The 53,729-nt window shown below is 28.1% G+C and overlaps 2 protein-coding genes across 2 annotated transcripts; both read left to right on the forward strand.

The window, feature by feature from the left end:
* Positions 1 to 17,497: 17,497 nt before the first annotated feature.
* Positions 17,498 to 28,122, forward strand: LOC111042343 (PHD finger protein 7-like). The gene is made up of 10 exons (XM_022326919.1): positions 17,498 to 18,244; positions 21,169 to 21,344; positions 21,409 to 21,510; positions 22,254 to 22,378; positions 22,446 to 22,730; positions 23,639 to 23,758; positions 24,101 to 24,216; positions 25,094 to 25,362; positions 26,892 to 27,066; positions 27,840 to 28,122. Exons 1-10 carry the CDS (start codon positions 18,223 to 18,225, stop codon positions 27,875 to 27,877), a joined length of 1,428 nt encoding a protein of 475 aa, XP_022182611.1. The 5' UTR covers positions 17,498 to 18,222; the 3' UTR covers positions 27,878 to 28,122.
* Positions 28,123 to 50,359: 22,237 nt separating this feature from the next.
* LOC111042344 (E3 ubiquitin-protein ligase XIAP-like) lies at positions 50,360 to 52,327 on the forward strand. The gene is made up of 2 exons (XM_022326920.1): positions 50,360 to 50,426; positions 51,667 to 52,327. The coding sequence occupies exons 1-2, from the start codon at positions 50,360 to 50,362 to the stop codon at positions 52,080 to 52,082; spliced, it is 483 nt and encodes a 160-aa protein (XP_022182612.1). The 3' UTR covers positions 52,083 to 52,327.
* Positions 52,328 to 53,729: the final 1,402 nt, after the last annotated feature.

Here is a 53,729-nt window from a genome sequence, read left to right on the forward strand (position 1 = left end):
TAATTGCAAATAATTGCAAATTGGTTTTTAGCATTTGCAAATCGATATTTTATTTTTAGCGAATTTTTCAAGTTTTTTTGCCAGCCCCCCGACATTGCCCGATCGATACCAAAAATATGTCAATATTTTGCAAATTGGTTTTTAGAATTTGCAAATAACTAATTAAAAAATTATAAGCACAAAACCATTACGGGGGGCCAACTTCACGCAGCCCCCCGACATTGTCCGATCGATTCCAAAAAGATGTTTGTGAAAAATCGATTTTGCGTAAAAATTCCCGTTTTTCCTTAATTTTCTTTGGTTTTTCTTGACTTTTTTGAAAATTACTGGGAATTTTAAATTTTGACCTCCCCAATGCACCAATGATATTCACTTTCTAATCGAACAAGATACTGAAGTTGAAAATCGTAGCATTATTTCGACTACTTATCGTGTACACAGACACAAAAAAAAAAAAAATAAAAAAACACACAACATTGTAAAATCAATACATTCATCGTTCCACTCAGAATCTAAAAGCAAAACTTCTAAAAAACATTTTAGCATCGGTATTATCTATTAAACAGGTAGAAACTATGTTTTTAGTTAAAAAATTATTGACCAATAAGATTTTATTTTATTATTTTATTTAAGAAATATCTTCTTCAACTTGTATATTTAGTTGTATTATTTATATTTAGTCTATTAAAGTTTGAAACATAAAAAACAAAAATGAATATTGTTGTAGCTTACAATAAATTTATGTGAAATCGATAAGTTATTTTTTTCAAATTTTTCATGTTCTTGTTAAATTAATACAATTTATAGTATAGTTACATACATATTATTTTGATTGTATTACACTTTCAAGACTAATACAATTTTCATGATCTCCACAAACCCATTATTGTAATATATGTATTATAATAAAATATACCCAAATTTTAAATTGCCCTAAAAAAATCCATTTTGAGCCTGTGCTTTATACAACATAACTGTGTAAAGCACTGACAAGATAGTATTGACTGGAAACAAACTTATTGGCGGGTTGCAGGGAGCTTATGGCATGGTGTCATTGAGTAGGCTTGTGTTGGTGGAAATTGGGCAAGTGCGGATATAGTGCAACAACGGACGAGGATGGAACTATTAATATTGTTTAATATAGTAGAAATTGATTGTTCTTAAATATAAATATAGATAGAGCGTGAATTATACTAGCCCCATTTGACCTCGCACATGCTTACTCATAAGTCATAACCTTAAGCGGCCCGGGGATACAGTTTCGTTTCCAGTCCATACTATCTTAGTAAGTTGTGTAAAGATACGTTTTCCTCACAAGCGCGGCATCTAGCGTAACCATAGACATATAATCGTATAAGTCAATGAGCGTAACTACTGGACATAGGACTGCACCTTACGTGCTGCTAAATATACAATAGTCATGTCAAAGTGTGAGCATGTGCCAATGTGAGCAAGTGTGAAGTGTCGTTGCTAAACTAATTAATTTATACAAACAAAAACAATTTTACTATTCATTATGTCTGTGAAATGTGAATTTCACCCCACCCTTCCACACCAATGTCATCAAGCCGTTTACTTCAAGAAAGTAGGTGTTGGAAAAATAATAAGAGTTTTAAATAGACAATACAATATTGCATAATAATTAATAAGTAATAACTAATAACCCATTATATTATCACCACGCCATGCGTACCCGGGTAGATAGAAAAAACAAATCACGTTATTTCTAATCATAGGTGTCACATTAGAGCGTTTTGTCGGGACTGGTTGATTCCTGCCGCTGACGGACATCAACATGTTGCGGTCAGGCGGGATTCTAAGCGTCGTTATGTGTAAACAAAAAATATTATATTATTATCATACGCATTCCGTTCTTAACACACTGTCAATTTTGGTAGTTGAGACTTGTGTTTTCATTCATTAATGTTGTTTTATTAATTTCGGATGTATATACATGTTATAATATTAGTTTATTACATTTGAAATAGTATATCGCATTTACTTGCCACGTTTGGGAAATGGACAGTAAAAAGGTAAGTTATCGTTGATTGTTTATAAATTATATAAATTTAATACAACCAGAAGTAAAAAAATAATAAAGAAATCATCATAAATGATAGGGATTGACTTTAATTTAATAATCTATAATAGGTACATTGCATAGTTTTTGTTAAACTTTTTATAGGTAAGGTTAAAAAGACAAAAACTTGGTTTATATATTAATATTCAAACTATACTAAAAAAAAAAAGGTGGGTAAGTGGATCAGTGGATGTCACTCTGCTGTACAGTAGGTTACAAGTGGGTCACTGTATAATGGATGGTATTAAATTTGAATTCAATGATATAATATCATTATATAAGAAAAACGATTCTGAGCGGAGACTGTATGTCAGTCTAGGTATAAGACATAATATTACAGTCTATGGTACCTATTTAAAAAAAATTGAACTATAATACGTACCTATAATAAATTCCAAATTAATCATATCATAATATCTATTAGATACTTATAACGCGTTATACATCAACAACAAAGCGTGATACTATCATAGATATATAATAGTATACTTTAGAAGTTTCAAGTATAGCCAAGAATAATATAATACAATCACAACAAAATAACCAAAATAGTTATTCTAGGTTTTTAATATGTAATTTCATCCAAATTTGTCCTTAAAATGACTATAAAAATAAACTTTGTAAATGTATTTTTTAGATTTTTTGGTAACAGAATTATTTACTTACGTGGAATCTTGTTTTAAATTTTCGAATCTTAGAAACAAAAGTTGAACATTTTATACATTTTTAACTACAAAATAATTAATCAAATTTAAATTTGATAAATTTTGTCAAAATTTGATCTTAAAATACTTCTAAAAAAAAATTGTGTCTATGTATTTTTAATATTTTTCAACTGATATTGTAACAATATATCAGGAGTCTTGTATTAATTTTTTACACTTTTTAGCCCTATAGATAAAACTTTATTGATATTTATAGAAAAGACAACTAAAATAATTGAAAACTGACAATGTCGGTAAACAGCTCAAAAAGAGTCAAATTATTTTCAAAATTTTATCGTATATAGAAAATACTAATATAAATATTCAGTGAAATTTTCAAGTTTCTACAGTCATTCGTTTTTTAATTACAACAAAATAAGAAAATCGTTACGTAAAATATCGAGTGAATATCAAATGTTGAAAAAATATAAATTTAAAACACACATAAAAATTTAATTTGACTTGCTTGTAGACATTTTTTTTTTGAAAAATGTAGAGAAACTTATGAGGAATTTTGTATTACATTTCAAAATCTTAGTTCTAAAAAGAAAAATTTTTACTCAAAATAATTTGCTAATTTTCGTGATTTTTCAAAACAAATCAAAATATTTTGAAAATATTATCATGTATAGAAAATAGAAATATAAACAACCGGTGAAAATTTCATGTATCTACAGTCATTCGTTTTAAAGTTACACCAAAAACCAAAATCAATTTTTCGAAAACAGATTTTGCGTAAAAATTCCCGTTTTTCCTTAATTTTTCTTTTGTTTTTCACGGCTCTTTTGAAAACTACTGGGAAATTTTTACTTTTGACCTCCCAAAGTACCAAATAAATTCACTTTCTTATCAGAAATAATAAAGAAAATCCAAGCACTTTTACTGTCCTAAAAGGTGATGAAAGACACAAAATAAAATAAAAAATAAAAAAAAACACACATCATTGTAAAATCAATTCATTCATCGTTTCACTCAGAATCTAAAATGATTGAATAAATAAAATTATACATTTTTAAAAATAAAAAAATATTATTAAGAAATCTATTTTTTTATAAAAAAAAATTTATTTTATAAAAAAAAGATTTTTCATTAAGATTTTTTCGTTTCAATTTACATATATTCCATTTTAATTAGATTTTTTTATTCAATTATTTTTTATTCAAATTTGGTTTATCAAAAATCTGTATTTAATATAATATCTAAGTAGGATAAAACAATCTTGACTGAATAAAGAAGTACAGATGAATAAAAAATTACTTATTATTTATTTTAAAAAGTACTCAATAAAAATAATCTTAATTGAATAAACAAAATTTAAATAAAATGTAAAACAAATATAAATAAAAAATTTTTATTAAAAATCTGAATTTGGTAAAAAATCTATATTTAATAAAAACAAATTTTACCAGTTTGTAGTCAGTTGGACTATGCGGACTACATGGACAGGCTGTGTTATGGTATTTTAAGTTATAGTTACCTAGTTTAATATTTAAAATAGTTGTTTATTGTATTTTTATTTTTATCAAATATAAAATTTTTATATTTTACAGATTTTTTATCGAATATTGATTTTTCATCAAATATAAATTTTTTATAGTACACAGATTTTTTAACGATTTTTTTATTAAATATAGATTTTTGATATAATACAGATTTTTTATTGATTTGTTTATCAAATATTTTTTTTATTAAATATAGATTTTTATATGATGCAGATTTTTTATTAAATACAGATTTTTTTATTGATTTTTTTATTAAATATAGATTTTATTACTTTTGATTTATTCTGAAATTTAAACTATGTTTGAGTTAAAAACCTTTAAATATTAAAATTCACTTATAAATTGTATTTAATATTACCGTATTTATGCTTCTGATCAATTTAATTTCACTTACAACTTACCTATATCGTAAGATTACCAAGTGTTATTGTATTAAATTGATTAATCATTTATTAATATTAGGTTAACCTATTATTACCTCGAACAGTACTATAATTGTCCTATACTTACTCTTATAATATTTAAAAAATTATTTTGCTTATGAAATATTGTTATACAAATTTGTAGGTTGTAAAAGCTCCTGGAAGGAAACCAAATGTTAACCCTGATGAAGTATTTGCAATATTGAATAGCCAAATTGATAGGATATTTACGAATGACGGCCAACTTCAGCCAATTTCATCAGAGATTTGGAAAATTTTATCAACTGATCTAGGCAATAGAATTACTGCTAACTCTCTGTATATTTCTGTATATCAAAATAGATACTCTTGGCAATCTAAACTAAAAGAAATTATTGGTCTACATTTTGAGTCAAACATAAAGCATTCAGATATTAACAGTGACGCATCTGAATGTTCATCAGATTCCATAAAATCCAAAACAAAAAAAAAGCTATTCAATTTTTCACTTTCCTATAAACATTTTTTGAAAATTAAACCGGCACCAAAAGAATATAAGGATAAGAATACAACGAGAGTTTATAATGTACTAGAGGCTGGAAAATGGACCGATATAGTCTATGATAAATTTTTTAAAAAATTTCGTCTACCCTGTAATTTTATATTCAAACGTGGCAAAGTAGCCCGTGACCATTCTTCGGCGAGTAAATATATTCAATTTTGGGGTACATGTAAAGACTGTTCTAACGAACTAAATGGATGGTGTGATAAAAAACCCTATTCTGGTGAACCATTGAAAATCAATATTTCTACTAATGATACTAGAGATAATGCTATTAATCATATATCAAAACGACCATTAAAGGGTCACAAACGACGAAAAATTGGTAAACAATTATCAACAAATTTGGCCAGTAACTGGAGACGTGAAAATGCTAGAAAAGCGATGACATTTGGGGAACAATCACCCCCAAATTTGTATAAATATGAGGTTTTAAGAAAAACCAAACAAGAAATTAAAGACAAGGATCTAGGTATTTCAGTTAAATGTCCATTAATGTCACTGGTAGAGTTGAAAAGAAATTCATCGTTTTCAAATGACATTCATGCAATTGGTATAGATCCCGTTTTTGTACATTATTGGACAATGCACCAAATCATAATTTATAAAGATTGTGCAAAAACATATTTTCGTTTGGCTATAGATGCTACAGGTTCTATCATAAAGAAAATAAAACGTTCAACTCTTAATGTTTTATCGGGTGACATTTTCTTGTATGAAGCTGTAATTAATACAGGATACGGTCAGATTCCTGTTTCACAAATGGTATCAGAACGTCATGACACTCTTACAATTCATTATTGGCTTGGTCAATGGTTGAAATCGTCATTAAAGATTCCAAATGAAGTAAATTGTGATTTTTCTAAAGCACTTTTAGGGGCAATATCTATAACGTTTTATGGAATGAGTCTACAGGATTACTTAGAAACATGTTATAAAGTTTTAACTGATCAAGCTATTGAACTTCCTAGGACTTATATTAGAATAGATGTATCTCATATGATAAAAATCTTCTGTCGTACTAAGTGTTTAATAGGACATAAAAGAAGAATACTAAAAGAATTTTATGTTCGATGTCTAAGACTTTTACTTACGTCAAAAGATTTAGATACATTCACCAAATTTCTCGATGCTATTTTTACCGTAACTTTAAGTGAAACAGACGGGATTATGAAGAAACGAGAACACCCTCAGAATTGAGTAGACAATATTTACTAGATTGTATGAAAGGTCTAAGTAAAGACGATCCATTTGAAGAAAATGATCCTGCAGTTAAAACGGAAATAATTGAAGATAATACAATAGACGAGGAAGCATCCACAGGTTGTATAAATGAATTTATAAGTGCTATTTTAAATTCTAGTACCATGAAAGCCACAGTAACTGGAAATAGAATATCAGCGTATTATTTACCCGAACTAGTCCCGCATATAATTAGATGGTGTCGAGATTTTCCATTATGGACTTCGGTGATGCTACATAAATATAATTCACCATATGATATCGCTACATCAGCTCCTGTAGAAGGAGATTTTAATACATTAAAAAATCAAATACAGTGGTCGCCGCTTATTGGACTCACGGTTAATAGACTCATTCGCATATTAGACTCAAAACGGTTGGTCCCGATTCGCACGGTTAGGTTAGGTTAGGTTTTTGAGTCATTCGCCTTATTGACTCATTCGGTTAATTGACTCAAATTGTCGGGTCCCAAAGTGAGTCCAATAAGCGGCGACTACTGTACTTCGTTTTGAACAAAAACCAATGTCCATAGATCGATTTGTGATTCGCCATTTAAAAAGTATAGATGGATCAACTAAAATAATGCGAAGCTCTCAAATAAAAAATAAATGCCTGCAACTAAATGATATTTTAAAAAAAAGTTCTGACGATGATTCAGACTCTAATACTTCTAAAAACATATTTCTGGATAAAAGTAGTGATGAACTCAAAGGAGGTAAAATAGATACAGGATTTGAACTAAACAGGAAAATGTTTGCTTATAATCAAAGTTCTGACAAACAATGTGAGGTCATTAAAAAATCAAAAAAACCTCAAAAATTTTTGGATATAAGTTCTCCTGAAGAATCTCCACAAAATTATGGCAATTTCGATAATAGTAGTGATGAACTCAAAGAAGATAAGACATATACAGGATTTGATGTAAATAGGAAAATGTTTGCTTATAATCAAAGTTCTGACAAACAATGTGAGGTCATTACAAAATCAAAAAAACCTCAAACATTTTTGGATATAAGTTCTCCTGAAGAATCTCCACAAAATTATGGCAATTTCGATAATAGTAGTGATGAACTCAAAGAAGATAAGACATATACAGGATTTGAAGTAAATAGGAAAAGTGTTATGTATGATCAAAGCTCTGATGAACAATGTGAGGTCATAACAAAATCAAATAGATATCAAAACATATTTTTGGATGTAAGTTCTCCTGAAAAATCTCCACAAAATTATGACAATTTCGATTCAATACCAAACGTTATTAGTAAGGAATTGGATATAAATATTCTTGAACAAGAGACTTGGAGAGGACTTGGAGGTAATCCTAATTTTGAATTGGATACAAGTCTTAATTTAATTAAAAAGAAAAAAAAGAATCGACCGGGAAAATATATGACAGATGTACCCGAAATTGATAGGATTTTAAATAATCGTAAGCTCCGTTCAAATATGAATACAGTTTTAAGAAATGGAAACTCATGCACACCGATTCAACTGTTTAAAAAGAGGTTTATTGTAAGAAACACATGTCCATTTGATTCAGTAGCAATAATAATTGTAATGGCATACTATGATAATCATAATTATAAGCGTTATCTAGATAATTGTGAAAATATTTTTATAAACTTCTGCAAAAATTTAGCTCTTCATGGGCCATCAAAAACTATTTATAAAGAAAGGGCTGCCATATTAAAAGATATTTTTGAGGGTGCTACTGGTATTTCAGGTGTTGGTATAATTGATACAACTTGTAACATTGCTTATATCATCAATAAACTCTTAAAAGATGTACCATCGGCCACAGAAAGTTTAAGTTGTTCAAATGAAAACTGTACAAATAATAAGAGTTATTCAAATCCAACTATCATTACAAAATTTAATGGTGGATTTTCATCAATGGAATCAACGATTATGGAATACCTAGATTCACGAAACTTTGATTGTACTGCACTTCACTGTAATGGGAATATAACAGCCAAACGGAAATTGCATAACCATTTATTTATAGAAACAGAAGTATTTGCAAACACACTACAATATTCTCTAACGACTTTCCCAACTCAACTGAATATAGAAGAATCCAAGTAAGATGATAATATCATAAATTAAAATATATTTCTTACTAATTGACAGTTGTCATTATCTATACCAATATGCTTAATTACTTTGTAGATATCAATTGAATGGAATAGTTGGATACAGAAGTGGTCATTATACAGCATTCATCAAGAGGCCAAATGAGAGCTGGGAACACCACAACGACTTGGCAAAAAAAATATTAAAAATAAAAAGCCCCAAACAAATCACTATTGAACCACATATAATAGTATACAGCAAAGAAAATTAATAAAAATAAACTCAAACTGTAAGGATATAACAGGGACATATATGAGTTTTACTAAAATATTTATACTTTTGTATACTATGATTTTGCCTAAATTGTAAGATACAATAATATTTACCTTTGTTTTTTTTTTTTTAATTTGATTTGACTAAATGTAAAAAATAAAACTAAATATTTGTTGTTGAAGTTAATGAAGTTTAAGAAAAGATTTCTTAAATAAAATAATAAAATAAAATTTTATTGGTCAATAATTCTATGACTAACAAAATGTAATTTATACCTGTATGATAGATAATACCGATGCTATAATGTTTTTAAGAAGTTTTGCTCTTTAATATCAAACATAATAGCACAAAATGGTTACTAAGAATAAGTTGAGTCTTTCATAAAAATCATAGACGTATTAATAAATGGAACTGCGCTAAGAGAGAGAAATCATGAAACCGGTATTGAATGAGATCAACAATCACAGTTGGTGGCAACCAATTAAGAATATTTTTATTTATCTTTTTTCTTGATCTATTCGGATTTTTTATTAATATTATATTTACTTATTTTTAAAAATGAAGGTTCATTTATTGATATTATATTTTTCAATAATTTAAGCTTTTATTTAATTAAGAATATATTTTATATTAATTAAGATTAGAAACCAATTTGCAATTATTTGCAATTAAATTGCAAAATATTGACATAGTTTTGGAATCGATCGGACAATGTCGGGGGGCTGCGTGAAGTTGGCCCCCCGTAATGGTTTTTAGCTTATAACTTTTTTATTAGTTTTTTGCAAATTCTAAAAACCAATTTGCAATTATTTGTAATTAATTTGCAAAATATTGACATAGTTTTGGAATCGATCGGACGATGTCGGGGGGCTGGCAAAAAAACTTGAAAAATTCGCTAAAAATAAAATATCGATTTGCAAATGCTAAAAACCAATTTGCAATTATTTGCAATTAATTTGCAAAATATTGACATAGTTTTGGAATCGATCGGACGATGTCGGGGGGCTGGCAAAAAAACTTGAAAAATTCGCTAAAAATAAAATATCGATTTGCAAATGCTAAAAACCAATTTGCAATTATTTGCAATTAATTTGCAAAATATTGACATAGTTTTGGAATCGATCGGACGATGTCGGGGGGCTGGCAAAAAAACTTGAAAAATTCGCTAAAAATAAAATATCGATTTGCAAATGCTAAAAACCAATTTGCAATTATTTGCAATTAATTTGCAAAATATTGACATAGTTTTGGAATCGATCGGACGATGTCGGGGGGCTGGCAAAAAAACTTGAAAAATTCGCTAAAAATAAAATATCGATTTGCAAATGCTAAAAACCAATTTGCAATTATTTGCAATTAATTTGCAAAATATTGACATAGTTTTGGAATCGATCGGACGATGTCGGGGGGCTGGCAAAAAAACTTGAAAAATTCGCTAAAAATAAAATATCGATTTGCAAATGCTAAAAACCAATTTGCAATTATTTGCAATTAATTTGCAAAATATTGACATAGTTTTGGAATCGATCGGACGATGTCGGGGGGCTGGCAAAAAAACTTGAAAAATTCGCTAAAAATAAAATATCGATTTGCAAATGCTAAAAACCAATTTGCAATTATTTGCAATTAATTTGCAAAATATTGACATATATTTCGAATTAATCGTATAAAGTCGGGGGGCCAACTTCACACACATATCATTTTTGGAGGTAAGTCGAAATAACTAATACCGATTTCATGAAAAACTAGTTTACCTTTTTTTGCCTTTTTGACTGGTGTAGTATCATAGGTCTCGTCACAATTAATGCTACCTTCATTTTCATTTAAATTTTCCACGAAGAATTCTGTTGGTTTACAAACAGGTGACATTCGTTTAGTCGAAGTCCTAGTTCTTGACGCATTATTAAAGGTTTCTGGTTCTATAATTTTAATAACGAAACAATTACAATTTAAAAAAAAGTACTGGTAATTTCGTAAAAATTTTAACTAAGGATAAAAAATTTTAGTTGGCCAACGTTCAAGTTTTTTTATAATCATTGTAATCCAAACTTGTACTTTTTCACGATTTTGACATATTTCGTAAAAATTTGAATTCAAAATTGAATCAATACAATCAATACCTACATTGAATCATTCATCACTTCATTCAGAATCTAAAATAACTACTTGCCACCTGGTATTACGGTATATATATTATAGCTGAGTAATTTATTTAAAGTAATTACCAATTGAATACTTTGTAGGCACAGCGTTTTGTTTAAGTCTACTACTTGAGGCATTGGGGTTCATATACATAGATGCATCAAAATGGTGAGAACAAATATACCGTTTTCTCAGCTTTTTTGGACTCAACGCTTATAGCTTAATATTTCCTTTATAATATAAAATAAAGTATTGAAAAACAAAACTATATGAAGAATTATTACAAAATGTTATATTAATTCATATTTTATTCTTACCCGAGTTTAAAATCCATTTTTTTGCAAGTTCAGTGTCTTTTGGTATTGCATGGAAAATTACATTTTTAGAATTTCTTCTATTCATTTTGCAATTATAAAAAGCACATTTATCACCGGACATTTTAATAATAAAATAATAGAAAATATTAATTCAAGTACGTCGTACACTCGTACCGTGTGCTCGAATCTAATGATTCCAATCAAAGAAATGAAAAAACAAAACATTTTCTTAATATAGAAGTATAAATAGTTATTTATAAATAAAGAAATACGATTACGGCCGACGGAAGTCGGCAAAGACGACAAGCGACGGGCGATTATAATTTATAAATAATATTTAATTATTTAATTTTATTGTATACAAATTATCATAACGCGCTCTATCGGAAATAATTTCCGCGCAGCGTATTTTGTATTGCGGTGAGCGATCTATAGTATTTATAATCAATGGTATTATTATTATTCAATTTACACATTAAATATTAAAAAGTATTTTGTGTGAGCCACCCTTTACACCTAGGAATATGAAAAATAGTTTATATCACTCTCCGAGACCTACTTAATATACACACAAAATTTCATGAAAATCAGTCCTGCCGTTTTGAAGGAGTTCGGTAGCAAACATTTTTCATATTGTGACACGAGATTTTTATATAATATAATATAATATAACATAATATCCTACCAATGATTTTCTCACGGTCAACTATAAGTTGCCTTGTCAAGTGTGACATCCAAATTTAATTAGTATGTTTTTGCCCCCGGTCTAGAAAAAGTTAATAACATCGTTTACAGAGAAATTTTTTAAGTCTTTGAATTATCAAAATACTGGCATAATTTATATCTTTCGTTCCATTCATAGTTATACTTACACAATTTACATACACGAACTCTAATTTTAGAGCTTCGTACATTAAATCTATTTAAATAAAAAAAGTTGCAATAAGCATCAATTTTTCTATTGACACAAGCGATATAATTTTTTTTCAACATTATGAAGAATCCTGGGTGGCGATGCATTAAAGTGGTCTAAAATAAAAATAATTATTTAACATCCAGAAAATAAATAGCAAATTAATATCTAAGAAATCTTGCAATAATGAAGCATTGCCGGGTCAGCTAGTATATTATATAAGTATTCATAGGTAATTACTGTACATAGTAGGTATTAATTTACTTAAACATTTGTACACAAAACTAATTTTTACGATAGGGTTTCTTACCTATAACTAGTCTACAGTTTTTTCGATGTAATCTATGGCTGTATTTATTTTTGCCTTTTTTACTGGTTGTTGAGTCTAATACAGCTGCCACAATGCAATTTCACCTGTAAATTATAATTATGCATGTACAATAAATTTGAAAAAGTTCATAGTGGTTAATCATAATAATTGTTTTTACTTTTTAATTCGCTTATGGATCCGGGAAGATCTGCTTCATAAAAAGTGGCACCTTCTATAATATGTTCTTCAGATTTATTATGTAAATAATAGGGTATCAGTTGTTAGATTTTAAATAATATTAAATTTTGGTTGGCAAAAAACATGAATTGAATTGATTTTATGAAATTATTCAAAACTTGTTTTCAACTTGAAAAAAATTTTATTTCACTAAGTCGTTTTTGTAATATTTTAAAACAGAACAATTGAACATGCACGAAACTATACAAACGAAAACTACGGACAACAGTATGAATTTCAACGACGACCTTTTAAATACCATTATAATACCAATACAAGATATGGATTAAATCTATATTCTAATCGTGTGACAAATAAATTAAGATAAGATATCGATGGCTATTAGCTAGTGGGAAAATTACACGGAAAAAATAGGCGATCTGCGTTAAGGCGAATTGCCTTTATACCCGAATAATAAAAGTAATGTGTTTGGGAGAATTTCTTATATAATGTGTTTGAGCGAAACAGTATAAAAGTTAAAATTGCAAAAATTTAAATAAACACTATTAATAAAACCTAACTTATGCCAATGGTGTGGGAGGGGCTAGGCTTTTCGCCCCCCTTAAATCCACGGTTGGTTATTATACAGTCTAGTATAGCTAGACGAAGCTCTTCTACTATTTTTTTGCGTACCCCAACTATATTTTTTCACTGGAACGGGGGGACGGTACTAACTAATGTCTAGGTCTAAAGTAATTTTTGTTAAAATGTTGATTTCAATTTACGTCAATTATGTAACGAATTTTGCGATTTAAAACCTTTAAAAGATGCAATATATGCATTAGTTATATGCTTATATCACCGTCAGAGTGCGAGTGTGTGTTCAGTTCAATGAATAATATTGTTGCTCCGAAATGAAATGCATTGTCAACTACAAATATGTCATCTTTATTATACATACTATATAGGTACACTGTATTGGTCTTGGCCCTCTTGTAAATTTATTTGAACCAAGCTGTTATGTTATATCTTGGATATAACGCACTGGTAATAAATCAGCTGACGAAGTATGTTGTCAAAAAAAAAAATGTAAATGATGAACAACATACTTATCAAAATATATGGTCGCTTTTGAATTATAAAACAATAATTACTAATTTTGTTATCAATTTAGTAAACCTATAGAATAAATGATGTTGATTATAATTTTTTTTCTACAATAACATATTATATAAAGTAGGTTTTAGTATCAAAATATATGATATTTGGAATTTAAACATGTGTTGCTGAAAAGTGGTATTTAAAGTATAAATAAGGTTTGTGTGGAGCAAATATCCCCCCAAGGGTCTGTGTTAAATAATTGTGAACTTGGTCAGGACTGTATTTACAATTTTTGCGCCCTGGGTTAACCATAATTTTACGCCCCCCCCCCCCACCAAAAAATAGATCCACTTTTTTATTTTTCTTAACACATTTTTAGTTATAATTCTTTATGTCAAGTCATGGTTGTCTATCTATAACCGTAGTTATGTTAAAATAATATTAATTATATTCTATGCTAGCACTTATCCGTTATTGTTGCACTGCTAAGTTCACAATAGTCGTGTCATAGTACGAATTCTTTTCAAATAAAAATTATTTATTGATACAATACTACATCGGGTTACAGCGGGGCCCGGCCGCCTCTAAATATATCAATATTTGGCTGCCCGGTGCAAATGTCCCCAATGCACCCCCCTAAATGCGGCCCTGAACTTGGTACACAGTTTTTAAATCGTTGGATTGAGCTCCTCTACTTAATTTTTCCCAATTCGAGCACTGGATGTATAGGAATAGGTTTGATAAAAAAGTTATTTTTTTGGACTTAGAAAGGTACATTAAATATACATTCATCCGTTTGATGTTAAAGGATTGTATATTTTTCATAAAAGTTTTCTGTAAACAAAACTTTACAATTCTTGTGATACAAAATTAGTGTTGTATACAAATGTATAAATTAATACTGCGTACAGTAAATAATTATGTACCTGTACTTATATTTATTATTAATACCGCCAGTTTGTTTGTGTGTAATATAAATACGAATGGTGCCGATTTAGAATATAATATATATATATTTAATTGCTGATCCCCTGCACTTTGTTGCCTGTTAAAAATAGTTTAAAAATTAGAGTAGTCAAACCTATTGTGAACCTAATGTTTTCATACATTAGTTTTTACGATAATTCAATTTTTTAATTTGTTAGCTTGTCTTGCGTAAATACAATAGTGCAATTTAAAAATGCTCATAACCTGCTTAAAATCTGAATACCGTAAAAAACCGACATAAGAAACAGGGAACACGTCATGTTTTTATTTCATAGACTTTGGGGCTACATCTGCCCTTAAAAAATACCAGGTACTTGCCTACGTGTGAATAATAATTAATTAAAAATAAAAATGTTTAGAAGTGTTTGCATCTGAATTGAAAAAAATGTGTTTATTATTAAAATATGCAAACATAATTTTAATATCATGTGTTGTAATAATTATAGGCCACAAAACCTAAAACCTATCCATAGTTATTTCGATAAAACTATTATTTTAGTAATTTGAACTTCGGTCGTCAATTCAGTGAAACTGCCGCCCGACAATTTCAATCAAAACGTGTATGACGTAGTTGTTGAGTGGACGGAGAGGTCGTGGAGAACAAGATCCCTAAGTGAGTCTAATAAGTGGCGACCACTGTATATCAGTGTATTATGTCAGTGGTGGCTGGTAGGTACTTGATGGTGCCGTGGCGTGTCATATCTTTAATATGATATATTGATACCTATAATCCATAGGCTAATATATGATATGTATACCAAATTGAATATAATAAAATAATAAGTATTATATGTTATTATTATTATACTTTAAATTGTATATTTCGTCAATGTATCACAGGTTAGGTTATTAACAAGCTTATGCCGTGAACTTTGTGGCCCGTTAAAAATTACAACTCTAAATGAGACTCGATGGTGATAATGCGAGCAGAATATTATGCCTACATGCTGTGGATTGCGGACCCCGCTTGATGAGTACTTTATATAAATAATATGTTTTATTTTTATTTTGATTGCGGACACGCCGATGAGCGACCATAAGTGCAACTTAACCATATTGGGAGTCAATGTGCTAAAATTCAATTGTATGCATGCTTATACCTGATCTTTCCACTGCAGGCAACCAATAAACAGAAAAAATATACCAATTTCTACTAAACATATTTATACTTCTTCTATAACCAATAGCAACCGTATAAACAAATATTGCCTTCGTAAATCTTAAAATCCCTGTTTGTGCAACATCCTCGGGTCGGACCTATAAGATCCAATTGTGAATCTAAACCATCCAGGGCGTCACCCATACAAAAAATTCATTCAAATCGGTCCAGTGTTTAGGAGAAGTTCAGTGACATACACGCATACAGTATTATATACATGAAGAAATGATGTCATAAAGTGTCACATACACAAACAATTTAAATATAAAAAAAAACCCAAATCATTGTAAACTCAATAAATTCACATAGCTCTGCTCAGAATCTAAAATAATTTACCTACTATACTAATATTCTACCGTATGGACGATGCTGCAGCATTGGCGTGACCAGGTGTAAAATATTATTGGGACTTCAGTCTTGCAAATAAATCCCATACCCCTGTCCATCATAAAATAATTACTTCTAGACTCTAGTAAAAACCAACATTAAATATTATTATAACCATGTTATATTAAAAAATTATGTACTTGTACATAAATTATGACATGAATTAAAATGTACAGATAACGATATAGGAAATTTCCCGTCCATATCACCCGAGAAAACAGGATCGTCTAAGCTCTCCGCCCTCTAAATGAAGGAACGAAGGAAGTGAAACAAATAATAATATTAATATGAAGGGAGGACGCGTGGCCAATATACTAATAAGTGTTTTATTCAGTATTCTCTCCCCCCAGCCAATCCATTGATAACATTACATGACGATTGAAATTGTAGGAAGTCGGGCAGTTGCACAGAATCGACGAGGTTAATCCAAATCGGCTGTTCAAATGACTAAAAATAATTTCCCCATCAAAATAACTATTTGTCGGTTTTAGATTTTGCGGTCTCAATAATCAAAAAATGTAGTTAAAAATATTTCTCTTTATTTTAATTTAATTTAAAATGAATTGTTATTTATAAGTAGGTAAAGTAGATGGTATATACTGTATTGTGCACATGGCTTCAAGGACTTCCAATACGCCGATTTCATTTTTAGCTTCAGTATTAATAAAAAAAATTAAAAATATTGTAATGCGTCAAGTCGCGAGTGAATATAGTTGAGACCGGCTGTTGACACGTTCGTGACGCACGCACGTACGAAAAGTGTGCGACGCTCACACGCTCATTCGTGAAACCGCGGAATGCAAGCGAAGCGAGTGTAGCATGTTGGTCGGTAGCCATACGAACAAAACAACTAGTGTCCCACCATTACAATTAATAATTATTTTACTGATGAAAATCTGAATATTTTGATATTTTATAGCTGCCGTTTACAGTTGCAATTCGAGGACACTCATAAGTTCTGCATGTATTCTCTTTTACCGCTACCTCCACAAAAGCGTGTGCTGTGTGGTCATGTACCTTCAAGGTTTATTCAACTGCTAAAGTACGCACTACGCGTTATAAACAGCATGTACAATGTACCTCCATGAGATCCCGTCAAAAGATCGTATTCGATAACATCGTCGGGGGAGGTTCTTCACTGTATCAGCTGGGACCAGTTCGTTAGTAGTCCTTATGACTGACGGCTTAAAATTGGCAACGTCGCGGAACCCGTTTTGTGACCTCCATCGAAATCCCGCTCAAACAACAAAGGAATGTCGCTGGACGCGCCAACGACCGATACACCCACGCCTCTACCCCGCACTCTGCCACCGTCTCAAATGCACGAACATCGTGATATTCTATGGTTCACCGCTGCAAGCGTCCCAATCGAACAACTGTAACCTTTGCCGAAACACTCGTCGCCGGTCGCCCTGCGTAATTGTCTTTCTCTGTTCTTCGTTCGTCTTGTGTTGTTGTACGTCCGTTCAGCCACCCACACTTTGTTTGTTACCACGGGTCCGCCGGTCTGGCTGTTCTTGCATATTTGTCGGTATCGTTTTTTGTGTACACTCTACGTTGCGCTTTTGATTTTGTTTCGTCTGCAACCACATCGTTCAAAGTGCCGAGCGCGCTCCTCGTTTTTTGAAGGGCGCCGGGTACGTCGCGTGTTGTCCATTAACCTACCGTTGCGTTGTCGTTACCGGTAGGATATCCTGTGAGCAGTGTGCGGTTGGAAATCGTAATCAGCTACAGTAAGACCAGCGCAGACCGTATTCTTTTTCTTCGTCGTACAGGCTTCTATAAAATATATAAAAGTCTGTGCTTCGTTGTAATCAGAGCAACAGGTTCGGCGGCGGGAGTGGTGATGAACGTGAATCCATAGGAAGGCTGCACAAACATTTTTTACATCTATGGCGCCTGTTACCAGGAGAAGTATGTACCTAACCATCTAGTTTTTATATTTTTGATACTTTTTCTCGAATTTGGACGTTCAAGTCTTCTTGAACTTTGTACATTTTACACATTCTGATATTGTTGCTAGCCGCCAAGTTATGAATAGTAAAAATAATTGTTTTAGGTAGGTATAACGGAAAAAAATATTAAGCGGACCTTACTATTATTATTATTATTATTCTAACTAGATACCTACATTGTATAGTTGTGTGTAAAATTGTTATAATACTATATTATAGTTACCTTATTATAGCTATGGTAACTATAAATCGCAATCAATATTTGCGTTCATCTAGAGGTCTGCCCCGTGAGTGCTCGTGTCTAAACCAACATTTCACATTGTGTACCGAGGTGTGTACAATAAGCGTAAGCACTGAAAGGAAATAAGCACCCATTACTGAAACTTCTTTCCCTTTGTTCTTTTGAACGTAAACTTCTTTTTTATTTTACTGATTTTCATTTAAATTTACAAGTAATATTTTATGTTCAGTGGCCTATATTTTATATTAAACCGGAACAGTGGACTGGTATAGTCCACTCCTAACTAGTAAAACATTGCCATTACTTTTTAGTAGTAAATGCTAAGTGTTTTAGCTCATTTATCCAACTTTCATAATATTTTTAATGCTCAATTAAGTTAGGAACGCTAAAAAGGTTTGCACCCATTTAAAATTCATAAATAAATAAAATAAACTCTTAATCTTTGAAGACTGGATTTGCTTGTTTTTTTCTTGAGTCCAAGTTTGTTGTTGGTTGTCAGATTGGTTGTCACAATTTGGATTATTCTTGATTAATTAGAGCAGCCTTTTTTTAGCATATTTTTGCATGTTTTGAATATAATACCCACCTAACCTACATATAGGTTATTACATAATTTATTTTTTGAAAATCTTAAGAGTATTAAATGATATTTAATATTTATTTAATGAATGTCTATAGGTACCTAATTATTGGGTTATTTTTTGAATATTATTGTAAATAAATCTAATCTTATCTTGGTCAGAACAAATATGTATAGGATTATCTATACATTATTTTGGTTTTTCTTAAGCATGACAAATTTTATTCAATAAATTTGTTCTAGTCATTTCCAACTATTGTACACCACAAATTATGTAACCAACTCACACATTCCAAGGGAAGTGACACTTTGCCATATGTGGTCTTACTTTGACTTTTTATTTTATTTAGGATTTTAAATTCTTATTGTAATAATATTAGGGTTACCATGTTTTATTTGGCAAGAAACGGGACAAATTTTTTTTCATTGATATTTTGACTATACAATATAATACTTTGTAACACTCATTATAGATAATAATAATTGAAGCTTTAAAAATTAAGGAATACAGAATACAATTTGAAATGTTTAACTCGAGGTTTAATTTGTTCTCTTTCGCTGCCAGCTAGAGAGTGAGTTTCTTGATACTTGATTGAACTATGTACTTTTTTACCAATGCTTTGTTTGCAAGTATTGACTCATAAAACTGGCAACAAGACATGTTATCAAAACTTGTTTTAATTATTAATGAAGCCTTAACTGTACTTCTATTTAATTTATTTTATATACTAGGTAAACAAATTAAGCTTTATCTAACTCAGCTTTTATAAACTGTGCAGTATACGGTGCAATACAATTTACTGCAATATACCTAGTTTTGGTATGAGTAGCAGTACATTTTTTTCATCAAATATTTTTCAGATGTACAAGTCATAGAGTTGAAACTTTGATTATGTACAATTATATGAACAAATGTAACTTCTTTAGACTCAAGTTGTAATGCTTTTTCGTCAGCTTTTAATGGAGTAAAAATTTAAGTACCAAGCTATTGGTAGCATGTTTGCGTGTTTTATGTTTGTTTGTTTTGAGATGATCATTAATATCAGATTGCCCATCATGACTAACCCAAAAACAACTTGAACAAATCATACAATAGACTTCACAGTTGTTATATGATTTAACTTTTTTAATAAATTATAAATTCACTTTAAAGTGTTTTGTTAAATCTACATAGACTTTTTGGAGCCATATCACATTGTTTTCACTAAATACCGCACGGCAAACATAATGGTCAACATTACTACACTAGTGATTAGTTCACTACAACTAACAAAGCATTAAATATTAATTGTTTGATTTGTTTAACGATTACTAAAATTATTGTGACGGAATAGAAATATGATGAACGTATTAGATAAACATAATAGTCACATATTTGAGAACATAATTTAACAATAGATTTTGTAAGTCAATTATTCAACTCGTAAGTTTATCATGAAACTACTATGATTTTTCCACCAAGTGTTTAATAAAATCATCCCAAACATATTTTAATTCTTTTATGCTCATTTTAGATACATTATCAGTGATAATAATTTTATTTATTCACGGGCTGAGAGCCCAATCTAATTTTCAAAGATATTATTAAACAAAAGTGGGTATTATACTTACCCAACTTTACAGTTAGTTGTGTCTTTTATAAGGTTATAAAGTTTATGTAAATAACATAAGTACCTAATGAGACACAGCGACAATAATAAACATAACTAGGTGTGTCTGTGTACAACAATGGAGCTGAACGATAAAGGAAAATAATATATTTTGGTTTCTAATAATTTTGTCCAATGTTTCTACTATAGTAAGTCACAATAGTGTCACAGTTATAATTCAATAAATCTCTTGAATTATTAGTCCTTACTAAAAAAAACAGTTGAATTAATTATGAACTTCGCAACTACATATACTTATAGGTAGTAGATTTTTCTTTGTTTTTCTGTTGATTATTATTCTAAACTGATACCTTGCAACAGTACAGAATTAAATGATAGTAAATTGTGATTTAATTGTATAGAATATAACAATTATTATTCATTTTTAAAACTTAATTTTAAATATTTTATAGGTAATAGAGTATTATCTAAGCCAACAGTTTGTCAACCCATAATCAAAAATGTAATGATAGAGCTGAATGTTAGTCATAATAAAGCATGTATGTTGTGTGGTCAAAAAGAAATTAGTGAAAAGTTATATGGCCTGCTCTATCAGTTCAATGATGTTATTGTTCATTATTTTTGTATTGTAAGTGGATTCCCTCAAATATTAATAAATTATTAGTAGAATTTAACTGTATACTTGTTTTCAGCTATTATCGTCAAGGGCCGTTCAAAATGGGCAAGACAATGAAGGGATCTGGGGATTTTTATTGAAAGATATTAAAGCTGTATTGATTACAGGATCCAAAGAAGTATGTTCTTTCTATATTATGCAGTGTGTAATATTATAGTTATAAGCGCAAATAGAGAATTATATTGACAAGAGCTCAAGCCCTTTGATATTTTAACAAAAAAACAACTCAACATCTACAACTCCTTCATTATCAAATAAAAATATTACTTAATATAATATATTTATATTTATTATTAATTAATAGGTTACTACATTATTCAATAAAATCTTGTTGGAGTTAGCAAAATTATTTAATTCTGATAATGTGTCAATATTATATATTTCAATAATAATCTACTCTAAACTACTAAATCTTTCTATCTTTCTTGAAGCATTGTTGATCTCATTCATGGCTTAAATATGGAAGGTTATTTCACACAGGCCTATATTGTTATCAAACAACAAAAAAATGACAGCATAACGGTATAGTCCATGGCTTAAGTATAGGTAGTCCCTACATAATAGTCCCCTTACACAGCCATTTTAATTCTCTAAAGTGATTAAATTATGTAGTGTGTATACTATTGCAATAACCTAGTTTATTTAGGTTATAATGCATTTAAACATCCAATATAATTGTTTAGCGCAATTCATCAATAATAATACATTATAAATATTAATACTGGATTAACAACATTTAATATATGAGTACATATTTAGAGGAGGCCTCGAATGCAATCAGGGAGGCCTAGGCCACCACTTCTCCCAAGCCCCACATTATTTGCCCCTATGCTCAAAGTAACATCATAATTTTTGTTTTAGATTTGCTATTACTGCAATAAAAAGGGTGCAACTTTATCATGTTGTGGAGTAAATTGTAAAAGAATTTTCCATCTTCCGTGTGGACTGAAAAACAAATCGATGCATCAGTTTTTTCAGTCATTCAAGTGTGTATTTTATTTTTTATTTGTAAACCTATTTCTATATTATTCTCATTGAAACAAATTTTTTTAGATCATTTTGCCAAGAGCATCGGATACCGCAAATTATAAAGTCATCAAAATACAAGTTACAAAATTCTACTCCTACTCAATGTGCAATTTGTAAAAATAATGTGAAGTCATCTCCTTCGCCGACTACAATTTGGGCACCCTGCTGCAAAAGTAATGGCTGGTTTCACAGAGAATGTATCCAAGATCTAGCATTAAGTGCCGGCTACTTTTTTAAATGTCCTCTATGTAATAATGTTGAAAAATTCAAGTCTACGATGCTCACTCTTGGAATATACATACCATCACGGTAAATTGAGTTTTATTTAAACCAATTGTTGAATTGTAAACTGTATGTGCAAAACTATAAGAACAAGATTAAAAAGTTAAAATATTAAAAAAGTATTTTATTAGTTCCCTTATCAAGTACAAAATTATTAACAATACAATATTTAATTTTCGTATAAATAGAATAAAATTGTTATGTTAGTTTATGGGTTAGAATTAAATATAATTTGTACTAAATTTTTATTTTATGAATCTCTGAATACTACAAAAAATATTCTGCTTCAAAATATGAAACTAAAAATTTTGTATTTTAATTTTTTATCTCTATAAGACACAAAAGAATAATTACATTTTATCAAATAAGTTAAAATTTCAAAATTATAAGTAGTTACTAAAAATAAGCTCGTTTGAATAAAGATGCTTTATGGGTTTAATATAATTTTATTAAAAAGTAAATGTAGAATTGTAAAAATTAAATTTAAATAATTAATTAGTTGTAATTTTAGAAGATGGTCCTTCTAATTTTATTGCATATAAAAAGTCTTAAAAACTTTTATGTTGTGTACAAAATTAATATGCATACACTAATATCATGTATTAAATAACATAATATGTATTATATAGGCAATGCTAATGCAGTCATTTATCACTCATTTTATAATTGTTTGAACTATCTATGGTTTTGCTTAATTTATGAGGATAAGCTTTAAATTATCTTCTACTATACTCTATTCAAGATAAGAACAGACTTCGGCGGTCGGTTTCTGTGCATAGGTGTGGCTTTGTTTCAAAGTACTGGGCCTCATGTATTAACTTGGTAGGTGTAATGTCCGATAATACGTCTGACCTAAAAACTGGTTAGGTTAGGTCTGTTGTTATCTTGGACAGAGTATAATATATATACTGTTTTCTCAATAAATTAAATCATAGGGACGCCTCTTGGGAAACTGTACCCAATGCGTATGCTGAACTCTCAGAAAGGCATAGTATCTGCAATATTGAAACCTGTCTATGTCCCCATGAAGAAACTAGAAAATTTCAACTCGAATCGTAAGTAATTTTTTTTTAATATCACACATAATAATGTATAAATATGGTAATAATAATTACTAAAATTCACAAAATTTTAAATAGTTATTGCTTATTGAGTTATAAACCCTTGTACATTGAAAATGTTTTAATTATGATACTATTGATACTTTTCTAAAATAACTGATCAATATAATTTTTTTAAATTAGATAGTTTTAGGTACTTGGTACTTGATCTTGATAGGCATTTTTATTATAATATTAATAAACTTAATTTTAAAAAAGAGAAGAAGGAAAAGCTTAAATAAATATGAAAGAGTAATAATTCAAGTGGCATTAGTATATAATTTTTTTTCCAAACAGCGGCTCATGGGAAATTATTCTGTGCTATTCATGTGGATCAAATGGAACACATAGGCTGTGCAGTTCTATTAAAGGTGACCAAGAGTGGTATTGTGCAGTTTGCCAAGGAGTTGCAGGTATAATTTGTTATTATTGTATTAATTTGTAATGGGCTATGATTTATAAAACTACCTTTAAAAAATCAATAACCAATTGATTACACATGGATAACAAATCCTCAAATTAAAGTCCAATATAATAAAAGTCTAGGGAGCTCTCACCCACTGAAGGATCTTAACAGAACGTCACATATTATTTTTATTAGAGTTTAGTTCATTTAATCAATTATTATTTTTAAATATTTTATTAATTTAATATTGCATTTATTAAATACCAAGTATTAATTATCGAATGGAATAAGTATAGGTACTCCAAAACATTGCCTAAAATTGTAGTCAGTCAAATTTATCTGCTCAATACTAAATACAATCATTTTAGTTTAGTTTTAAGTTAAAAGTAGCAATCATTCAATCATAAATGTGGCGACAAACTTTTTTAAAAATGGTCTTGCAAATAACAACCTAACCACCCACACCATCATTCCATACCCCTTTCTACTCCCTTCCAACTACACATTTTATTATAATCCTTAGTTGATGCCAATGACATGATCAAAATTTACATTATTTTTCCTAGTATTTCATACAAATTCATAACTTTTATAATGAACTGCTTGAAGAACTATAGTTATCGTAGTTTTGTTTGTATACAAAGTTAGAGTCCTTAACATTACATTTAAAATTTGTTTTTCTTAATGTAGTCTCTAATACTAATATTAACTATTATTATTTATTTGACCTTTGAGAAGATGTAAAAAACTGACTTGTTCAGCTATTAAGTGAGAATATCGATCTGACTACGTAACAAACACATAGAATACATTATTCTACTGATAACGTCATTATTTTATTTTTCTTAAATAATATTTATAAAGCATTTCACATTGAATTTCAGATAAGGATGCAACTAAGAAGAAGAAAACACAATTAGCATTACTTGATAATGGGAATCTTAGGGATAGTTCTGTTGTGCTTGAAGTTCCGTCTCACAATAGAGAAGTATCTCAAAGACAAAATAGTAGAATAATGCATAACGTAGATCGACCACAATCATCAGATGAGCCAATCGTTATATCAGATGAGTCAATCCTTTTATCAGATGAGTCAATCCTTATATCAGATGAGTCTATCCTTATATCAGATGACAGTAATGATAGTGTACAGGTAATACACATAAATTATTTTCAGCTGATTTCTGGTGTATGTTATTGTTGAAGTATACAGATATACAGAAGTTAATGGTATATAATGATAAAATCTGATGTATAAAATATATTAAAAAGTATAATCATATGATATACAATAGTGTTTTTTATGATTATAAGGCATTATGTATATCAGCTACTACACAGGACAAATATGCTATAGTATTATAAAATTGTGAAATAGTGTAAAATAATGTAAAATTAATAAAAAAAATTATGAATAGGTTACTTATAAACTAGATGATATAGGGTGTTGTTTTGTCTATGATTCCCGCATACATCAATACTACTCTTAACATCTCCCTAAGCTCGTGGAGTTGACTTGGTCATAATGTTTGTAACCTGTTTTTTGCTGGGTATGTAAAAGCTCTCATTGAACTTTTCTCTTATAGTAATAGCAAACATCTATATGCTAGGTTCTTCTTTGAAAATAGATTTTTTGCGAGCTTATTCTCTCTGGTCCATTTTCAGCTGGTCTAGTAATTTACCTAAAAACTAAAAACTAAGTTAATTCTTGTACTGCTTGACTTAAAGCTAAGTACTCTGATTCGGTTGTGCTTAGGCTGACACAATGTTGACGACTTGAACTCTATGCTAATCTTCCAATCCTAATGTAAATCCTGACCATGATGTTGACCTTCTTGTATTTAAGTCACACTCATAGTTAGCAACCATGCGTTTTTGTCTAGAATTAACATTTCTTGAAGTAATCATTCCAAAATTAATAGTTCACTTTAAATATTTTTAAATTCATATCAATGCTACCTAGTGTTGTTCTTTTGGATCATCAACTTATCTACTAACTAGATTTATCAAAAAAGTTATGTCTGGTTTTGTTATTTGACTGAGATATAATAAACATCCGACCGCTTCACATGTACTTAACTAGTTTGATTAATTTGTTTTTTACCATCTAATGAATATTGTGAGTCTGTTGGTATTTGAACTTGATTTACTTCAGTCGTATTAAAATCCCCCAATATTCTTTTACAATGCAACGCTTGGTAAATTATAATTGATCCATCAGATATTCCTTCAATTTTTGTTCGTAAAAATTGAATCGTTGGTAATATTGAATTGTTGTTTCAAATATTTTGTTAATGTATGAAAGACCATCATCAATAAATATCACAACATTTTTACTTTTTTATTTTCTCTATTAACAAAAATACAGGAATCTGCTTTTGTTTCTGATACAGGAATCTAGATCAAGTATTAGAAAGTCATGTATATTGGAGTTTCGGTTAGGTTATATTTATTCCAAAAATCAAAACAACTGGTGTTGTTTAACTTTTGATTATAAAAGAAATGTTTGTTTTATTTATATCAATAACTTAATCTGCTAACTTCTTAGTTGGATGTTTTACTTATTTTAGCCTTTGTGCTAAGATAACTGAAACTAAGCATTAATCATTGTTTAAATTACCTACCAGTCTGTTAACCACCAAAATAATATATATTTTTAATAATTGTTCAATTTGTATTTAGTCTATATCTGACGATGAACCTTCAAGTGCAATTGATGTTGCTCCACCAAATACACAAACACAAGTTGAACAAACTCCTCAAATCCAGTTGCCAATAATCTCTAGTTACGGATCAATTAGAACAGGTGTTATTAGAAATCTTGTCGGCAGTGGATATAATTATCTTGCCAACATGGGTATGTAATTAAAATTATAAAATACTTATGACAATTTTCAATGTCATTAGAATTTGATGTTACTACACTCCGTCTCATATAAGAGTTACTTCAGGTGGTCATTAATTGTTGTCCTGTTAGATCACACTAGGAATGTCAAATAGTCGCCTTATTTTTAAGCCCAACGTATAGGAATATTATTGGATAATTAACTCTAAAAATAAATCTATAAAAAACAATTACACTCCCTTAATGTTATGTCGCAACTAAGTATGTTAGTGAAGGGTACTCATTATGTTACTTTTCTATCTTATTTTCTGATCAATTGTAATTGAATAAGTATTGTAAGTAATAAATAAAATCAAAAATATTTTTTTTCGATACATTTTCATGTTAACTATTCATATATTTGGCCCAATTTATAAATTTTTGACATTCTTGGACCAGACCTTACACTCAATTAAATCGGTTTTCATTAAATTTAGTTTCCTAGAATTGCCAATGAACAAAAAATAGCAGTGTTCAGTGATTGGAATAATAAAGTGAGGTTAAGTGTGAGTTAATCTTGCTAATTTCCGTGAGCCATCGAGGTTACTCTCACATAAGAGTATAAAAAATGTTTGCATTTTTTTTGTATGAATGAATACTACAATATTTATATATTTATATTTTGCAGAATATATCACATCTATAACATTGATATTACATATTATGTTTAAATCTAAAAAAGTTTGTTAAAATATTATTTTTCATTTAGTATTGATATTAGTATATTTATTTTGCTGTTTTTGCAGGTATTGATTTAACTTCAGATAATGACAATGATGATTAAATATTATATAATGTTCAGGTTGTATACATGACTCTTACTGTGTAGTAAGTTATACGGTTTAAGACAAGATAGTTTTATTTTCTGTCGTGTATATTATAATATAAGTTACTTAGCAATTTAGATCTGCTATCTCATTTAGATATAATTGTTTTCAATTTTAAATACATATTGTAGTTAATTACTTATTGAGTTAAGCAAAAACTGTAAATCACTATCACAACTACTCAAATATTACTGAGATGATATTATGTTATGATATTTCTTATTTTTGATTATAATCTTTTTTCCTTTTTTGTTGAATAATTTTTAACCAAGGATTTGTTCAAATAATTAAATTTAATGATTAATTATTATTCATGTATTCAAGGTGATTTAGTACAAAATAAAAATAAGTATGTTATTATTATGTTAATATATATTGATGAATGTGAGATTATAAATATATAAAATATACGATTATTTGTGTAATTATACTGTTCATTCATAAACCAATATTTTGGGATCTTCAAACTTTTTGTTTTAAGGTTTGATGTTCTAAATTCTTTTCAAATTAAGAAACATAGTTGGCGGCCGACATGGATGTTGAAATACTACACGGTAGCTGTACAGATAATTGATTGAATGGGCGTCATAAATGGGTATTAGCCTAATTGCAGTCTGACAAAAACTGGTTGATTACTTTTCTTAACCGGTCAATGTTAATATTTTCCTGAAATAAAAAATATTTATGGGTATAATAAGAAATATAAATAAATAATATGTTAAGAGGAAGCTACACTGACATTTGTTGTCTATGTATCACGGGTGTGTAATATAACAAATGTATGATCAGCAGTTCACATCTAGTTTTGTCAGTTTGAAAATTAGAGTGAGTCGACATATTATTGATGGAGTTTCTTTTTCGATTATTCAGTTTTTAGCTGCGTTATGAGCATTTTATACTACATAAAAAATACAAGTTTTTGATATAGAATAAGCCGTCTATTTTCTTTTTACTTGTTCACCAGTGACAGAAGTTGTGAAAAAATTTGAGCAGTATCCCATTGAATTTTTATACATTTTTTCTTTTGACTTGAAATCTAAGATAAAAGAAAGATCAAATACGCTTTTAGCTATAGTTGTTTGCCAATAATTATTTGATTGCCAGTACGCTGGGTTTTTAGACTTCAAATTATCGTGTGTTATCTTTTGCGTGTTAATTATTATTTGGTAACTGAGATAGTTCTAAATTTCAGAAGTAGTATTTGTTATTAGACAATTGAAAAAATCTCTACTTTAGTAAATTTTTTTAGTTATTCATTATAGTATTCTTATTTCTCTCTAGTTCATTTTTTTAACTTACAACCATTTGGCCTTCTTTTATTACTTTTCACAATAAAATATTGTATAAAATGCACTATTATTTACTAAGTATTATAAGTAATTCATCTAATAAAAAATGAAGTTTTGATAAGCATAATATAACATATTTAGTATATCTGCCTAGATACTTATAAGATGTAATGTTACCAAATGATAGGCTATACATATAATTATTTGAATTTTGACCTGATTATCGATTGAAACTGATTGATTATAACTTATTGATAAGTAATAATATTTAATATCATCTATGTTATCTCGAATATTTATTCGAATTTATAATTTATTAAATAGGTAATAAAAAAGTATATATTCGTATAATAAGTGTTGACGTTTAATTAGGTAGGTACCATTAAGTTATTTAAAAATAATTAGTAGATATTAAAAAATCAGGTAAAAATATTATGTAATTATGAAAAACATTTTAAAATTTCAAACAAAATTTTTTTACTGACGAAATTAGTTTTCAATATCCATTAGAAGTCTATCAAATGGAGGTTTTTGCAAGGTTTTTGTCGCCAAACAAATTCGATGAATTATGAATCTAGATCAGTGTTCCCCAACCTTTTTACCACCACGGACCACTTCGACAATATTTTATAGGTCACGGACCACCTCAATTTTACACAAACTAGAGGAAGACTTTTTTTTTTTTTGCTCATTTACAAGAATATACAAAATTTATTGAAAAATGTGAACTTTTATTATTTTACTGTACTATTATATATAATTATTAAACTTTACTAATAATTTACTTAGTGTGATTTTGCATTTCTTTGACCAGTTTTTCAATTCTCGGATGAATGTTGCTAATGGCTAAACGCATGTCGTCACTTACGACCAAGCGATTTCTCTGTTTATTTTTGATCACAAGTATACTGGAAAATCCTTGTTCACACAAATACGTAGTTGAAAATACTACTAAATAACGTAAGGCAATTTCCCGTAGTTGAATATGTAATGTTGCACTTCTGCACCAAAATTCCTCAACGTTCATAACAGAATCAGTGGCGGCGCCAGAATTTTAATACCAGGTGGGCCAGGCTGGGGCCCAAATTTTTTAGGGGGGGCAAAATTTTTGAATTGATATATATACATAAACAATAGTGATGACAGGCAATTGCGCAGAGGGGGAGGGTCAACTTCCGATTTTTCAATTTTTTTTATACCTACTTCATCGTGTAAACTTACCAAAAGAATGATTTGTAAACACGTATTAATAGTATTTATTTCCTAACAAAATATATATTCATGTAAACACTTTTTAATTTTTATATTCCCTAACCCAAAATTACACTCAATACCAATTACACCATCAGGCATCAATTGTAGTACATAACTACAAATATTTTAAACTGATAATAAACATTATATTATATTGTAATACCAATTCAATGAATATATTTTATTATATACAAAAAAACAATACAAATAATAAGATAAAATAAAAAACAACTGTGTTTAAAGTTTAAATTGAACAGTTCAAACTTTTAATATTAATTATTTGTTCACTTAATAAAAATTAATTGTAAATAATAAGAACAATAAGATAATATATTATATAAGTACCTATGCAACACACCAATAGCAATAAAATACATAATAATATAAATAATTTATTTTAATAAAATTCTTCTATTGTTATGACATTCAGCAAAATTATTGATTATATCCTCAATATTTAATGACTTTGCTTCAGATTTTTCTATAGCAATTATGCTTAAGCTAGATAGATTGTCGTGAAGCATATAATTTCTCAAGTATGATTTAATCCTTTTCATACATGAAAAAGTTCTTTCACATGCTGCTGAGGATACAGGTATTGTAATTGCTATAATACATAACTTGTATAATTCAAAAAATGCTAATTGATAATCCAATAAAAATTTATGAAATTGAAAAATAGTTTTTATAGAATGGTATTTTAATTCAAATTGTTTTATTGATTTTCTAATAATGTTTAATTCAGAAACTAAAGAATCAATATCGCACATATAAGCTAAAGCAAATGGAAGAATAAGATTTTTATCCAAAAAATTACTATTTCTTGGGTCCATTACACTAATGCCCATCAATAAATCTCCGTTATTAGAAAATCTTTTACTTAGTTCAGCATTAATTTTATCTATAATAATTAGATAAAGGTTTTTTCGAAAATCAGTTTCTGAATTTAATACTGAACTTTCCAATGAACTACCTTCAACTATAAATTTTTGCAAATGTTTCGGTAATTTTTTAACTCTGTTTTTTTCTTTATTTTGTGCAGAAGGTTGTTTTATATTTAATTTATTTGCCATTAATTTGGATTCACTATATAATTTTGAATGATAACTTAGATCATTTCTTATTTCACAAAAGTGTTCTTTAAGAGAATTAATTAATATAATTGCTTTGGCCATATCAGCATTTTTATCTTGTAAATATTTGGTCAACAAGTTAATTTGGGAAAGTAAATCATTAAAAAAAACTAATAAATATATAAATTTAAAATCTATGTTCTTAAGTAAACCAGTAGCTTCTGAGGAACGCATACTTTTTTCATTTGAAATCTTATATAATAACAACAGTATAACTTCCAAAGTAGCTTTAACAGCTCGACATGTATGAATTTGAGATGACCAACGAGTAAGGCATAATCTTTTAAGTTCAATTGGTTTTGGAATTTTTAAAATTTGTTTTTGAAGCTCAATAAAATTAGAATGAATTGAAGATCCAGATATAAAATTATATAAATCTTGTAAAAAATTAAAAAAAAAATTGACTTCATTTACATTTTTTGCTACATCTACAAGAACTAAATTAAGACAATGATTATGGCAATGAATATAGACAGCATGAGGAACTATATTTTTAAATAAAGCTTGAACTCCATTAATTGAACCTCTCATAACATTAGCTCCATCATATGTCTGTGCAACACATTTATTTATATCAATCTTACATTTATTTAATTTTACTTGAATATGATTAAATAATGTGTTTGCATCTAAATTTTTTAGTGGAGTAAACCCTAAAAATCGCTCTTTAATTTCATTGTTATAATAATATCTAACAACAACTGATAATTGTTCAGTTTTTGTAATATCCTTAGTTTCATCTATCATTATTGAAAAATACATAGATTTGTTTAGTTCAGAAGATATTTTATTGATTATCATACTAGCCATGATGTGAATTAATTCTTTCTGTATTGAATGATGAAGATACCTAGCATTTTTTGGGCCATTCATTTTCTTTTCAACAACATTATCAAAAAGAGAAATAACTTTCATCAACTCTAAGAAATTTCCTTGATTTATACTAGAATCATTTTCAAGATGTCCTCGGAAGGCAATACCCTGAATAGCTAACATTCTTAAAGAAATTATTATTGCTTTCATATATTTTTTATTTTCAATTACAATACTAGCATGATGATTATTTAATTGTGATAACACAGAAGTCTTATTTAATTTGTTTTTTTTAAATTCTATCCATGAAATAGTAGTTTTTATGTTCATCACTATTAGTATTATCATGTCTCAATAAACCCCTACTAGACATTGCATTTTTCCAATTAGTGTAACCTGTACTTATAAACATACCATCACTATCGTTCTTTTGTTTAAGAGAAAAAAACCTACAAGGAAAACAATATACAGCATTTTCACTTTGACTATATTCTATCCATTTAAATTGCTCATACCAACAAAATTGAAAACTTCTGGTCCTCTTTGTCCGGCCAGTACCATAGGTGGTCTTAGGAAAGTTCTTTAAATTTGGTTGATATGGCTCTTCATCGATGGTTTGTGAAATATCATACGGACCAGGAACTGTACGAAGGCTTTGAGGCTTGACTATGTACTCTAATTCTGTTTCACAAGTTGTAAAAATAGATTTATCAATTTCATCAGCACTTTCATAGCTTGAACTAAATTAAAAAAAAAAAAATTCAATATAAATTCCTAAGTAAGCTATTAAACATAAGGTATTAATTAATAATTATTAAAGGTATGATTAATTTACCTGCATAAGTCAACACTACTACAGGTACTAGATGAAGATGAATAATCTGATTTTTCAAGTTTTCATTTGTATTACTAAATAAGTTCAAATTAAATTGTATGTTATAATTATAAACTATAGTACAGTTTATTTTATTTCAAAAATGTTTAAGATGAATAGCATTATACAAAATTAAAATTCAATCAATATTTTTTTTTATTTTTATGCATGTAAAATGTAATGTATTAATGTATAATATCCTATAATTTTTAAGATTTATCTAAATTCACAGCCTTAGTTATAAATAATAACATAATATATTATACCAAAAAATCATTTGGAAAAATATTGTCAACTTACTTTTTAAATGGTTTTGAAAACTCTATATTAGTTGTATTATGTTCAATCATCGCTACAGTCGAATGATGAATATTTTCATTTACATTTGTAGTTTTCGGATTTATTGCTAAAATATTCATTAGGTATGATTTAATATTAATTATTAATTCTCATATTTATTTTAAAAAACTTACCATCAGAAGAAGAATCAAAATTAGATGTATTGTTTACTTCCAATTTTATCTTTTTAGGCGCAGAAAAAAAAGATTTTATAGATCTGACCTTTTTTGTTTTAATAGTCTCATTTTCGATATTGTTTTCTGACATGACGACGAGTAAAAACGTTTAGATAATTAATTAATTAAATATTGATTTAATGAATGTTAATTATAAATAACAATTAATAGGTAATAAAAAGACGTAGCTGTATTGTAAAATACAATACAGACATAGGCGCAACTAGACCTCTAAAACAGGGGATGCTAAATATGTGAATGCACCACAGAGCCGTGGGGGGCTTCGCCCCCCCACACCCCCTACACATGAGCCTGCAATGCTCGATAATTCAACATCTTAAAACATATATTAACACACTTAATATAAATAAAAGATAATAAGGATACATTATAATTTCATAATTTTGTTAGTAAATAACTTATACATATATATAATACATTTTAAATTAGCATAATTTTTATAGGTTTCATACAATATTTATTTAAAATAGTTTCAGTGTTAAGCTGATTTAATAAATCTTTTTCAATATTCAGCAAAGATAAATTGGTAAACCTTTGCTGAAGCATACTTGTTTTTAACCAGTTTTATTATTTGCTTTATTATTATGGGAATATCCGTGTATGGAATGAATTAGAATGAATTATATTATAAGACTTACGACCAAATAATTAAATATTTTTTCAGGAAATTTATCATAATATTTAAAAACATAACATTCGTGGTATTTCAATAAAATAATAAAAGTTAGATATAAAAAACAGGGGGTGCTACATTTTAACTTGGGGGTGCTAAAGACCTTTTTGCACCCCCCTAGTTGCGCCACTGAATACAGACTATTGTAAAATGCCGAAAAATCGTAGTGGTAAAATACCTTCAACAATTTAACACCAAACAGTTAAGTAACAATCCATAACAAAATAAACCGTCAAATGACCACAAAACATAGAATAGTATAAACTACATACACGAATATACGATTATACAAAATTAGATTGTAGATGAGAGTACCTAGCGCTTCGCCGTCGATAAAACTGTTACTGATTCTTCCAACTTACAAGACAAAACAATATTATTTCAAAAGTATCTAAAAATAGAATAATTTCCCTTGTATTTTCTTAATCATAGTTGGTTAATAATCTAAGCCCGTAGTTCATGGAATTTTCAACAAAATTATTAATAACATTGATTAATATTTAATAATAATTAATAAGTATAATTTATTATTTTCGTATTCAGCCGCTGGAAAATACTCGTTATTTATGAGGCTTGAAAGCATAGTGCATAGTTTTCAATCCATTCAAAATGTTGTTCACGCCATCTATTATGACTTAATATTTTCATATTTTAATAAATCTTGATTTATCCATGAGATATTTTTTAGTATATTTTTAGATATTTTTTTTGGGGTGGGCACAGGGGGGCCAGAGACTTTTTAAGGTGGGCCCAGGCCCACCCGGGCCCACCCCTGGCGCCGCCACTGAACAGAATCAAACATATTTTTGCAGTCAGAGTCATTTTGCAGTTCGATGACAGCTTCTTGAAGATATTCTGGGGCTTCTTCAACTTTTGCACAAAAAGGGTTTCGAATTATTTTTTGAACACTGTCAACTTCGATTCATTCCGGAAAGTAGCGAATAAATTCAGATTTAAATTTTTCAAGATGTTTTTTTATGTTATGTTGAATTTCGATTAAAATATCACCATATTGATCGTCGTTGATAAGAGTTTGGAAAGTCTGAAATGCTGAATAATTATTATTCTCGATTTTATTCATCCATAGATTAATTTTGCATATAAATGCACGAATTGTATCTTCAAAAATAAAAATATTTGCTCTAAATTCCAAGGTATTGTGTCCCGAACCTTGAAGTTGCAAATTAAGGTTATTTAAGTGCTCAAAAATATCTACTAAATAAGTTGTAATTCAACATATTGTGTGCTTTTTTTTACTGATTAGTTGGGAGATTTCAAATGATGAGCATGGGATAATGAGTAAATTTTTATATTTCACTTTTATTAATGACGCGGTTACCCCTGTAACATTTCTGTCTATAATAAAGTTATGTAATATTTTCTGTAAATATGCAATATAATAACTATTATTATAAACTATTATTTACTAATTAATGTATTTTATACATTTTATGTATAAAGTTTATTTTTTACAAAATTATTATTTACAAAGTTGAAATTTATTTTAAATCAGTGGTATTGGAAAAAATTAACTTAACTGATAATAAAATTAATTAACTCGCAAGTTACTGAATAAAATGGTGAAAAATGACACTTTTTGGTGACAATTTGAAACTAAAGTACCATTTTTAACTCTCAATTATCTTACAATAATAAAATATTCCAGCCCATCAAGAAGTTTTTGGTGTATGCGATTTGAAGGTAAATATAAAGAGATTAAAGTGTATTTATTCTCGTTCTACTTGCTCAAGAAAAAATATTACTTTAAATTTAAGCAAAAAAAAAATTCAGTTGAAATCCGCACATTTTCTTCTGAAGTCTAACATTGTACTTGTACTTTTCTTTCTGATGCAATATTAAACACAATTTATACTCGACTGACAAATTATAAGTGTTATAGCTAAGTTGAATATATGGTGACAGTATATAAGAGAGGTTATTGTTTAACACAATCAATTGATAAAATGTGTTTTTTTTTAAATTTCAGAGTTAAATAAAATAGTTGTAAATTATTATTTCAATATTTTTATATCATAAAAACTAATCAAAACTATAGAATTCATTTGCATTTTGAAGGTTTGAGTCTGCTCTTCTTGATATTAGAATTCTTGATCATCAGTTTTTAGGTTATAAAAAAATTCTCCATTTATATGTACAGCCATTATCTGAAAAATATTAATTTTTATTTTAAGAGAGTTTTTATAAAAGAAAATTAGTAGTTAATATAGTAGTACCTAACTTACACATACATTAATTACAGAGGTAACTGTAATCAAATGCCTTGATCAATAGGTACTTACTAAATTAAATTCCTGTAATATGTAGGTATGGCAGCGTGTCGTGTGATTTCCAACGGACGACTAAATGGTGAGTAGATACAATTTTTGATGATTTAAAAAAAAACAGCAATTTACTTGGGATCATTTTTGTTTCAAAACAATAACAATTTTATGCTTTATAGGTAAATTTATATTTAACGGGTTTTCTCAAATACCTACATAGATGTATACAAATTCTGTAATTTGTGATGTTATTGTCCACCAGTGGTCAGAACAGCATTAAAAGATGCTTTCATAACTTTCCAAGGGAAGCTTTCGAAAATAATTTGTATTATTCTATTTTATTTACATTAATTTTGTTGTGATAAAATATCAATTCCTGCAAATGCTATAGTATTAAATGTTAATAATTTCTCTGTACTTATTAATTATGTTTAAAGACAAAATATGTGGATTAATAAAATGTGTACAGTAGGTATATGTTTGATGTTATGAATTATACTTGAAAACCCAATGAATATTTTTAATTGTTACATGCCTTAAAGTAAAGTAAAACGTAAGCTCTATTGAAAAATAAAACTAAGTTTTTGAATTTCTTAAATATTAAATTTCTGAAATTATACATCACTACTTCAGAGTTTAGGGGTGTGTTTATAAAACTATTATAACATATGTAATTTAATATAGTTAAAATGTCTATTTAATATAAATGAGCATTTAGGCAGAAAATTAAATCAAAAATACGTTTTTGAAAATAACTCCAAAAATGTTTTTATTTCCAATTTAGGTACAATCTGATAAGGCAGTATATAGTATTAAAATTTATTTATTAAGTCAAAATTATTTTTGAAGTTTAAATGAACTGCCAAACAAAAATAATAATATACAATAAAATAGATTTTAAAACATTGTAAAAGTACGTTTAATAACGTAAACCTTCACATAAAAAAATGTAAGTTTTATGCTGAACTAATGAAATTGAAGATTTTTTTAGTATTATTATATTTTGATTTAACTGTGATTTCAGAATTAGTGTATCCATATTACATACATGTATAGCTAGGTAAACACAACATTTAAATGTCATATGAATTATAGGGTTAATATATTTGTTTTTAATTTGTACGATCATTGCATCAAGTAATTCATTAGTGCATAACTTAAATATGTGGTGACTGTTTTAAACATGTTTACATAAACTGTAAGCTATTAGAGATGGTTTGGTACATATTACAAACATATTTTATATTTCTAATCTTTAACCAGGATTTTTTTTTAGCATCAGATAGGTAAGTGAACATTTTTAAAAATTTAAAATTTAAACCACAGGAAATCACACACATGACACATACATATAGTATCATATTCAACAATATTATTTTACTATTTATTATTTAATTGTATACAATTTCACCGTCTTATATTGACATATTTAATAGGTATCATTATTTGTAATGTATTAATTGTCTTATCAAATGTTCAAAATTATATTGCGTCCCAAATATGCAAGATAATAACCAGATAAACTCAATGGGTATAAACGATTATGAAGTCTTTACTAAACGTGCTCTAATAACTAAATATTTTTTTTTTTTTTTTGAGATGATGACATATGACTAATATAGGAAATTTTTACTCGTAATCATATGCAAGTCGATGAGGGATGACTATTTTAAGTATATATCTTAAATATATTATGCGAACTTTGAATCTGTATATAAAATGAAAGATTATTTTATTTATTTACGAAGTAATAGAAATCATACGAGTGTGGTAGACGTGAATACACAATGTTAAAAATTCATAGTACTTAAAATATATGTAGGTATAGATAAAATAAAGTTTAATTGTATTTACCTCTTCCATTTATTATACTTTCATAATATTCGCAAACTAAGTCCGGGCACTTAATTTTTGCAGTTTCCGCATCTAAACATTCTACATGTTCATGATCTAACCATGTCATCGCAAAATAAAATTTATTGGTGATGGAAGATTTTCTCATGTCCATAATCTTATCGGGCTCTAGTCCATATTTAAATCCATCAAATACGCATAGTTCTGCCTCAGCTTCTGATAATGGAATCATGATCTGTAAAAATAAAAATGTATTAGTTAATAATAAAAGATATTACGAAAGTTAGTTTTTGTTTCTGAATTATTTTTAGTATGGAAACAAAAATCTTTTACCGAAGACTGTTAAATCGTAAGAGTTACATACTCTGTGTCTCGGTAATCATCAAGGCTGGGCAAGTTAACGATTTTTTTTAACTCGTTAAGTTAAGTTAATATAAGAAAAAATAAGTTAAGGTTAACTATAGTATTTTGTATAACTTCGTTAAGTTAAAAATTAATGAATAAAATAAAAATTAATTAAGCTAAAATCAACTTAATAATAAATTTAATTATTTTCGAATCTGTAAGAAAAATAGGTTACCTTGAAAATGAATGACAAATTTGAAAGTTGTGTCAAGTTTAGATTTCTGCACACCCATGCGTGGCCAACCATGTAGTATGCTTAGCAATAATTACTGAGGATTTAGGGTGGGCATTTAAAATAGTATAAATAGTAAATACACAAATTATACAAGTTCTACTATTAGCTTCAATGTATTGAATCGGAGCGTTAACAATGATTTTCATAAATAATTTTTTCCCCATGAGTTAGGTTATTTTAATAATTTCAGGTAATAAGTAATAACGTATTTCTCGGTATGTGTGGCGTATGAGTTAAAATGTCACTAGGTTGTATCAAATTTAAAATATAACTTAATTGTGATAAATCTGTGTGTAATTAACTTGAAGTTAATACGTTCAATTTGTAAAAAAATTAACTTATTAAGTTAAAATTTAGTTTCAAAAAAAAGTAACGAGTTATTTAACTTAGTTAATATTAACTTAACGTTTTAACTTAACTTTAATTTTTAACTATGTAATGCCCAGCCTTGGTAATTATAGAAAAAACTAATACTATCAGGACTACTAAAAACAAAAATGCACATTCAGAAATCATAACTCCAATACTTCATCAAAGATTATTAAAATTTAAACTCTATAAAAATCAGTCGGCCGGGGCTAGATTAAATATTGTATGCTGCCCAAATATTGTATCTTAATAAGAAGACGCTACTACTTATACATGCTGTTTTCGACTTACAAACGCGTATAGTAAGACAATATTTTTAAGTACTTACAACTTTCTATAACATTAAAAAATTAAAAAAAACCTTGTTTTTCACTAGATTCTTACTTTAAAATTGTATATAGGTCAATTCTCTCCGATAAGAGTTTAATGGATTATTTAGAACGTACAATTTGCCTTATTTTACGCGTTTGTAAGACAGATACAACGTATACACGCCAGCGCTGTCAAAAGCAGATAAAAAATTCGTATTTTTTAACAACATAATATAAAACGTATTTACTTACTGAATCAGTAGACTTGACGATAATATGCAAAAAATGATTACAGCTGTGACTTGCAAATATATTATTATAATATTATAGGCTTGTCTTATGTGGTTTGGTTCGGTGTAGCTGTCAATCGTGACATACGGCTTCAATGACAAGACTGTTACGCTTTACACTGTTTACAGTTTCAAGGTGCCCCGCCACTCGATAGCAGTGACGTCATTCCAAATAATTCCATTCTCGGTATTTTTCATGGCCGTTGATGTACTGGCGTCATTTCAGTTTTTGAGAAGGGGGTAAACATTTTGACCAGCTCGTAATAACAACTGAAAAAAAAACGCTTACTAACAATTACGCATTACATTAAATTACATTACAACTACATTTTATATTAATACAAGTAGCTTTTTTCTAATGTATAAAATTGAAACGTCAATAATGGCTAATCCAAACGAGTAGATATACTATTTACAAGCGTTCCATAGACTACAATTCTTTTATTATATAATATTCATAAATTATTAATACATAATATACAAATACCCAATAATTTTTTACGTAATAGCACGATCCATGAATCATGATTGAATTTTATTTAGCAATGGCTTAAATAGTGTCCGCGGACTTGCGGCCCAAAACAAATGCCTATCATGCACTCCCCAAATGACGACACTGCGATCATAGGGGTAGAATTCTGTGATGATTTAATAAGCGCTTACCTTTTAAAATATTAGATTGGTCTAGATATAATCATCTGATATAAAATAAGTATTAGAATGATGTTATACATAATAGTTTGAGATTCCTTGTTTTTCAAGAAAAAAAATAGGTAGATAAAATGTGTGTTTAATTTTTATTTAAACTATCGACGTCGTTGTATTTATTCACAACAACTAACACTATTGAGTATTAACGATATATAGGTATATATTTTGAACAGTTGACACTTTTAAAACAACGTAAGTACTCACATTTTCATAAAAAAAAAAATTTTTCAAACAGAGAACTCCACACACGCCTTATTTGTTGATTCCGTTTCCGCGTTACAGTGCGTAACATATTATACAAATGTACGATCAGATTACCTTCAGATTTGTTCGTATTTATTTGAGCGAATCGACCTATTATAAAATATATAATGGTAAGAACATTATCCGTGTTTGTAAGTGTGTTTTTTCTACTATAATTTATTTTTTAAATGAGTTCTGAGCATATTTAATTTGCGCTACATGAAATACGCAAAACTTGGTAAAAATTGAACTAACGTAAAATCTCTACTTACAAACACGGATTATGTTCTTACCATTTTCATAATACGAGACCTTCTGAAGGTCAGGAGGTCAGGATTCATGCCTTCTGAATAGCATGTTACGCTGCACTTGTAAAATGGAGACCACAATTAATGAGTGTGTAGCGTCTTCTTAACAAATTTCATAATAATACAGTGATAAGCTTTTATAATTTTTAAAAGCTGGGAAGTGGATGTTGCTTTGCTGTACAGTAGGTTACAAGTAGGTCACTGTAATGGATGGTGTTAAATTTGAATTAATGATATAAAATCATTGTATACATTAAATGATTCTGAGCGGTCTGTTAGCCTTTAATATTACTTAGTATATTTGATAATATTATCGTGATTAAAGTATTTTATTTTACTGTTAATACTACAGTAGGTTAAGTTCATTTTAGACAAAAAATTACATTTGAAAAGTCATTGTGTGTGTATAAAATATAATAATACCTATACCTACTCTAAAAGTTTCAAGTACTCACGAATAATTTTTTTAAATTACAACAAAATAACTATAAAACCGTTATTCTTGGTTAAAATTTGTTATTAGGTCCAAATTTGAACTTAAAATAACTATAAAAATATTGCGTTAATATATTTTTAAAATATTTTTTCAACAAATTTAAATACTTACTTTCAACCTTTTATTAAATTGGGTTGTAGAAATCCTTACCTATAAAAGTTGAATATTTAAAAAAAATTTAACTACAAAATAATTTGTACATTTTGAATTTAATATAAGTGTTGTCAAAATTTGAATTATAAATGTTTATAAAAACAAATAGTGTATGTCGTATGTGTATTTATATATGTTTATGTATATTAGGACCCTTGTATTTTAATGTCCAAGCTTTTTGACAAAACAAGCATCATTATATTGACATATATATAAAAAGTCTTAAATAATTTAAAATATCAGTAAACAACTCCAAACGAGTCAAAATATTAAAAAATATTTTTCAAGTTCAGTAAATGATTCAACAAACATTTTGTATAAATTTCAAATATCTATGGTTATCCATTTTTTAATTACAATAAAATAAGATAATCGTTCAATGAGAAATCGAATTAAATGCAGTAGACATAGTTTTTGATAAGGTAAGAAAATTTATCAAGAATCTTGCATATTATATTTTCAAATCTTAGATTTAAACATAGAAATTGTATGAATTTCTAACTCAAAATAATTTGCAAATATTTGTAATTTCGACTGTGGATTTGCGCTCAACTTTTTTTTTTCGATTAACAATAACTTATAAATAGCCTTGTATTCAATTTTCGAGTATTTTGATCTAAAGAACATAATTTTATTAATAATAATTAAAAACAAAATTAATAATCATCGAAATTTTTTTCAAAATACAAATTATTTGGAATTTAAAGGTGTATTGAAAATGTTAATATAAACAACTGGTGAAAATATTACTGTTATTGGTTTTTAGTTACTTCAAAAAAACTTAATAAATTTGATCAAAAACGTGTCATGCTTAAAAATCATCAATGTCTTTTATTAAAATTTTTTTTTTAGGTATGTAGTCAATATTTCTCCAAAAACTTAATGAAGACACAATTTCCATTGCCCACTCTGGCAGTACGTGCCCGGTTAAAAAAAATTCAAAAAGTGATAAAAAAAAAATTGTACAATTGTCGAATTACTCTGTAGTGTACATCAGAAAAAATTTTTTAATGAAAGATGTTACATAATATCAAGTAACAGTAATAACATTATAGTATACAGAGTGATCCATTTAAGAGGGTACATTAATTATTTCAAAAAGTATTAACTCTTTTTGAAATTTTTTTTAAAAACTTAGATTTATGATTTTCTAAATTAAAATTGTTATCAACCTTACAGTTATTGTTAAATCCACTATCAACTTTTGATATTCAATTGGGACATATGATAAAAAGGTCATCAATTAATAAAATCATTTTACTTATGAATATTAGCATTACAATTTTTATTTTTTGTTATTTCGTTAGCGAGATACAGATCCTCAAAAGTTGGTGGTTTAGGAGCCAAGGAGGTGTTGATTATCATATTTATTTATTTGTAAAGACCAGGCTTTATAAGTGTTAAATTCGTTACTGTTCAACCCAAGGTAACAATTAATAAGTAACAACTATTGTACTTTGAACCCATTTCATTTATTAGCCTATCGACTTATTAGACATACCGAATTACAACGAATAATTAGTAGAAAACTCGTTATTTAGATAGGTAACTGGATATTTGTAGCACTTCATTAAATATGAATCATAACACCTCATTAAACCACCAAACTTGGATGAACTGTTTATCGCAAACCAAATAACGAAAAATAAAAATTTTAATGCGAAAATTCATTAAAAAATTTTTTTTATAAATTTCAGAGATTTTTATTTTATGTTCTCATATGAAAATCAAAAGTTGATTGTGGTTTCACCAATAAATATTAGGGTATTACCTAAGGGTGAAAAAAGTTTAAATATTATACAGTTTTAGAAAAGCATAGATCTAAAAGCATAGAAAATATTTGAAATAATTAGTGTATACTCTTAAATGGATCGCCCTGTATAATATAATAGTATATGATATATTATTGACGATTGACGACGTCGTCATTTCGGGTAATAAATAAAAAAAAATAAAATCCATTTATATTTGGAAGAAACATTATATATATATAATTTATATATGCTATTGATAATTTAACTATTTATTATTATACAGTAGAACTCCGATTATCCGAACGCCAACCATCCGGACGTCCAATTAACCGGATGAGAAAAAAAAACGGCGAGTGTCGTTATTCTTACACCTGTCTAGTAGTCGTTTTTAGATTAGATAAAAAATATATATTATATATTATTCTTAATAACATCCGTCATTTAGACGTAGGTACATTACAAATTCTGAAGCTTTTGGTGCATTGAATTTGGCATTTAAATGGTTTAAGAGGCAAGACAAATCGAACTCCAATAATTAAGGATTATTTTTTTCAGTTAAATATATAATAAAATCATTTGTTTATGGTTACGGATTTTTAAATTATATTACATATTATATATTAATAATAAATACATGCGTACAATATATTCGTACAATTATATAACTTTTGATATATTATACGTCAATCATCCGGATATTTGCTTATCCGGACCACCCTTGACATTAATTAGTCTGGATAATTGGAGTTCTACTGTATATGTATTTATACCCATATCCATAGCTGTGTTCGTGTATTGTGTATTACATTATAGAGATACTATACGAATTAAGATACCTACTGTTGCGATAATACTATCACATAGTTTGTACTTTTCTACCATATTCAGACTCGATATGGGCAAGCTTTTGACCTCTAGCGTGCACTTGTAAAATAACATTTCTTGGTCATCATATAGAAACCTGCTAATCAAAGAGATGTGATAATATAAAAAAATTGATAAATGAAATTGGAATTAGCTCAATTTTTCACCTTATTAAGATTGTAAAACGGACATTTCATCCCCTTCATTTCCTCGTTATGAACATATTTTTTTTAAATACTGTATTGTGGGATGGTTTACACCCCAAGCACTTTTCGCTAATACCAATGGGTGACGTTGGACAACCCTTTCTGGCGACTGTGAAATAACCGATGACGAGGCGGAGAGTTGACGTTCCGGACAAATATATTTTACTGCTGTAAAGCTGATAATATCTATCGATTTAGTAAAGACTTATTTCAATAATTATATTATTGTAGTTCAAAATAATTATTCAAAATAATTCATGTGTTTTCAATGATCATGCATAAAACCTTTATAATGTTATTATACCGGTTGAGTAAAATAACACAGTTTTATGTGCATTAGGCCTGAGCTTGAAATCGAAATGAAATATTTCAATTTCAGTTATCGTTATGTATATATTACGTTTTTTTGCTCTAGATTTTAAATACTCTTTGGGTACTACTGCTAGCTGACTTCCCTCAGCTTGATATTTCAAGTGAAAATTTCGACAAAAAAAGAAAAAACATAATAATTGTCTTAATAGTAAGTACGTACTTATAATTCTACTTTTTATTAGTTAAAACTATCAATATAAAAATTACCAATTTGCAATAATTGATAATCGTTTTCACCAATATATTTCAGGCACAACTAGTTTAAACTAAACAAAAATAAGTTAAATATTTTTAAATGCGAATGTCTTAGTTAATTCTAGTTTTAAGTAGCCAAAACCAAAATTTACTAAAGGGATTTACGAAAACTATTTTTTAACAGATTTTGGATTTCAACTGTAACATAATATATAATATGTATAAGTTAACATTTATTTCTGTGTACTCCTGGTATATTTATATAAACCTACAATATATATTATATATATTTATTTATATATACCTACATTGTGTGTATAATGTACCTATTGGTGTGCATAGGTGTGCTCTCACGTGCTTATTATTGTTAGATTGCTTACTTGGTTAAATGGTTGATAGATTATACCGTTCAAAAAAAAAAAAGTTAGAAATAAAAATCAATTGGAATAATTATTATATTATTATTTAGTTGTTGTACTCGTCTGCAAACCATTCGTTGTACATGATGTGTACCTATCTATTGTAATATATGAATGTGTTATGCTTACACCGTACGCGTTTTTCCGTTCAACAGATAGGATTTAACGATAAAATATAATAACTTGCATTTCATAATAGTTTTAAATTTAAACACATCGATATAGACAACACTTTAGCAATGACTCAGTCGTGTTAGTGTGTTATTCCGACCGCCGAAGGTCAATCTATTGGACTATGGTAAGGTTAATATTAAACAATACTGTTTAACAAATAACACGCTTGTATTATAAATGATAGTATCATCTTTAGACCATTAGTTCGAAATATTTATTTTAGCACGGATTATGGCCTTTAAATACATATAATTTACAACTATTGATAAAATTGTGTATTATTTGCAAAGCAAATCCAAGTCACTTGTCACGAATAATTCCCGGTTTCCGGCAAGATAACTATACTTAAAACCCACACCGGGAATTTGAACAAATTCTTTAACAATTATGACTCATGAATTTTACAGTTAATTAAAATAAATGTTTTAATACTGAATAATATCTAATGGACTAACGTTTAAAATTTAAATGTTATTCGATCATTTTTAACACATAATTTGTATTATATAATAATATGATATTATATTATGGTATGCAATATAGTACATATAATTACAATAATATACATATTTAGGAAATTTTATTTTAATTCCAGATTTATTTAATAATAATAATAATAATAATAATAATAATAAATATAATTGGACAAAACTTCTTTTTTAAACACATATACTACTATATATGCTTATTACAAAAGTCACACAACGCTACTTAAAAAAGATTTATTTTCTAATACTTATTGCTCATTGAACCCTATTTAATAATTGTGCATTATTATGTGTGTATAATTTTTACTAATTAGTTTAAATAATACATATTTATGCATTTTAGTCCATTCAATATTTAATTATGTGCTCATAGATAAGTACATATTAAAAGATGTGAGTAGGTAGAAAATATAATCAGAAATATAATTTAAAATATCGTTGAATAACTTAGAACACTAGAATATAATATTATGTATCAATTAGGAAAGCCATAAAAAGTATATTTTTGAAAAACCATTAATTATTTTTCTTTAAATATTGATTTAAATAGTGACTTAGCCATGAACATGTTACATGTATTAAGTATTTAAGTATTATTTAAACCAATTACTGTTAATTTATAAATAGAAGTATAGTATAGTATAGTATATAATACAGAATAATTACCGAACACATTACAATTCAATATCATAGAAGCAATTCGTTCAAAAGGCATATACTTTTATCTAACATTTTTAATCAAACGCATTTATATGATTTTTGTTGTTATAATTACTGTTTGGGACATAAGAGATATAACTGAAAATTATTCTATTTAGATTTTTTTTGAAATAGTAGGTATAACACTCAGATTTTTGCAATCAAAAAATATTATTATTAATTATTGAATTACGAATTTCGTTCATTAGGTACTTTCACACATCGATAGTAAATCAGCAATCACAATTCACAATTATTATTTGGGCGGTTTGCGTTTGATTGAATTTGTAGAAATAGCAATGTGTTAGTGAAATTTAGTATAATATGTGGTACACTTTAGTTAATAAACATTATAAGACTCTATAAAAAGTTCAAGTTTACAATTTTGGACCAAATCTGATATTTGTGCCATAATTATTAAGATTGATACAACACACAATATAATATTTCATCTTTAATATTTGATATTGTATCGTACTCGCTCAAACACGGCAGGTATAAGAAACTCGCCCAAACACATTATTTGTATTTGAAGGGTAAAAAGGTAAACGGTAATTTAGTATTTATCGAACCGTATGGCGTTCTATTATATTTTTATAGGCAAAATATTCATTACCCACTACCTGGAGCTATTGGTAGATACATAAAAACCAATAACTATAATTTGGTACCTACTTATTTTTTACCTTAAAACGGTACCGATTAGGCGACTGTTAACTCTCCTGATGGTAAACTATTCCGGGTCTACTTCAATTCTACCTGACGGGAACGTGTAAACTCTCCCTGGTCTACTTCTGGTCTAATTAACGAGAACATGACTTAAGCTCTTCCGGATCTACAATACTTCAGTACTACTAAGCTAGGCGGGCATGGGACATTATTCGTATTACTCAGTTGGTAAGGTTGAAAAACTTGGTTGAGTCAAATAGTCAGTATCGTTTTAAATATTTAAATTAAAAATAGATTGACAGTAATAAAATATTTAAATTACAAATACATATTAATATTTGACGGTAATACAATTGATAGAAAATATTTAAAATGATAATCACAATCTCTGCAGTGAAGCCAATTCATAGTGTAGCAAATAACATTTAAAATCAACTCAGGAGCGTTAACACATTTACTTCAGATAAACATAAAGTTGACCTGGAAGAGCTTACACTTTTCCTTCAGGTAAACATAATATTGTCCCGGGAGAGTTAACTAGTTTTAAAAATCGGGAGAGTTTACCACCGGCCGATTTCATATGTAATTACTGGTTTTAAGTCACTTTGTATAGTCTAACTTTAAAAGTGCGAACCGCGGAAAGCTTGTGCGGTCGGGTGTAATAATAGGTTGCAGAACGCGTACACTTTTTACGACCAGGTCACCGGGTAAAACTCTATACGTGAAACATGGACACTTTGTGCTACCATGTACAAATTATGTACATAAAGGATAGGTTAGTAAAATTCTGAACTGGCTACCTATTATAACTAAGTACAACAAATTTTATAAAATTCAAAATAAACACTTTCGACCGTCAAAACCACTAAGATAATATAAAATATAATACCCAGGGGTGGCCAAACTGCCATTTCGTAACTGTCAAAGAAAACCAGTTCACAGACGTTTTTTCGCGGGGAGTTCTTAGCTATAGAACTTGAACAGCTCCCTGGCATATTTTGATTATAGGGCATCGGTTTTATGTTTTTTTTAAATCTTTATTATTTATTAATTTCTTCAAAAGTTCATTATTGCACTAACAATTAATTAATTTAATACAAATTGTACTGTATGTATTATACATCCAAGCTACAACCAGTTTATAAGCTGAGATCCTAAATTTATATTGATGTTCATTAAATGATAATTAATAAATTAATAAATAACCTCGACCTATGTCCTATGGCTAAGATAACTCTCCGTAACGAAACCTCCAATTTTTAGTTTCCGTAACGTCACGCCCGTGGACTGGTATTTTTGGATGAGGATGAAACGAGTGATTAATGAGTGATATGGTCATAATAAATTAATTATTATAATAGTGGTAACTGTTTTTAACTTGAAGTCATAGCCACGTAGGTAGTACAGTATAACGGTGTGAATAGATTCGATTTATGTATAAATAGCATTGAGTACAAATTGTAATGTATTCAATATACCTAAATGTAGTCAATAATAATAGCTTAAAATAATGTATATAAATATTTCGAAAATAATATCATTGTGTACGATATAAATATTAATTACATTTATGCTTTGACGAAAATTATCAAGTCCTTACGAACAATATGCTTGTGGTGGTATTGGACCCTGGTAAGGTCAAAATTTCAATGAGAAAACTGGGGTTCTGAAGCCGATTAAATTTTTTTCAAATTATCTTATGGTTATAGATACTTGCATAATGACTATTGAAATGTAAATTAACCTAAACAAATTCGGGGGTGCTAATTTAAAATTTGGTGCTAAGCACACACAAGCCCCCCTTAAATTGCGCCTATTGTTCTAGGAATTAATCACAAAGTTCACGACACACTCAATAGTACTTCCTCCGTGCCGGAAAAGGTGATATAAATAATAAATTATGTATTTTTTTTATTACAAGAACTGTACATAAAAGTGCATACTTCCATTTTAAGAGAATATATTCATATAAAATCATATTTTAGCATATTTCACTACATAAATAAATGTGTATATGAATTTATGACATAAAATATTTCCAGGAATTAAATAATTATTTACATTTTAACCACAAAGGGAGCAATTTTTTTATTTTATAATTTATTGAGTAGGTATACGGTTAGTCTTAAAAGCTATTACGATTTAGTAATAAAATCTGAAAATTATTACCACTGTACACTTTATCTCAATACCTGCGAATAATATTTAATATTATTGCAAATTATCATGATTTAAATTAGTTTTTAGTTGCAAAACCTAACATTTTTCCTTACCTATTAATTATTATTTTATTCATATTATTAATAAATCTGTTTTGCATATAAGTACATATTATTTTGATGTTGAAATGTATTAAATACCATCACTACTATGTTGGATTTGATACGATGTGACCCAACCTCTACAGTCACGACTCACGGAGTCGGATGCGATCCTGGTAAGTCAACCATCGAATGGTTTATACTCGGCGATTCAAACATACGGGTTACCAATCGCAATGTTGTAATATATCAAAAACATATCGTTAAAAAATTAAAATCTGTCCTAGTGGTCAGCAATAATTGACGATTCGTGGATTATCTTTAGGAAATTGTCATATTTTTTTGATTTTTATTCTCCCATAATATTATGAAAACATATTAATAATTATAATACCGCTATTGTATAATGAATAATATTTAATATTTAATAGACTTCTTAATAAATAACCGCGAGATTGTTGTATAAAGAAAACGGGCCTATATAAAATAATAAATCTTTATTACTGACAAAAGGGACGATTCGTAATGTATGCCGTACGGTCACATATGACGTATCAAGCGGACGCCGTACCTGCAGCTTGTGTTGTCTCCGTTTTACACATGTGAGGGCGCGTAGTGATTTCATTTTTTGCTTTTCCTGAAAAACATTAATTATAACGTTTTGAGAATAATATGTTAATATCCTAAACAAAACGATCGTATAATTATGTTATACTAGTTTCGATCTGATATAGATATTTTACAATTTTACTTTATTATTAAAATATATGTATTATCTTCAGAAACTTTAGGTAGGTATACCGTAAACGTGGATACAATAATAATTATAATCAAAAGAAATAGTGAAATTATTTTACGCTTTTCGAAAATACGTTGAAAAACGTTATTATACGTTTCATTTACTGTGTGATCTTGTAATCATTTTTCTCTACCCCAAACCGTCTTTATAGACCCTCGTCTTTGGACCATCGATCACCATCTAACATTGAACCATTTGTTTAGGATTCTAAAATTCTAAAATTTTAAAATTCTTTATTTTGATGCTTGTGTTCAAATTGCCACCGGCGGTGAGTAGGTTAAGGTAGCCCCCACAGGTTTCGTTGGTAAAACCATTGATTATAGAATAGACAGATAGCCCATAAGTAGTATGTGTTTGGGGAGTTTGGCTCCATTTTTACAGGGAGATGAAAAAAATCAAGGGAAAAAATTCCGCTTACAGTGCATCTAATCTCCCTGTAATTTCAAAACAAAAATTTAAATGTTCAACCAGTTACATTATTAATTACCAGACATGATGTTAAATAATACATAATTCATTTAAAATATTTAGTTAGTTTTTAATGAACCGTTGATCAATCAAGTTGTGTTTTATTTTTTATTTTTATCTTGTTGATTTTTACGATTAAATATTTTCAGTTTTATCAAAAACCATAAATTTACAGAAATTTTCAATCGATTTTCCATCTTTAGTTTATTTGGCGCGAAATAATTTGTATCCAGTATATTCAGATTCTACAACATTTTTATCGAGATTAAAATCATATAATTCTTTTCCATCCACTTCGTGTCAAAATAAATATACATTATCTGAATCTGGTTTCAGATATACAGGAGTAGGAGATATAGTTGAATGTTTTTTCTGTGGACTTGTTTTACAAAAATGGACAAATGATGACATACCGTGGGTTGAACATGCAAAATGGAATCCTAAATGTATATTTGTTTTACTATGTAAGGGAAATGAATTTATAGAAAATGTAAAAAACGAATATGTAAAAGCAGGTCATGTTTGCGATTGTAATGAGTCTAAATCATATGACACCACTTGTTAGTTTACTTACATTAATTATATTTAAAAATTTTGTGCACGCATTACGAAATAAATATTGAATTTATAGACTTAAATGTGTTTGTATTTGATTTTATACCCTGTGAACTTGTTGTCTAGTGAAATAACGCGTCATGTTTTAATTGAATATTCTGGGTTTTAAAAAATGTAATTTACAGGTTCAATGGATCAGGTAAGTATATTAACCCCCCTCTACACGTTATTTGATTTGATTTCACGTTCACATTAGTTTTTTATATTCATTTTAATATAATTAGATTAATAGTAGCTTATATTTTATTATAGAACTACAGAATAATTTGTTTAGGAGAAAAACAGCATTTATTTTATAATACACAAGGTTTACATACATAATTATTAGGAACATTCAAAAATTAATAAGTTACAAGTCTTCACCAGGAATTTGTTGAGATCACACAATTTTATATTACATTACTTAACCTCTAAAATAATAACAACTATTACACTATTACAGTCTGGAAAAGCTGCGCCACAAATAGAACTTGAACAAGTTATAACCTCAGTTTTCAAATATGTGTTGTAACGATATAAGCGTTAATGACATCCGTGATTCATGTTTTGTTAAGTTGTTATATTTATTTTTATACGTTTTAAGAAATACTCAGCAGAAATCGTCTATATCAAAAAGAACACGTCGCAATACAATAAGATTCCAGTTGTTGTTTCAAAGTCAGTATTCGATATCATACCTTTTAGCAAGAAAAGTGTAACAGTCGGATTGATGGTTAATAAAATGATTTCTCTTATTATAATAATACAATGTAATTTTACTAAAAAAATGATAAGTCTGGATTTACTACAGTGGTATACACTAATGTGTGATACCAATTATAGTTCAATAACTAATAATCTACATACTAATTGTAAACGTGTAAAAATAACTGATAACATGTATTATTCAGTTAATTTAAATCAGTTTACAATTAAATTGATTGCTAATGATAATTTTATCACCTGATCATACACCGACCTACATCGATTAAAACAATTACAACAATGTGTCGATTCGCATATTGATGAAAAGCAGAACAAGTTGGTTTCATATCAATCAACTTTCGATACAGTGTATGCATTAATTAAAGCAGACATCAGTATTCTACCATCATCTTGTCAGTGAAGTGATTTTACAAACCAATATATTCAAAATTTTTATTTTAACGTTTATGGTATACAGATCGATGATTGTTGTTTTATGTATGAAATACTTCAATTCAACAATAATTCATTATCAGATATAATTTTAAAGGAATTAATGGCATAAAATAAATTTAGTGTAGATTTTTTTTTTTTTACTCTTTGAACTTTATATCATTAATACTTACCGTAGAATTTATATCAATATAATAAAAAAAAAAACAGAAACAGGATTAATTAGTTGTTATTATATCTTTATAACATGATCATTAAAATATAAATATAAACAATTTATCATTATTTTATATAAACCTCAATTATTAATAGTTAATGTGATGATTTATATATTTAATAAATTATTTTTACAATTAAATTATTTGGTATTTTATTTTATTTTATTATTTTTAATTAATTTTCGTTTCGGATCTGATGAAAATCGATCCAATATATCCCGTACAACGTCATTTATTTTGAT

Source organism: Myzus persicae, unplaced genomic scaffold (assembly GCF_001856785.1).
Source record: "Myzus persicae strain clone G006 unplaced genomic scaffold, MPER_G0061.0, whole genome shotgun sequence".
Taxonomy (NCBI): domain Eukaryota; kingdom Metazoa; phylum Arthropoda; class Insecta; order Hemiptera; family Aphididae; genus Myzus; species Myzus persicae.

Bases quoted from the DNA above. Each gene is read 5' to 3' on its own strand.
- LOC111042343 (XM_022326919.1), top strand. From the start codon at position 18,223: ATGGCGCCTGTTACCAGGAGAA. The intron at 21,511-22,253 runs GTATGTTCTTTC...TTTTTGTTTTAG, and splicing joins TGATTACAGGATCCAAAGAA to ATTTGCTATTACTGCAATAA. The intron at 24,217-25,093 runs GTATAATTTGTT...ATTGAATTTCAG, and splicing joins AGTTTGCCAAGGAGTTGCAG to ATAAGGATGCAACTAAGAAG.
- LOC111042344 (XM_022326920.1), top strand. From the start codon at position 50,360: ATGTTGGATTTGATACGATGTGACCCAACCTCTACAGTCACGACTCAC. The intron at 50,427-51,666 runs GTAAGTCAACCA...AAATATTTTCAG, and splicing joins CGGAGTCGGATGCGATCCTG to TTTTATCAAAAACCATAAAT.